The sequence below is a fragment of the Podarcis cretensis genome (genome assembly GCF_951804945.1).
Source record: "Podarcis cretensis genome assembly, chromosome: 2".
Taxonomy (NCBI): domain Eukaryota; kingdom Metazoa; phylum Chordata; class Lepidosauria; order Squamata; family Lacertidae; genus Podarcis; species Podarcis cretensis.
Window position 1 is genome coordinate 95,301,051 of NC_137171.1, and position 72,089 is coordinate 95,373,139.

Here is a 72,089-nt window from a genome sequence, read left to right on the forward strand (position 1 = left end):
GTACAAATTCAATTTTCTTGGATGCAGAATTGATTAGAAATTGCTGGGTAACGGGACTGAGGAAGTTTGATATGTAACTTTTGGATGGGAGACATGAACGGAGTCGTATCAACTAACATGGATAAGTCACAAAGCCAAAATGTTACAAAAGATGGCAGACTACCAAAGACCTTTTTTGAATTGACAGACAATATGGATTGGATTGACATTTGGAGAACGAAGAACCCCTTAGGAAAAGAAGGAACATTCTTCTCTGAAGCCCAGCTGACTTGGACAAGAATCGACCAAATATGGATAACTAGAGGTCTGGCACCCAAGGTCAGAAAGGTGGAAATCTGCCCAAAGACCTGCTCTGACCATAACGCATTGAAAATGGACATGATACTATTACCAACCGGCTCTTTTAGATGGAAGATGAATGACAATTTGTTCAGAGACCAGGAGATTATTAAGAAGGCCCAAAAAGCATTGAAGGATTACTTTGAGATAAATATGAACACTACGGTGGAAAAAAGAATTATTTGGGATGCAAGTAAAGCTGTGATGAGGGGGTTCTTGATACAACAGAACGCTGCAAGGAAGAGGATACAAAACGACAGAAAAGATAAGATTTTGGAGAATATAAAAGAATTAGAGAAGAAGTTAAGATTAAACCCGAAGTCACAGCCGATCTTGAGAGAAATCAAACTCTATCAAGCACAATATTCCAAATTGATGAACCAGGAAATAGAGTGGAAGATTAGATTAATGAAACAAAAAACTTTTGAATCGGCAAATAAATGTGGGAAACTGCTAGCTTGGCAGTTGAAGAAGAGACAAAAACTAAATGCAGTTACAAATTTGGAAATCGAAGGAAGAAACATTCAGAACCCCAAGGAGATTAGAAAGTGCTTTCAGAAATATTTCAAGAAATTATATACTCAAGGGCCGCAGGATGAGGCTGAGATTAAACAATTTTTGGAGAAAAATGGACTGAAAAAGTTGTCACAAGAAAATAGATTACTCCTGAACAGCAAAATAACACGCCAAGAGATTGGAAATGCCATTCAGAACATGAAATTGGGCAAATCTCCAGGGCCTGATGGGCTAACCTCCAAGTATTATAAGACACTAAAAGACTATTTGATACAACCACTGATGGAGGTCAGCAATGAAATTATGGAGGGGAAGAAGGCGCCGGAATCGTGGAAAGAAGCTTTTATCACATTGATACCAAAATCGGAAGCTGAAAAGACACAACTTAAGAACTACCGTCCCATCTCCCTGTTAAATGTGGATTACAAAATATTTGCAGATGTCCTGGCAAGTAGACTTAAAAAAGTTTTAAATGAAGTAATTCACAAAGACCAGGCAGGCTTTCTCCCAGGTAGACATATGTTTGCTAATACAAGGAACATTATTGACATTTTGGAACTTTTGCAAACAGACATAAACACTAAAGCAGTGCTAATTTTCATAGATGCGGAGAAAGCCTTTGATAATATCTCTTGGAAATTTATTAAGGGAAATTTAAAAGAAATGGGAGTGGCTCGGGGTTTTGAGAATGGGATTGATGCAATATATTCAGAACAAAAGGCTAAATTTATAGTAAATAATGTGGTCACAGAAGAGTTTAAAATTGAAAAAGGAACACGACAAGGCTGCCCGATTTCCCCTTTGTTATTTATATCGGTTCTGGAGGTGCTCCTGAATATGATTAGAGGGGACCGGTTGGTGGAAGGGATCCAGGTCGGAGCGAAACAATATAAACTAAAAGCCTTTGCAGATGACCTGGTTCTGACCCTGCAGGAGCCAGAATCTAGTACAATAAGAGTATTACAATTGATTCAAGATTTTGGTCGGGTGGCGGGATTTAAGCTAAATAAACAGAAAACTAAGGTGCTGGGAAAAAATTTGACAGATACAGAGTCGGAACGGTTTCAGAGAGAAACAGAATTAACTGTGGTTAAAAAAGTAAAGTACCTAGGGGTAAATATAACAGCAAAGAATCTGAGTCTATTTAAGGATAACTATGAAAAATGCTGGCTGGAAATTAAGAGAGACTTGGATAGCTGGATAAAATTGAAGCTTTCCTTGTTAGGCCGAATTGCTGCTGTTAAGATGAATGTATTGCCAAGAATGTTGTTTTTGTTTCAAACATTGCAGATTGTGGACAAGACGGAGTGTTTCCGGAAGTGGCAGAGAGATATTTCTAAATTTGTCTGGCAGGGCAAAAAGCCCAGAATTAAGTTTAAGATACTAACTGACGCAAAAGAAAGAGGGGGCTTTGCCCTGCCAGACTTAAAGCTGTACTATGAAGCCGCAGCTTTCTGCTGGCTAAAAGACTGGCTACTTCTCGAAGACACTGATGTACTGGATCTGGAAGGTTTTAACAACGCTTTTGGTTGGCATGCATACTTATGGTATGACAAGGTTAAGATAAATAGGGTCTTCAAGAACCATATTGTCAGGAAAGCAGCATTTAATGTCTGGACAAAATACAAAGACTTATTGGAAAACAAAACTCCGAGGTGGCTTTCACCCCTGGAAGCTAAGGCCCGAAAAACCCCCAATATGGAGGCCAAATGGCCAAAATATTGGGAAATATTAGAAAAAGATGGAGACAATTGGAAATTGCAGAGTTTGGAGAAAATGAAGGATAAAGTGCGAGACTGGTTACATTACGCTCAGATTAAAGAAGTCTTTAAAAATGATAAAAAGGTAGGGTTCCAGGTGGAGAAATCGAAGTTGGAAACAGAATTGCTAGAGCCAAAGACTAAGGTATTGTCAAGAATGTATAACTTGCTGTTAAAATGGAATACACAAGATGAAATGGTTAAATCGGTCATGATAAAGTGGGCTCAGGACATTGGGTATAATATTATGTTTGAGGACTGGGAAAGGTTGTGGACCACCGGGTTGAACTTCACTGCATGTAATGCTCTGAAGGAAAATGTAATGAAAATGATATATAGATGGTACATGACCCCAGTTAAACTTGCCAAAATATACCATTTGTCTGATAATAAATGTTGGAAATGTAAAGAACATGAAGGAACATTTTTCACCTCTGATGGACCTGCCCTAAAGTGAAGGCCTTCTGGGAAATGATATATAATGAGCTGAAGAAGGTATTTAGGTATACCTTTACTAAGAAACCAGAGGCCTTCCTTCTGGGTATTGTCGGCCAGAAGGTGTTAAAGAAGGACCGAACATTTTTTATGTATGCAACAACGGCAGCAAGGATACTCATCGCTAAGAATTGGAAAACTCAAGATCTACCCACACTGGAAGAGTGGCAGATGCAGCTGATAGACTATATGCAACTGGCCGAGATGACTGGCAGGATCCGAGACCTGGGAGAAGAGAGGGTTGAGGAGGACTGGGGGAAATTTAAGACTTATTTGCAGAAATACTGTAATTTGGTTGAATGCTAAGAAGGATGCTAGATCATAAATAATTGCCTACCATTGAATTAGATTTGATTTTGATGATAAGTGAGAAATAAGGAAAATATAAATTTATTTTGGAGAATTGTTAGATTTTATCTAAATGAGCGGTGACAAATATTGCAAACAAGTGGGTAATTTGCTTGGAAAAAACCTTTTGCAACGATGTAAGTGGGAGCGGGAGATGTGAGGGAGTCCAAAGAAGAGACGAAATTATGTTATGATATAAGTAATTTTTATTTATGCACTTGTATTCAAAAATCTTAATAAATATGAAATTAAAAAAAAATGATATGTAACTTTTGGTGAAAAGCATAAGATAAAAAAAAAATATTGAGTCTTACTTGAATTAGGGCAAAGAGCCACAAAATCCAGCATTGTGTTTTTACACTGTTCACTTACCTGGTCCCGTGGTGGTTGTGGTCCATTGGTCCCTCGGGGGGGGGGGCAAACTGTTCCTCATAATGGGCAGCATTCAAGTTGGTGCCCCTGAGCACTTTAGAACCTGTATGATCACACCTGAAGCTATAACTTTCTACAGGAGTCTAACACTGTGTAAACAGCTCAAATTCTAACACGCCTGATATATTTGTTTTCAATATGTAGTTTGCTATACCCAGCTTTTCCTGGCATTCATGTTGTACAGCACTGGTAGCGGCCTTGGTATTTTCAGTTGTGATGTTCTTGTGCCAGTACCAGGATATTTTCTACCTCTTTTGAGACAGACACATTGGGTGCTGCTTGCACAATGTCTGATGAAGTAGTATGTTCAGGATGTGTGTGGGCTTCACTAGCTGTCTTCTGCTTTTTGAAGTAGTTGTTGATATCCAGAGCAAAACAGAGAGAAACAGCGCCGCTTCTTTGCTTTATTTCCTTAGCAACCTTATATAGAAAACCCTTGTGCCATTCTGTCTATCATCAACCAATCAAAAGAGTGGCGCTATGTTTCTTTTTCCCCAAGAAAAGGGTGTTTGCCACTCATTTCCTGAGAGCCTTGTCAGTGCTATTGGTTCCTGTCCTTGGCTACAACCCCCACCTGCCTCACAAAAGGCAGGGCTGGATCCAGCCACATCATCAGGCTCCTCACCGGATCACAAAAAGCACCCCAACTCCTTCATATTATACTTGTATTTCTGCAAATCTTGTAGCACTTGCAGAAGCAGCATCATTACATCAGAACAAGCAGCATCCACCTGAGCTACGTGCTGGCTCAGGAAGATTCTCCTACCCTACACAATCTTCTTAATTTAGTTTAGGTTCTGAACTCTCAGTTGTGCAATTCAGACATGATTGCGCATATTCCGTCCATCTCTATATTTTTATTAACTGCACGTGTGAATTTGAAGTTTCACACAGATGCAGAACAAAAGCTTTGCTCGGGTCAGGTCACCCTGACCAAACCTTCAAATAACAACAAACATAATTATATGATTTATCTCCCATGCCTGGTTTCTGCTGTCCTGGTTTCTAAAAGCAGCTGGTTTTATTGCTGTTGTTACTTTATTATGGTTTTCATTACAATGGTCGTATCATTGCATAAGCTGCTGTGGGAAGAGTTTTGGAGAAATCAATCAATCAATAAGACCAGTCATTTTTTTCTTTAAAAATGTTTAGGGGTACTCTCATTTTCCTACTCATATTGAAATTCTGCCCCTCAATGAGGCCAAATTTAGATTCACAAAATATTTAGGGGTACGCATACCCCTGCGTACCTCCAGAAAAAAGCACTGAATAAGACTTTAACTTATAGAACGTGATGGGAGGATGTGCCTCTCCCATCCCTTTATTTTTAAAGGACCTTTAACATCTTCAAAATGGCCTTTATATAGGGTTGCAAACCTTTGCACAATTCCCTAGACAGCCATATGTTTTGCTCTGTGAAGGCTGGTGTCCACTGGTCATAGTGCAGAAAGACCAACAGGAGCCACAGCCTGTTGTAGAGCCGACAGCAAAAGAGGCTTGAGCCAAAGAGTCAGCCTCTTTTCTTTTGGCCTTAGGCCCAGCCCTGGCCGGCTGTCCATTGTCCTCCGTGGCCGAGGGCGGGTCAAAGGCCAGCTCAAGCAGGTGGGTGGCACCAGCCCAGGTGAGCTCCGCTCGGTGCCGTAAACCCCGCCCACCTGTGGGGAAGGGAGGGCGGATATCATTGCCATTCTCCTCGTAGCTAAACTTTGCAAAGATTGCCCCCTAGACTCGTTATAAGTAAGGAAGTAGGCAGGTAGGGGCAGACTGAGGTTGCCTGAGTAGTGCTCAACTTGCCCTCATTGACCAGCCTGCCCTGGATTTGTTGGGCAGGGGATAAGTGTTTTGTTCCCTGTCCCTAAAAGACAAAACCTTTATCGGTTGATTTCCGAATCTCAGAAATCTGGAGCACAGAGGCCAATCGGGCCATTTTGTTTTCTGTCAGGTTTTACTTTCTTTCCACTAGTTGGCCACCCTAGCCTGGAATAGATCACGCATTGGCAGCAGAAAGCAAACACATCTTGCCAAAGTTGTCTGCACAGCAAGGAGTAATGACAAAATTACCTAGAAGCCTCATACAAAGAGGTCTTACCACTTGCTACATGATGGCTGAAAAGAAAATCACCTAATGTCTCATTGAGACCATGGCGCTCTTTCACCAGTGAATTATTTGACAAATACTAATTAAGGTAAAGTACATTTTTGTTTACAGTGAAACCAAATACATGTGTATGCCTTATGCACTTTACAGACAATGCATTCTTCATTTTCTTTCAAAGTGCTGATTCTTTTTATCCTCTTGACGCAGCTGGCTTGCCTGAAAGAAAAGCCTGTAAACAATTCCTACTTTTCAGCATCCACATTTTTATTTTTATTTTGCACTGGAGGGAGATGTGTGCATTGGGTTTGGATAGGGAGCAGTGCTTTTTTTCCTTTCTAGAGAATTTTTTTTTTTTTAAAAAAAAACCAATGTTGTGAGGACAACTGCACAAACATTTACATATGGAAGTGGCAAAGTGTCATTTGAAAAACAAACAAAAATGACATTTTACACTGCTTATAAATGTTTTTTTTTTAAAATGTGAACCATAACATATATTACATGAAAAACTAAAGGTACAAAACACAAAATGAAATCCATGGGTTGTTATTTTATGCATCCCTTTAGAGCTGAACGCACCAGCTACTTTTGCCTCTGGCCATGCCCATCCCTGGTATGTGGCCCTCAGAAAGTCACCCAGAAGGAAATGTGGCCCTCAGATTAAGAAAGTTCGCCATCTCTCCTTTAGAGATTTTCGTTTAAAGCAAGGGGCAGTGTGAAGATTAACATGATCATGTCCCAATCCCTCCCCTAGCATAATATGTGTCCTGTTGGACTGATAACTGTGACTGTTAGAGGTTCTAGTTAAATATTAAGACTTAACTTCCTAATTTTTTTTAGACATGGGCTATGCCATCTTATCAGGGGCCTTGCATGTTAACCATCTACTTTCAATACCATTTGAAAGAATGTTTCAACCCCAGTCTCTGGGTGACACCCCCATGGCCAGTAATACATAGAGGTTTGAACAAGTGATTCACAAGGGGAGAGTGATAAGATGCAGGCGTGTGCCCATCAGCCTGCAGTCTTCCAGGAATTCCTTTGTTCCTTCCTTCTCTCTCTCTCTCTCTCTCTCTCTCTCTCTCTCTCGCTCTCTCGCTCTCTCGCTCTCTCGCTCTCGCTCTCTCTCACTTACTTTCTAATTGTCAAGCCCCCGAAGTAGCATTCAGTGAAACTACATCAAACAATATTATGATGGTAATAAAAATGATATAAAAATTGAGCAGGAGTAGCTTGAAACATAAAAAAGAGCCATATAGCATACTTTACTGTTTAGAGACGCGTTATTCTAAACCGACGATCTCCCTAAACAAGGGATTCTTCCTCAGCATCCATCCAGGAAACAAAATGAGAAGTGGGAGGTGAGCCTCCAAGTAGAAAGAGCTCCAAAATCTGTGTGGAACAACTGATAAATCTATTCACAGTTCTTGATGGTGATGGCCCATTTATGGAATTCTCTCCCAGATAATATTTGGCTGGGACCCACAGCCAAATATGTCTTTCATTGTCACCTTTTTGTATGATGTGTTGGACCCTAGAAGGAGTGCTGCTGAGAGTTATGGTGCTTTATATCTTTTTATTTTGTTACAAAACTGCAAACAGAGAAACAATTTCATCATGATATATAGCATAATACATAATCAGAGTATACAAGTTGGGAAGTAAAGACTACGTTAATATTTGTTCTTAGATATCAACCCAAAATACTTAGCCGTAGTTGACCATGAATGACTGGAGGACTGCAGGCACTTGCAATAAAGGTGTACTATGTACTGTATCTCGAAACTTGACTGACACAGTTCTTTTTCTTCACACTTTTAAGTTTGTGCATTAACTTATCCGTCAGTGCAAGTTTCCAAACCTGCTATAAATATTTGTTGCTGCTGAGTTATGGTAAAGGTAAAGGTACCCCTGCCCGTACGGGCCAGTCTTGGCAGACTCTGGGGTTGTGCGCCCATCTCACTTAAGAGGCCAGGGGCCAGCGCTGTCCGGAGACACTTCCGGGTCACGTGGCCAGCGTGACATCGCTGCTCTGGCGAGCCAGAGCCGCACACGGAAACGCCGTTTACCTTCCCGCTGGTAAGCGGTCCCTATTTATCTACTTGCACCCGGAGGTGCTTTCGAACTGCTAGGTTGGCAGGCGCTGGGACCGAGCAGCGGGAGCGCACCCCGCCGCAGGGATTCGAACCGCCGACCTTTCGATCGGCAAGCCCTAGGCGCTGAGGCTTTAACCCACAGCGCCACCTGCGTCCCTGCTGAGTTATGGTAACTGGCCATAATTGTGTGATTTTAAGTCTTAAAAATTGTACTAGCTGTTTTATGTCATTTTATATTGCAAACCACCTTAGGTCCTTGTTCAGAAGAAGGGCAGGGTATAGATATAGATATAGATTTATAGATATAGATGATATAGGTATAGATGATATAGGTGATATAGATATAGATATATAGATTAGATGATAGATAGATAGATGTATCCTGTATATGTATAAATAAATATAAATAAATGATATGCTGTTGTCATTGCTAATGGTCAACCCCACCCCTTGTAAATGGTGAACTCTGACACAGGAACATGAGGTCATTTACCTCATTATTTGGGGTTCACAAAGCACCAATGCGCACCCCTAATACTTGGGGTTTGAAACATCCTTGGACTGGGCAGATATGTGAGAGGCAGCTGCAGGACAGCTGCCTTCCTTCCTTGCCCTAGGGAACTGAGTGCCTCATCCGTGGCCCTCCAAGTGCTGTTGGCCTGCAGTTCCCATCAGCCCCAGTCAGCATGGTCAGTGATTATGAGAGTTGTGGTCCAGGTTAGCAGCCACCCCTGCCCAGGGGGGAGAGCTCCCTCCTTACTTGCAGGAGCTGCAGTTTAGAGGACTGGTAGCTCTGCTCTTCTTAATGAAATTGTGGGCTCGGTTAAATTTAAACAGGCACCATGTTCCCCCCCTGACGCAGGGACATCTACATCAGAAAGCACTATAAGTAACTGGCAACAGTGCACAAGGGAGGGCTCTCGGAAGCAGCACTTGAACTGAAGTCTGCCAAATGCAATAATGGAAAGCTGCCTTTTCTTTACCCACGTTACTGTCCATTAAATGCCTTCTGGCACTTCATGTCAGTCTAGCATACTTAATTTGTTACAATGGCCAAGCATTAGTAAAGTCAGTGTTTTCTTTCTCAATTTGCCAGGTGCCACTTAAGTAACTTCAGTATTAAATCATTTCTTACAAGTTTATCTCGGAATATGGCTATTTCAGCAACCAGTGGGCAGTCAAGTGCCGTTTGCTGAAACATCTGGATAAAGGGGCACGCACAAGCTTGTTATTTATTATAGGAACTTAGAGAAGTTTTATGAGTCTTCGTGGGAGAAGAGAATATCCAGTATATCATTAGACTTGAGGAAAAAGTTGTGCTCTGCACTGAATAAAATAAATCTGAAATTAAAATAAGCCGAGAACTGCAGCCAGCACTGTGGCTCCATCCATTTATCAACGGTGTGACTTTTCATTATTACAAGCCCCCTCTTTGCATGTTGACATTTTCTGTGGAGATTTGGAACAAATCCATCTAAGACAAGTAAAGTTCCGTAGGGAGGGATACATCTCATTTCCCATTGGTCATGTCACACCCATCATGGTGAGTTACATCGTGCCTCAGCTTATTGTGATTAATGAGTGTTCACCTGAGGTGAGGCATATCCTCCTGAAAAATAGTCTGAGGGAGGTGGTGAACCCTCACCCTGCTTGTGGTCACCCTGTAAGGGAGTGTGTGTGTCAGGAGCGAGCCAGCAGTAAATCACACTGGGGAAGTTGGAGTGAACTTGCATTAGCAAAACCATGATCAAGACAGGAGTATTTTGAGGATAAAGTCACTCAACTTCAGAGTGACTTTGACTCCACACTTGTTGCAACTCAGTTGCTATTGAGGATGTTTTCTAGGATCACTTCCACCTTATGCGATTATATAAGCGATTATATAGGTGAACTCCGGCCCTCCAGATGTTCCAGTAGGAATGGCCAGGAATGATGGGAATTGTAGTCCCAAACATCTGGAGGGCTGGAGTTCACCTATGCCTGATATAAGCTGATGCTGATAAGGAGCTGGAAGCAATGTGCCTGACCACATTACCCCCTCGAGCCCTGTCCTTCCTGGCCAATTAAATTCAGCAGAGAGGGCTGACTGGTTGGGTCTAAGGTGTGCTTAAACTTCATTGTGTGAAGGGGTGGTCCCTGCTGCTTTGAAAATGTCAGTGGTACAACCACTTCTAAAGAAGCTGGCTCTTGAGCCTTTGGATTGGAGCAACCATTGGCCAGTTTCAAATACCCTATGTTTGGGGCAGGTGGTGGGGCAGCTGCAAGCATTCTTGGAGGATACAGATTATCTAGATCTATTCCAATCTGGGTTTGCGCCTGGCCACAGAACCAGCTGCCACTGGCAAAGAGGTGGCAATTCTAATAGTCTGGAAGAGAAGCAATAGGTTGGGTTGGTAGAAACAGCTTAAGGCTGCAATACAACAACAACAACATTTTATTTCTTATACTCCTGCCCATCTGACTGGGTTGCCCCAGCCACTCTTGGCAACTTCCAACAAAAATACAGAAGGAAAGGAAGAAAAAGAAACATTAAAAAATGTCTACAAACATAGCCTGTGATCCTATGCTAATGCAAATGTAACAATTTCAATAAAGTAAACCCTTCATAGAATAGGGCAGTAAGTGTTGTGGGATCCAAATCCTGAGGCAGTCTAATTTATCCATCTTTGTAGAATACTAAATGTGTTGCCTGGGCAAAACATTATGACTGGTGGAGTAATTCATCGGATCATAGAATTGTAGAGTTGGAAGGGACCACAGCAGTCATCTAGTCTAACCCCCTGCAATGCAGGAATCTTTTGCTTAACGTGGAGCTCAAACACACTACCCTAAGATCAAGAGTCTCATGCTCTACCACCTGAGCTATGCATAGTTATATGGCGTGTGTAATGGCTGTGCCAGACCTTTTGCATGGAATGTGTTTTGCCCTTGCTTAGTACAGTGCTACTGTTTGGAAGGTAGATACATGCCAATTATTGAATGCAAAGATCCAACGGCATCTGTCTAACACTGTCCACTTGGTAACAGCTGTGGTTAAAAACAGACTTCAGTATTGAAAACAAAGTATCTACATACTTAGATTCACAACATTAGTGTACATTCTAGAAACGGCTAATTTATTTGATACATGCAAGCTGAATACCCTCCAAAAGAACAGCCAGGTTAATTATCCGAAGGTGCTGTTTGTATGCTTCCATTGCAAAGCTCTGGAGGCAGAAGGAAGTAAAGTAGCTAGAGGCATTCTGCTTGCTTAACTGACCAGCTCCCTTTGGATAAAATGGCTGAAGTAGGCAGTTAACAAGTCTGCCAATTCTGGGGGAAAAAAACCCCAAACCCCCCAAAGCAGACATTTATTATTACTTTCTCGTGTAGCTTTGGGCAACACTGGGAAAAATCCCAGATATATAGCTTGAGTTGTGCTTTACTCTTCTTTTTAAGAAGAAAACACTTTGAAGATAACTGCATAGGAACTGTTAGTCGAAAACTTGAGAATTCACAGCTATTGGCCAGAGGGCATATTGTAAGCCTAGAAAGACCCGTGGAGTCTTCTTCAGAAATCTGGCAGACTAGATGCACACGTGCATCACATTATTCCAGCTCTGCTTCAAATAGTCCTAAGCGATCCTTTTCTTTAACAGTCTACGTCTTGGAAGCAGGACAGATTTGCGATGAAACTCCCCAGAAACGTCTGTGTTGTCTCTTCAAATGGCAAGGAAGTAGCAGCTGCTATTTGAGGAAATCATTATCCTTTGGCTCATCTCTCCTCCTCTCCCCACCCCACCCCTTCTTTCTTCTTGGTCTCTCGGCTGCCATCCAAGACAAATCTGTGATTATCAAAGGGAAGGGACATCACTGACAGTGGTTAGTTTTATCTTATCTCTGAGGAGTTCCCTCTCATAGATACAGGTCTCCTGTTTCGCATAGAATGATATCTTGAAATTAAATAAATAAATAAAGATGTTGTGTTTGCTTGATTGTTGATCCTATACATTCAGTGAGTACTGGATTATGATGCGATTTTTACTTTTAGGATATTATTTATTTATACCCCACCCATCAGATAGTTGTTTATTTCCTTGACATCTAATGGGAGGGTGTTCCACAGGGCAGGCGCCACTACCGAGAAGGCCATCTGCTGGTTCCCTGTAGCTTTACTTCTCACAGTGAGGGAACCGCCAGAAGGCCCTCAGCAGTGTCCGGGCTGAACGATGGGGGTGGAGACTCCACTTCAGGTATACTGGGCCGAGGCTGTTTAGGGCTTTAAAGGTCAGCACCAACACTTTGAATTGTGCTCGGAAACGTATTGGGAGCCAATGCACCTGGTCCTTCAAGGGCACAGTTATCCCATTCAGGACTAGGGTGTCCTCCACACCTGCCCACCCCCTGTCCCCCCAAAACAGTACTTCTGTATTGTCAGGATTCAACCTCAATCTGTTAGTCACCATCCATCCTCCAACCGGAGGATAGGTTTTTTTACACAGATACACCCCTCTCTCTCCTCCATCCAGGCAGGCATTCTCAGAGTTCAAGGACATCCTCCAGCCAGGTCAAAAATACTCAAGCAAGATTCAAATCAGGGCTAATGGGAGTTTGTAGCCTGGATAAGGTTCTGAGGGCCAGACAAAGACACCTAAAGGGCCACATTTGGTCCTGTGGCCTGAGGTTCCCCATCCTGGATATAACTGGTGTATTGAGGCCTTCAGGGATCCAGCAAGCATTTATTACAAATCCATGTGCCAAAACCAACATAATAACATATTCACAAAAATTATGGACCTATGAAGATATATCAAGCTACTGTATACAAAGGCAGAGCCCTGGTCCATTTCTTCTACCCCAGCTTGACAGTAGCATCCAGTACTGCAACCGTCACAAGCAGAGATGGAAGAAGAATGAGGACCCCAACATGCTCCTAAGACAAGGCATACACTTTTTAATGGACAGCCCAATAACTCAAGCACTGATGATGAGAGACAGGGTGGTGACATTTCTCAAACGTTTCCCCTAGGGAAGGTTTCTTGACTCTCTTGTGAGATTCATATTAAACCAGTTGTTTGAATTGTTTGTTTTCTGGTATGTGGTTAAACAGAAGTTTCACCAGAAGATGGTGTATTTAATAGAAGGCTTCCACAGGGAGTATGTTGGGGAAATGTCACCTGGTAGTAACTTTCTCCCCTTCAAAAATGGTTCTGCAAATTTATCTAACATAAACACAGAAGATCACAGAAGTGTAGGGAGGAATGACAACATGCATATCTACTTGAGGGAAAGTCCGGCCATTCTCAGTGCAGCTCACAAATAAATGTACATGGTTTTCAGTCTCAGGCACTTCAGTCATTTATGTGTGTGTGTGTGTGTGTGTGTGTATTTGGCAGAAAGAAAGAACATTTTAAATGAATAAATAAAAACTCACCATAATGAATACCATTACTGACGAAATCTACTAATAGGTTACTATTATGATTGGTGTCCTAATTTCCTCTAACATTTGTAACAAATATTTCTAATTAGAGCTGTCCACATATGGCTTCCCCAAAATGTCCAATCTATTTCGAGCCAAGAAATTGCAATGACAATTTCACCAAATTTCTCCAACAGTTTTTTGGGGGGATATGACTCACCATTAGCTGTTACAATAACACAGCTCCTTCCTTCCATCTTGCTCTGCTGTTGCAAGGGGAAACAGAGAATATTTGATGAAAATTTTTTGCAAAGTGGTTTTTTGGGGGGAAGCAGGGGAGGCAGGGTAAGAACTTTTTCTCTCTCGGAACAAAATATGTTGGCTCTCTCTTACTAATTTCGCTTGTTAAGGAGGCAGAATCAAAGAATCCCTACTTAGGATTTGCCCCAAGTTGCTTCAAAACTTTCACATGATTAAAAGGAGAAAGTTATTGAATCTTTCCTGTTGCCAGGGAAACTGCCTCCTTGATATTTACTTTGTGAAAGCATCTTCCTCTCTTTGTATTTGAGCAATAGATGTCATAGGATCAGGCCATGTTGGTGGAAAGGTTGTATTTATCACCAGAATTGTTTGGGCTTATGGGATTAAAGGGCTCCGGCTGAGAGAAGGCTTGTTGGTGTGAAGGCGTTTTAGCTTTTATTGATGTCAGTGGCAAGCTGCTGATCTTAGCATTCATGCCATTGTTTAATTCTAATTATTCCTTTAAACTTTCTCTGAAGTTTTTATGGCCTCTTTTCAGTTGCAACGACACCTTACATTTGAACATTACTGTTTGATATCAGCCAACCTGAAAGAAGTTATGGCCATTGCATGGATATTTTATCACGCCTGTCAACCTGACTTGGAAATACATTCGGATTTCAGTTCTGGGTAAACTGTAAAGTCCACCTTGAAATCACCTCTGATCCCCTTCACCTGAAAGCCTATCATTTATTTCTGACCCAACACATCAACCTCTCTAGTCATAGTAAGATACATTTGATTTAGTGACTCACACGAGAGCAAATTTAATACTGCTATCTGACATGACACTAGTCATTCACCTATTTCATCTTCAACTTGGTCACCCCTCCTGCTGTAATTCTGGTCTGACTAAGATTGGTACTATCTAGTGATGGATTCCAAAATACGGTGCTTTTTAAAAAACAACAACACACTGTTCTACTATGTTCAGAACTGAATGGGAAGGGAGGGGAGAGAACATATTTTCTATGACATTTTCCAGCTAAACTTCCTCATAGCCTTCTGGAGGAATAATTTGATTCCCACTTTGTGTAAACATTAAGACATAGAAAATCTTTTGGAACTGTCCTTGGAAAAAACGAATTGACTTTTATTGAAGAACATAATAACAAAGGGAGAACCTTCTGGACCAGGCCAGTGGTCCATCTAAACCAGCATCCTGTTCTCACACAGATGCCTGTGGGAAACAGGATTTGAGGACAAGAGCACCCTCCCCCTCCTGTGGTCTTCAGCAAGTATTGTTCCTTCCAACTATGGAGGTAGAGCATAGTCATCATGACTAGTGGCCATCAATAGCCCTCTCCTCCATGAGTTTGGTAGTGTAGATGATTTCTATTCTTCTTTTCCTTCACATGTGGATCATGGCAAAGGGCAGTTCTACCCTATAACTCCTACTTCTTTAATAGGTACAAATCAGAGTGTTTTTGAACATTCTTACTGCAAAATCCTATACATGTCTATTCAGAAATAAGTCTCGCTATGATCAGTGGGATCCCAGGTAAGTGTGTCTATCCATAAGATTGCAACCTTAGACACTTTTTGTTTTCTTTGAAAAGAGACTTCTGCTGCTGCCACTAGAAAGAGCTTTGAGTTAAGGGCAAGCTGAAAATCAATATTTTTCTTCTCTCTTCTGGGATGGCATTTCTCTGTCTTAAATCTTTAAATCTCTCAGGTGGAAGGTTACCAAACTTTTATTGGTTATGAAGGTGTAAATTATTAGTGAGGTCTGCGTGACTTTTGCCTCCTTCCCCCTGTTGTCCTTATTCTCTCTTTTTCTTGATGGGTGCATTTTATGTGTGTGTATCCAACATGCTTGTTTACTCAAAGGTAAGTTTCACCATAAGTGGAGCTACTCCTGGGTAAGAGTGAATAGGACCACAACCCAAGTCAAGCATCCACCCCAGTTCTGGGATAAACTTATTAGAGCTTTCAGAGTATGGCGTTCTTTTCGTTAGCAGTGAGGAACCTGAATAGAATGGAAGGTAGGCAGGAGAAGTGTAACTTTCCCTCCTTGCAATGGTCTTGACAAAAACACCTCTCTGAAGCTGCTTTTGAATAATAATAATAATAATAATAATAATAATAATAATAATAATTTGTTTATACCCCACCCATCTGGTTGGTCTTCCCCAGCCACTCTGGGCAGCTTTCAACAAAATATTAAAATACAGTAATGCATCAAACATTAAAAGCTTCCCTTTTAACAGGGCTGCCTTCAGATGTCTTCTAAAAGTCTGGTAGTTGTTGTTCTCTTTGATATCTGGTGGGAGGGTGTTCCACAGGGCGGGTGCCACTACTGAGAAGGCCCTCTGCCTGGTTCCCTGTAACTTACCTTGCAAAGGAAGCCTCCTTTGGTACCAATGGAGGTTTTCTTTGAAACTCAAAACAGCACAAAAAAGAGAGTTCAACCTCCTTGGCCAACCCACATGCCTGAACATCAAGGGTCAGCACAGTTAAGAACCTGCTGAGGGTCCACACCTTATCAAGATGCCCACTGAGAAAAGACCTGCATCTGCTCCTGCTCTGCACCATTGTGGCCTGCTGCTTCCTGTGGCCCAGTGGGTGTGAGCAAGAAAAGAACTAGCTATGCCAGAGAATTCTGATGAAAACAGAAGCAGAAAGTGCCCATGTCCTAACTTGGAGATCAGTCCAGTGAATGAATACTAATCAGTATTCTCTTGGTATGCTTTAGAATCCTAAACAACCAGAACTTGAGTTGGGCTCTAGACTAGATAAATATGAAAATGGTGGGCGACGTGGGGATTGGAAGCACCCAACCACTCTCTCTCTCTCTCTCTCTCTCTCTCTCTCACACACACATGTTTGTTTTATGTGTTTGCACATGTAAAGAAAGAAAATGTGCAAATGTGCCTCTGTGATATGCAAAAACCCAATTCTGTCCTTTCCCTTGGATTCCCTGGGTATTCTCACAGTCCTCATGGATCGTAGCATTTTCATAGCATGGGATGCCGGCGATGCTGAAACCCACAGAATGTTTGAATGATGGATGTCATATAGAATGGAAGTAGGCAGCCATCTTGAGGTTGAGGATCACATGCCAATGGCGGGTGGTGCAATGTGGGAGTCATACAGCTAAGGCAGAGGCTTGTAAAAACCGCAGGGTGCCCCCTGACATTCCTCTGGGTAATGATTACCTTATACGGAGAGGGGAGTGTCAAGCCTTGACCGGATGAGGTAACAGGAGACTTTGGAAAACGGCCATGCGGCTGGGAGAACAAACGAGATAATAAAAAGTTGCCGGGAGAAAGACTGAAAGGAGCTGCCCTCCAGTATTATGAAAATACTCGCTGCCTCATTGTGTCTTCTTTCTATGCTATGCTAAACCACTTGACTGGCTGGCTCCGACAGTGCAATAGGTTTGACTCTTATTGTTGCTCAGCAAGCTACAGTTCAGTTATGCAAAAGTCAGAGGGTTCTACGCATACACCTCAACACCCAGGCAAACTATGAGGCTTTGATACAGTTAAAGGACGCGTTCCAGCTGAGCAAAAGAACTGGATCGTATGGGTTTGTGTGTGTGTGTGTGGACAGGATGTGGCCTGGGGAGAAGCTGAAGGGTTATATCTGGTCCATGGGCCTGAGATTCTCCACCTCTGGTATAAAACTCAAAATGTATCATAAAACAGCAAAGGGTTATATTTTGTGAATAACTGGCACAGCTGCCATGTTGCTGATCTCACCGATTTTTCTTATCTAGGCTGATGGATAAGAAGTTTTTTAACTTATCAATTATTTACACAGTGCCATCTCTCTGCACTTCACAGAGTGGTGAAAGAGACAGTTACTTCAGCCAAGAACTTGCAGCCTAAAATTAGATAAGGAGTGGGTGGCAATAAGAGTCAAAAGTTTTCGATGCAAGTCAGTGTCTGAATGCAATTGCACATCTCCTTTTGGAGTGAGGTTTGTGTGGGCAGTGAGGAGAAGGAGAAGTGCCAGAGGAACTTCAGGGAATAAGCGGGTTCTGAGGACATGCCTGAAACATGAGGGAAAGGTGGCACTGTTTCATCAGCCCTCCTGGCTTGTGGTACCAAGAGGGCCGGAGTTAAGCTGTAGTTTTACTTTTCAGTTCAGGAATTCTGAGTAGCCAGTAGGCTGCAGAGTTGTTCATTTTTTTTGATGTGGGCTTCTTGTTTGTAAAATCCCAGATGGTTATCTGGATGTCTCTTTGTAATACCTCGGGTTAAGTACTTAATTCATTCCGGAGGTCTGTACTTAACCTGAAACTGTTCTTAATCTGAAGCACCACTTTAGCTAATGGGGCCTCTTGCTGCCGCTGCGCTGCCAGAGCACGATTTCTGTTCTCATCCTGAAGCAAAGTTCTTAACCTGAAGCACTATTTCTGGGTTAGCGGAGTCTGTAACCTGAAGCGTATGTAACCCGAGGTACCACTGTACATAAGAAGTCCAAATGTTCTAGATTAGAAGCTCTAGTTTCAATTATTAGTGATGTTGAGAGGAATTAATGGCTGAGTCAATTCTTGAAGGTCCAAACTAGGACTTATTGCTAGGCTTTGCAGAGAAGAAGCTTGAAGTGACCAAGGAAATGAGCAAGGAAATGAGCAAGGAGCGTATCAGAGAAGGCAAATTTAACCAGTGGCGTAGCGTGGGGGGTGCAGGGGGGACCGGCCGCACCGGGCACAACATCTGGGGGTTAGGGTTAGGGGGCGCAAATCCACGGGTTAGGGGGCGCAAATCCACGGGTTAGGGGGCGCAAATTACTTGCCTTGCCCCGGGTGCTGACAACTCACGCTACGCCACTGAATTTAACTCCTCTTTTTCTAGGGTCAAAGGAGAAGCCCTTTGTTTAGCCTACTCTCTCCCTCACCCCCAACCAAGTTGTATCCAGTAATGATGGCCCAGGTGTTTCATTCCTTCTGTACTAGCTTGAGACAATGTATTCAACAATTCATCTCAGGAAGCCCTCTCCCAGAAATAAATGTTTCATGTCCTATCTCAACTGCCATTCAAATGAAATGTATAAAATGTGGATCATACCCTCAGGATTTTCTTCTTATCATAGGGGGCTGTTTTAAATTAAATGAAATGTGTGAGATTTGGACACAAAGTGGCAGGCTGCTTTTGTAGGCTGTTGCTCAAAGAAAAAGAAAAATGTTTGAAGTGATTTTAATGTGCCACTGTCTTGACTAAATCCCTGCACACTCATTCTTATTTCTAATCTTTGTATCATTCATTCGTTTATTTACTTTTAATTAGCTATATATCTCTATTTTGTGGTTGCTCACTTTAAAAAGACATAAATCATTCCCACCCGTCCTCATCCCAAGTCAAATCAAAAAGCAAAATTAAAACAACTCTGGAGGGACACAGAAGTTATGTAAGAGAGGCAATGCCTTAGAAATGATCAATAATCTATGTATAATATTTTCAGAGCAAAAGCACCGGAAAAGCACTTTTTGCTCCTTTTAGAATTATTTAGCCTAATATTTTTGTTCAGGTTGATTTTACATAATCAGTTTCTGATTATGTTCTGTTTTCTTCTGAAAACAGGGGGGGGAGAAGAGATATAAAAGAGAAGGGATAAAGAAGGGGACCAAGTAGTAGAAAGGGGAAGGGAAGGGAAGGGAAGGGAAGGGAGATTTGAATGTCTGAATGTGTGTGTGTGTGTGTGTGTGTGTGTGTGTGTGTATGTGTTTAGATGGATGGATGGATGGATGGATGGATGGATGGATGAATGGATGGATGGATAAGAATGGGGGAGTGTGGGCAGATGAGAGAGAATGGGATGTGTGGTTGTGTGTGTAAAATGTCCCTCACCATATTTGGCCTTTTTCCAGAGCACTTTTGGCATGTGGCCCCCAGAATGCAAGTCAGGAGGGAATGTGGCCCTTGCCCTACAAAAGTGTCCTTCTGTTCCCATCCATCACCTCCAATTTCCATTCTGAGTCTTCTGCCATTTTGTCCCAAGCTGTTATAATAAAGAACAAGGTCATGACCTAAAACAAAAACTCAGCCTAAATCCCAGAAATTCTGGATTTCTCACTTTGCCCACCTACCACAACCATCAGCTGAGAGGGTTACCCATACTAGATTCCAGAGTTAGCTCCTTGCAGTTTTCAGTTGGAGTGGTTAAAAAAAGCTGTAGCCCACATTCAGGTCAACTTCTGTTGTAGACAGGTTCGAATAATGGCCATATTTCATTCCCAGCATGAAGCAGGTGCAGCAGGTTTCCTTCCACACTGCTTGGATTATGTGCCAGGAATCCATATAGCTGCTCCTGCCTATGTTAACATATGCACAGAGCCAGACTGCACATTATGTGAGCTCTGCAGCTGGGCCTTTGTATGATGGTGCTCTCTTTCTTCATATAAATCGCTAGTATATGCAATGCGTGTGTGTGCAAGTATAGGTTGCATTCAGTGCTACGTGCACAGTTGCACTTGTGCAGTGGGAGATCCCCTTCCTCACCTCTTCTTGTGTGACCCTAAAAGCTGTTCTAGGGTTTCCTCTGACCCCACCCCCTGAACAGATTTTGAGGGTGCACAGGGTGGGCTGCAAGGGAGAGGAGAGGGAAGTTCTGTTGTGGAAGTGGGTGCCTGTTGTGGCAGCAGAAAGATAGTGGTGGATACAACCCACAGATTGGAACTTTAATGCAACCAGTTCTACACACACACACACACACACACACACACACACACACACACACATGCCTGCCTGCCTGCAATTTGCACGGGGGGAACTCCCACTGAAGCCAACAGGAGTGACTATTAGGTCTTATGGATACCATTGACTAGAAATGCAATAATCCTGAGAGTTCTCAGAACTTGCACTGTCTGAAAGAAAAATCCAGAGAGGTTTCCAAATTTCATTCTTGTCTCCAGTACACTAGCGGAGGAAGGGGCGTGCGGTGGGTGTGGCCCACCCCGGGTATCATCCCGGGGAGGGGTGACATCGTCATGCCGCCCCCCTGGGACGCTTGCCATGGGCAGCCCCACCCCTGCTCCGCCTCTGCTCCAGTAGGCAAAGTTCTAATAAATGACACTTTACCATGTCATTTCACATTTTTTCTGGTTTTGTGCCACATCTTTTTGATGCATTAGACAGGCCGGCTGAAACTTAAAGGGTGGCTGAATATTTTAATAGCAGCATCACAGCAGCATATGCCAACCATGGCTAGGAGACTGTACTTTGAATTTTGAGTTCACACAAATGCACCAGTCCTTCATGTACAGGGGATTTTCTCTCTTTTGAATAAGAAGGAACAGTTTGGGGAAAGCTCCTGCATACAAGATGCTTCCTTTCTCTTAGAAGAGAACAAGAAGGCCTAAACACAAAGGATTTTGCAGACCTTTTGAAATAATACTGAAATGGAACACCAGGCTATGGTTCTGAAACAGATAACCCATACATCTACAGCTTCCATACTAAGGATGTACAAAATATACCCCTTTTCCAGGGAGTTTTTTGCTTTTGCTTCCTCAACTTCTCATATAGCCTGTGGGATGTCTTTGACAAACTTGCTTTTCTGGAAAACTTCTGTGCGTACAAAGTTCTTCCTCCCTTACACAAAAAAGCACAATTGATTTTATAACAAAGGGCTGGCACGTACATTTTAACTACTTGTGGATGGAAAAGACATATCAAAATGGGCATGTCACGGAGAGAAGTGCAACGCTGATCAGCATTCCTACTCATGTGTGTTCTGCTGTGAATTCAGTCTCTGTTCCTGACATTCTCTAAACAGTTTTGAGAGAGAATGTGGACATCTAGCTGCTAATTATATTCCTACGCTCACCCTGGTGCTCCAAAAGTGAGATGTTCCAGGGGTTTAGCGCTCGCCCAGGTTTGGTTTCCTTTGGAAGGAGGGCACAGGGGGCTGACCAAGAGTGTTGGTCTGAAAAATTCAGATGCGAGAGAGGTCCTGTTGAATATGAAATCTGACAAACTGCAGACAAGCAGGTCCATGGGCTTTGTGCTATGCCCCTTTAGAGTTGATTTTGGGAGAACTAAAATGGGTTTCCATTTCTGGGTAAAACCATTCGCTTTGAATTCCGTTCTTGACCTGGTGGTCTTTCACAGTAAAGCTTTCCCTCTTTGATCACTAATAATAATAATAATAATAATAATAATAATAATAATAATTTATTTATACCCCGCCCATCTGGCTGGGTTTCCCCAGCCACTCCTATTTCTGGTGTTTGCTCTTCCTCCATCACTGGTGCTATTTCTTATAAGGGAAGGTTAGGGGTACTGATTTTTTGTTTTAGTAGAAACATTTCTGCAGCATTTCTTTTCCTTTTTCCTTTAAATCTTGAATGCCAGGGTGTTCCCACTTCAATTCATGCCATTTCATGCAGCTCCCATTTCACCTCTAACTATCTTAAAATTCTTCCAAGGCACCCGCTTTGGTTCATGAATCCAGTGCATGTCCCTGCTGTCAAAGCACCTTTGTCACATCCAGCTGTGGCCTCAGAGCAGCCCACACTGTTGGTCCTACACAAAGAAATTCAAATGGAAACCATAACGTCATTCTACTGATGGAAAGGAAAGCATGGGTGATCAGTGAGGTTGAGAATAATTGTATGCACAGCAGTATCCGTGTTGGAAACTAAACCTGGTGATTTTCTGTGTCTGTATTTAGTATTAATCATGTCTTGACCCATTTTAAGTCTCCAAGTTAGATTCATCATTAATATGATGTGTTCCTGCTGATATCTTAATTAAATTCACTGTCCATAAACTGTGTTAAAAGCTGATCATCTTCATCAGGCAAAAGGAGATATTTCATAGAAATGTGTAGAGGAAAGGTATTAGTACCTGAGGAAATCCCTACTTAGATTTTCCCATTTGCAATCACAAGCCAAAACAGATTATTTATAACATTGGGTATGTGTTAGCACTGTGGCTCTGAGATTTTTTTATTTTTTTTTACTTAATTGGGAGGATTAGAATTTTTAATTTTGCTTTTTACCTGATCTGAGTGTAACTAAACACTCCTGGGTGAAACTGTAAAATATAATCAAACTAATGGATAACAAGAGCTGTAGAATCAGAAGCCTAAAACGTCATGCTTGTAATAGATAAACCAAGTTGAGTGCCATTTATGTGCAACAGCTGGGCACATTAATTTTTTTTTTGTCCACAGCACTGCAAGTATCTTTATAAGCAGTTACATGAAAATAATCTGGGGTCATGCCCAGTCTTTTTAATGGTTGTATGCATGAAAAATTCCCAGAGTTTGTTTATTTATTGATTGATTGAATGCCTTTTTATCCCGATATTCCTCCAAAGAACTCAAGGTGGAGCACATAGTTATCCTTACAACAAACCTGCAAAGTAAGATCACTCAGTGAGCTTCATGGCTGAGTGGGGAGTTGAAGCCTTGCCTCCCAGGTCCTAGCCCAACACTCTAACTCAGGGTTGGCTAAACTTATTTCAAAGAGGGTCAGATTTGATGAAGTGAACATGTGTGAGGGCTGACCAAAGTTGTTGAGCTTTAAATGGATCTCTGGGTTATTTGTGTGGAATAGGAATTCGTTCTTTTTCTTCTTCTTCAAAATATAGTCTGGCCCCCCACAAGGTCTGAGGGACAGTGGACCGGCCCCCTGCTGAATAGATTTGCTGACCCCTGCAGTCTAACTGCATCACCACACTTTCTTGTCTAAGTGAAGGAGAAGTGGATTTCAATTGATTTCAATCACCCATCTAGACACTGAACCAACCCCAGCCCTGCTTACCTTCCACAAGGTAGCTTCATTGTTGCAGGGGGTCAGATAATGACTGGGGAACAAATCCAACTTCCGCTGCTAGACTTGACGGCCAAACTGCTTTCTGGGAGAACATGGACCTGGAACGATAATGGAAGTAGAATGCTTCCCTCACATTCAGTAGCAGATGGTGGGATGAAGCAGCCTGACCTGCAGGCAGAGTAGTCACTGCTGTTTATGAGGGTGGGAGGAGCAAATGTCAGGGAGGTCAGCACTGTGCTACTGCACTGACAGAGGCACTGTGTTGCCTCCATTGGTGCATGTGCAGAATGCTGACCTTCCTGCTACCTTGTCCCTCCCACTCTTCCAGTAAGCAGTAGCAAGCCACCTGCTGAGAGGGCAGGAAAGTGCCGTTGCTCCATCCCACCATCCTTTGCAGCTAATGTTCACTTTTACTTTTAAAAAAGTGTCAAAACTAAAACAGAAGAAGCAGGGACAATCTAAACAAGAACGAACATCCTAATTAGAAATGCATAGGGTGGAACAGCAAAATCACCTGTCAGTTATTCTTTAAAGAGTACAGCTATACCCATGAGTATACCTTTCTGCATCTTTTAAAGAAACACAACTAACATTGGGCAGGTGCTGGATAACTTGCAAAGAGATGACATGCAAACATTGATTATTTCACAACTACTTTAGGCAGCTTCTGACCGCTGCGCTATCCTGAATGCCATCAGTCGCAGGTTCGCCAGAGCAGCTTTAGTAATTGTATTAGACAGAAAAAACAAAAGCAAAACTGAAAATTTGGGTCAGATCAGCCTAAAAAAATTGGAAAAGTAAAATTATCTTAAATATTTTGTATCATGTACAGTGCCATCCTAAGCATATTTGATCAGAATCAAGTTCCAGTATATTCAGTCAGCTTTATTCCCAGGTTAATTCGACAAAGGATTGTATCCTTATTCAAGACAGCAACACCTTCTCTCCTTTAAGCTTAAAAAGAATATGAGACATTTTGTTCTGAAGGCTGCATCTGGAAAAGGCCTTGCTATAAATACATATGCAGCTCATTCTCTTCTCCTCATTAGATGCTGAATACCTGGGCTCCGCTGCCTATAGTTAAATGTGACAACAAGGCCTACGAAGCAGGCATTGAAAAACATGCATATCTCTGTGTGTCTGGTTTTGCAGGAAAAGAGCAGACTTTCCTGTGATATAATGAGGGTTGTATGTAATTATATTGCTACCATGTATCTGGCAAACACAGGTATTTTTGAACTTTAAGGTCTGAGTTTATTTTACTTTTAAAAAACCCTTCATGTTCTTTCATTTTTGAGAGAAAAAAGAGAGAAAGAGGAAGAAGCAAATGCTAGCTGCTACAAGCCTTGCACTTTCAGTTTTGTCACCTCAACACGATGTCAAGGTTTTTGTGCGGCGTCTCTCTGTGCGTTTTCCACATGAAATTCTTAACCCCATTGCACTTGTCACATTATTATTTTCTTACCACCTTTACAAAGAAGTATGAAAAAGTGCTTCCTTCGTAACTGTGCCAATTAGCTTGCTCTATTTATCTTATGAACTTAAAAGGAAATGATTAAAAAGACCCCTGCTCCTAGAGTATAATTTACTAAATTTAGATTTAACCATAATCATGCATTGTCAACACCCAGTATATAAGTAACTTATATTGTGGTGGTTGCCAGCCTGTTTTCTTGAACTAATATGCAACTGATCTTCACACAGTGCATAGTTAAACTATGGAACTCGTTCCCACAGTAGGCAGTCATGGCCAACATTTTGCATTACTTTGAAAGAGGATTAGACCTATCCATAGAGGAGAGGGCTATTGATGACTACTAGCTGTGCTGGCTATGCTCTGCCTCCAATCGGAGGCAACAATGCTTTGAAATTTGCTGGAAACCACAGGAGAGGAGAGTGTTCCTCTGCTAGAATACTTATTGCTGGTTCCTCACAGGAAACTGTTTGACCACTATGAGAATTGGATGCCAGACTGAATGAGCCATTGGCCTGATGCAGCAGGCTCTTCTTATGTTCCTTTTTTCCATTTAGGACACTGGATGTCTGCTAAAGGCACTGTGTTGGCTCTAGAGAAAAGCAAGTGAGACTCAGCCCTCGAAAGAGGACTTCTGTGTCTCCTTCTACCATCACTTCAGCCCAAAGGTTCTCCATCACGCACCTGAACTGTGGAACACCCTCCCTGTCAGAGATACCTGAGCATCAACTGTGACATCTTTTGTGGAGGACTGTAAAATCTGTGTGCCGATGCTTTTTAGCCCACTGGATTATTTGTTGTGGTTGCTTCTCAATAGTTTTAAATTTTATTGTAAGCCACCCTGTGATCTTAGTTCCAGGAAAGGTGGGCTATAAATTGAACTAAGAAATAAATAAACCCCAAGGAGTGGCATGGCATGGGGCATAAGGGCTGCAGCAGGACTGGGAAACTGGAAGAATCTGGGATGCAACCTTGGAGTGATGAAACTGCCTTTCCACTCACACAACAAGACACCTTTGAATCCAAACCCATGAAAGGAAAGAAGCTTCTGCACGGTTAAGAGCAGACATCTCTATCCGTTTCAAATAAGCTACCATTGTGCTATCTGTCGTGAAGACCTAGAGGCTCACTAGGTGTCCTCATTTTTATTCCAATCAATGTCAACAAAGTGCCTGATGAAGATTCAGAGGAAACTAGGAAGCTGTAGAGCTGGGAAAACTTAACCACGTCCATTGAGAAATCCCACTGAATTAAGTGTGGCCTACTCCCCAGTAAGTGGAGTTAGGATTGTAGTCATAGCTGTGCCTACATAGCTTAGCAACAACCCAGGGTCTCCAGCAGAGATGTTTCACCTCATCTGATCATTTTTGACTGGAGATGCCAGAGACTTCCTGTGTATACCTGCGCCACTGAACTCTTGTTCTTCTCCTCTCAGAAGATAAGTAGTTCAGGAACCAAGCACTCTTTGAATGGAGGAATTAGCTGGGAGACCCCAGCAGGGCAGCAGCTGAAGAAGGAGGAAAAAGGTGTTTCTTGTGTGTGTGTTTCTTGTGGCTGATTAGCTGCTCTCCCTGTGCAAAGGTCAGAGGGGGCAGGGTTTCTGTTGAGGCAGGTGATTAGCTGTGGGAGGAGGTTATCAGAGCTTGCAGGGCAGCAGCTGAAGAAGGAGGAAAAAGGTGTTTCTTGTGTGTGTGTTTCTTGTGGCTGATTAGCTGCTCTCCCTGTGCAAAGGTCAGAGGGGGCAGGGTTTCTGTTGAGGCAGGTGATTAGCTGTGGGAGGAGCTTATCAGAGCTTGTAGGGCAGCGGCGTGTGCCTAGCGGCACGCGCAGTTTGATCCATCTTTAGATTTAGGGGAGCTAGTCTCAAACGTTTGTTGGGGGAGACCTAGGGTTTTTTGGGGGGGAGTTATTTGTCCTGTCTGCACGCTTCTTATGATGGAGGACCGCTGTAGCCAGCCCCAACGACACGTTCTCAAGATGGAGAGTGAGGGAACAGCTGCAGCCGTCTGCGGTTCCTGCACAGTGTTTGCCATCTTGCCAAAGGTTGCAGGCAGCTTTACCTGCAGCAATTGCATGTTGATTGCCCTCTTAAAAGACAAAGTCCAGCAACTGGAGGAACGTGTGGCTACGCTCCAAAGAATTAGAGAGCTGGAGCTCTTCTTGGAAGCAACAGAGCACACCGTCTCCACCAAGGAGGAGACAGGGGACTCCCCTGAGAAGGAGGCTAGTTCACCAACACAGGAGCCAGACATATGGAGAAACGTGACGCAAAGAAGTAGGAGGCCCAGGGTTCGCTCTGATTGTTTAGAAATACACAATCGCTTTGAGGTCCTCTCCCCTAGCATGGAAGACGAAGAGCAGACTCCATTTGAGGATCTCTCCCTCGTTACAGTCGATCAGGTATATGAAGACGAGCAGCAAAGTCAGTCCTCAGGGAATGTGCAGGCGACCTTGGAACGGACAGCTCGGGGAAGAACCCCGACCAAACCTAAGAGGAGGCGTGTAGTGGTGATAGGGGATTCCCTACTGAGGGGAACAGAAGCAGTGATCTGTGGGCCTGACAAGATGTCTCGGGAAGTGTGCTGTCTCCCCGGGGCTAAGATCCAAGATGTAACTGAACGACTGCAAGGAATCATAAAACCCACTGACAAATACCCCTTCCTCTTGGTTCATGTGGGAACCAATGACACTGCAAGCAATAGCCTCCAGAAGATCAAAAGACACTACGAGGCTCTGGGCAGGAAATTGAAGCAATTAAATGCACAAATTGTCATCTCATCTGTCCTCCCAGTTGAACGAAGTGGCCCAGGGAGAGAGGGAAAAATAGTGGAAGTGAACAGCTGGCTTTGCAAATGGTGTAAACAGGAACGGTTTGGATTCTTAGATCACGGACTGCAGTTTCTTGAAGATGGACTTCTGGCAAGCGATGGGCTGCACCTCACAACGGTTGGGAGGAATGTTTTTGCCAAAAATCTCAGAAACCTCATCAGGAGGGCTTTAAACTGACTAACATGGGGGAGGGAGACAGTGCTCCTGAAGGTAGGAGTCTATCAATTGATGAAAATGATCATCCAAATGTCATAGACCAAATGGAGCAAACAGCACACAGACCTAGTGGTGGGAGGAAAAAATCCTTAAATAAGAGACACGGGGGAATGATTAATGGACTTCAATGTCTGTACACTAATGCACAAAGCATGGGTAATAAACAAGATGAGCTTGAGCTCTTGGTACAGCAAACTAAATATGACATAATAGGCATCACTGAAACCTGGTGGGATAAGTCCCACGACTGGAATGTAATAATGGAGGGATACAATCTATTTCAGAGAAACAGACCAGACAAGAAAGGAGGAGGAGTGGCGTTATATGTCAGGGATGTGTATACCTGTGAAGAGATCCAAGATTTAGACCCCCAAAGCCAAAGTGAGAGCATTTGGGTCAAAATTAAGGGAGAGAAGAATAACAGGGACCTCATTGTGGGAGTTTACTATAGATCCCCAAGCCAAACGGAGGACATAGATGATGCCTTCCTGGAACAGATGGCCAAGCATGCAAAAGGAAGGGAGATAGTAGTAATGGGGGACTTCAATTACCCGGATATTTGCTGGATGTCAAACTCAGCCAAGAGCATAAGGTCAAACAGATTCCTCCCTGGCCCTGCAGACAACTTCGTTGTCCAGAAAGTGGGAGAAGCAACAAGAGGAACAGCCATTTTAGATCTGGTCCTAACCAATGTTGATGACCTGGTTAGTGGGGTAGAAGTGGAAGGATCATTAGGCGCGAGTGATCATGCTCTTCTGAAGTTTACTATACAGCGGAAAGGAGCAGCCAAGCATACTAGGACTCAATTTCTTGACTTTAAGAAAGCCGACTTCATAAAACTTAGGGAACCACTGGGTGAGATCCCATGGACAGTAATACTAAAAGGAAAGGGAGTTCATGATGGCTGGGAGTTTGTTAAGAGGGAGATAGTAAAAGCACAACTTCAGGCAATACGAATGAGACGGAAACATGGAAGGTGCCTAAAGAAGCCAGGGTGGCTATCTAAAGAACTTTTAACTGAGTTAAGATTAAAAAAGGATGTGTACAAAAAATGGAAAAGGGGGGAAACCACCAAAGAGGAATTCAAACAAATAGCCAGCAAGTGTAGACACAAAGTCAGAAAAACTAAAGCACAGAATGAACTCAGGCATGCTAGAGAGGTTAAAAGCAACAAAAAAGGCTTTTATGGGTATGTTCGTAGCAAAAGGAAGAACAAAGAAACAGTGGGGTCACTCAGAGGAGAAGATGGTGAAATGCAAACAGGGGACACAGAAAGGGCTGAACTCCTCAATGCCTTCTTTGCCTCAGTCTTCTCCAATAAAGAAAACAATGCCCGACCTGAAGAATTTGGAGCAAATGATTCAGCAGAGGAAACACAGCCCAGAATAACTAAGGAGATAGTACAAGAATACTTGGCTAGTTTAGATGTATTCAAGTCTCCAGGGCCAGATGAACTGCATCCAAGAGTATTAAAAGAACTGGCAGATGTGATCTCAGAACCACTGGCAGTCATCTTTGAGAATTCCTGGAGAACAGGCGAAGTCCCGGCAGACTGGAGGAGGGCAAATGTTGTCCCTATTTTCAAAAAGGGGAAAAGAGAAGACCCAAATAATTACCGCCCAGTCAGCCTGACATCAATACCAGGGAAGATTCTGGAGCAGATCATTAAGCAAACAGTCTGTGAGCACCTAGAAAGGAATACTGTGATCACCAATAGTCAGCATGGATTTCTGAAAAATAAGTCATGTCAGACTAACCTGATCTCGTTTTTTGACAGAATTACAAGCCTGGTAGATGAAGGAAACGCAGTGGATGTAGCCTACCTTGATTTCAGCAAGGCATTTGACAAGGTGCCCCATGATATTCTTGTAAAGAAGCTGGTAAAATGCGGACTTGACTATGCTACCACTCAGTGGATTTGTAACTGGCTGTCTGACCGAACCCAAAGGGTGCTCATCAATGGTTCCTCTTCATCCTGGATAAGAGTGACTAGTGGGGTGCCACAGGGTTCTGTCTTGGGCCCCGTCTTATTCAACATCTTTATCAACACAAAATAAAAGAAAAAAATCCTTCCAGTAGCACCTTAAAGACCAACTAAGTTAGTTCTAGGTATGAGCTTTCGTGTGCATGCACACTTCTTCAGATACTTTATCAGATCTTTATTCAGATCTTTATCAACGACTTGGATGATGGACTCAAGGGCATCCTGATCAAATTTGCAGATGACACCAAACTGGGAGGGGTGACTAACACCCCAGAGGACAGGATCACACTTCAAAACGACCTTGACAGATTAGAGAACTGGGCCAAAACAAACAAGATGAATTTTAATAGGGAGAAATGTAAAGTATTGCACTTGGGCAAAAAAAATGAGAGGCACAAATACAAGATGGGTGACACCTGGCTTGAGAGCAGTACATGTGAAAAGGATCTAGGAGTCTTGGTTGACCACAAACTTGACATGAGCCAACAGTGTGACGCGGCAGCTAAAAAAGCCAATGCAATTCTGGGCTGCATCAATAGGAGTATTGCATCTAGATCAAGGGAAGTAATAGTGCCACTGTATTCTGCTCTGGTCAGACCTCACCTGGAGTACTGTGTCCAGTTCTGGGCACCACAGTTCAAGAAGGACACTGACAAACTGGAACGTGTCCAGAGGAGGGCAACCAAAATGGTCAAAGGCCTGGAAATGATGCCTTATGAAGAACGGCTAAGGGAGCTGGGCATGTTTAGCCTGGAGAAGAGGAGGTTAAGGGGTGATATGATAGCCATGTTCAAATATATAAAAGGATGTCACATAGAGGAGGGAGAAAGGTTGTTTTCTGCTGCTCCAGAGAAGAGGACACGGAGCAATGGTTTCCCAACTACAAGAAAGAAGATTCCACCTAAACATTAGGAAGAACTTCCTGACAGTAAGAGCTGTTCGACAGTGGAATTTGCTGCCAAGGAGTGTGGTGGAGTCTCCTTCTTTGGAGGTCTTTAAGCAGAGGCTTGACAACCATATGTCAGGAGTGCTCTGATGGTGTTTCCTGCTTGGCAGGGGGTTGGACTCGATGGCCCTTGTGGTCTCTTCCAACTCTATGATTCTATGATTCTATGACCCATGTACACTGCTGGGAGGCAGGTAGGACCCCAGTGTAGCCCATCATGTAGTTTGTTTTCAAGTCAGATTCAATACTGCATTTGTTTCTTGATTTTACTTGGTTGCTGTGTAAATGTCCCACTTTCTTATTATTTCGTGTTCTTGACTAACTAGAATGGTGAGACTAGGATGGCTGTTCCGTAAGACTACAATTATTTGTGATCTAGTGGAGAAGACATGGCTTATCCACTCATTAAGTATTGACTCTGGCATCCTGCAGAAGTGCCTTGAATGCCATGCAGCGTGGCTTCGTGATTAAGAATGCACAGTCAAAATCAGAGTATAGACTTGCATCCCTGTGGACTCGAGAGTCCTGCTCTACATGGGCCAAGGACAGCTTTTCAAACGGATGCAGGTTATGCTCTTTAACAATGGTGGATTTATAGACTATACGTGCCAGCATTTTTGAGACAGCAGGAAGTATAGCTCTTCATGGAATACCACATAGTTGGGAGGGGGTTATTGGTTTGTTTCTGTTTTCTTGTTATGTATTTTGTGTTCTCGTTTTCTTCATGTTATAAACTGCCCTGCACTCTTCAGGTGAAGCGCTGTGTACAAATTTAATTAATAAAAATAAATAAAATAGATGTATTTAGTTCCCTTCAGTGTCATTAAAGGGCTGGAAAGACCTTAAGGGCCATCAGGTCCAACTCCTTCCTTAATGTGTGATCTGCAATACAGGTTGCATCTACAGCATCCCTGACAGATTACCACCCAGCTTCTGCTTAAATACTAAGCTATGCATTAGTTTAGCAGAGACGTTGTTTTAGATAGAATGCATATGTGCTCAGCATTTTGAGCATCTTATTGTATGTCTTGATAGCTGGTGCCATTTTGTGGAATTTATAGATGTGATACTTAGCATATGTGATTTGTTCTTTGTTCTTTACAGCAGTGGTTGTTTATTAGTCACATCACATTATATAGGATATCTCTTTTTGATGATAGTTTGGCTTTCTCAGTTACAATTTTTCTTGGTTTTTTTCCTGCCGTTCAAGTTGCAGAAGTACAATATTTTGATAGCTAGGGGTAGGCATGTTCCATCACTGCTGTTAACAACAACAAACTCTTCAAAACATCACAAAGGAAACCTTGGAGGAACATGATCTATAGTCTTTCTGATGTTGCTGATAAATGAGTAATGATGTGGTAAGCATGCAATTAGATGTAATTTGCTTATGTAATTGAGCAGAATTAAAAAAGATCAATATCCAATCTACACTTAGTATGAAAAGCAATTAGTTTAATTGATGGGGAAAAAGACCTTTTACATCAGTTAATTACTATAAAATGGCCTAATACTCAAGGCAGACTAGGATTATTAATAGTACATGAACATTTTAATTCTATAAATCACCTTTACCTGGAAACTGATATAGTCCTGTATTTGGCAATTCCTACCTAGGAAAAGGTCCAATGAAACTCTTTTTATGTTAATAATAATAATAATAATAATAATAATAATAATAATAATTATTTATTATTTATACCCCGCCCATCTGGCTGGGTTTCCCCAGCCACTCTGGGTTGCTTCCAACAAAACACTAAAATACAATAACCTATTAGAAGGCCCTCGGCGCTGGACCTCAGTGTCCAGGCAGAACAATGGAGGTGGAGACACTCCTTCAGGTATACTGGACCGAGGCACTGTTCGACAGTGGAATTTGCTGCCAAGGAGTGTGGTGGAGTCTCCTTCTTTGGAGGTCTTTAAGCAGAGGCTTGACAACCATATGTCAGGAGTGCTCTGATGGTGTTTTCCTGCTTGGCAGGGGGTTGGACTTGATGGCCCTTGTGGTCTCTTCCAACTCTATGATTCTATGGTTCTATGAGGCCGTTTAGGGCTTTAAAGGTCAGCACCAATACTTTGAATTGTGCTCAAAAACATACTGGGAGCTAGTGTAGGTCTTTCAAGACCAGTGTTATATGGTCTCGGCAGCCACTCCCAGTCAGCAGTCTAGCTGCTGCATTCTGGATTAGTTGTAGTTTCTGGGTCAACTTCAAAGGTAGCCCCACATAGAGCGCATTGCAGTAGTCCAAGCGAGAGATAACTAGAGCATGCACCACTCTGATGAGACAGTCTGTGGGCAGGTAGGGTCTCAGCCTGCGTACCAGATGGAGCTGATAAACAGCTGCCCTGGACACAAAATTGACCTGTGCCTCCATGGACAGCTGTGAGTCCAGAATGACTCCCAACCATTGTTACCAACCATTTTATATTTATTGATTTATTTAATAAAAAATTATACACCACTTGATTGTAAAACAAAACAAAATAAGAAACTCTCAGAAAACAATTTAATGGCTATGAATTAATTTAAAATAGTAGTGCTGAGAGAAATTTTGCCTATATTTACCATTTAAATATAACCATATCCAAGAATTTCTACATAAAAATGCTAAGTCCAACTTTCATGCATCAAAGATAGACACCTTCAATTTTGTAAAATACAAAAGTGGGTCATAAAGTGCTCCACTTCGGGTTTATTATCCTAAATTCACCATGGATATTCTAGTTTCATGATGAATTTTCTAGTCCTGTTACCAAAATCTATTCAAGAAAAAGGAGGCAAACTATAAGAAAATAAAACCAATCATGAGGGAGTGGGGAAGGGCTTATGAGGATAGCCTAAGAGGTACACTTCTCAGAAAGTCTGTTGGTTACATGGTATAAATAACTTTAAAATAAATTAGATTCTCTGAGCAAAGAGACAACGCAGAAAGCTTCCTGGTCCTGAAAAACAGAGGATTTTGCAGTCCTTTAAATAGCTCAAGAGCAAAAATATGAAGGCTTTGGCCCTGGTGATAATCGCAGGAACTTTTCCTGAGCTACTTTCATTGGAAATATGATGTTTATGACTGGTTGAGGCAACTGTTTCTTTCGCTACCCTGCTTTGACTCACAAGACATCTGCATTCCAAGTTGAAATCTGTGTTGTGTACCAAATACTATCGCATCTGCAATGTGTTGGAACCAAAGTTGCAAAGTTGCATTGCAGAAATTAGGTTCTCCAACGTTGCAGCCGATCAGAGCTCCTGTTGAGCCAAAGTGATACTGGCTTGGGACAGAAACACAGAACTAATTGCTAACACCGAGTCCAAATTTCAACAGATCCTTGACTTGTCTAATAATAATTCCTCCCATCAAAGTCCCCCCCCCACCTCTGATAAAGATTTATCCAGCTGTAATCAGTCTTTGAAATGCTAATATACTTGTATTCCAGCCTCTTCATAGTCTGCTGATATCGCAGCAGGGAGTGTTTGTTTTCTCAAGGACTGAAATTCTATTGAATATATTTTACCTTGAAGAACTAGAAAACCCCTGAACAGGTGGCATTTTCAGACTTTAGGAATGGACGTTAAATGTCATAACAGGAAAGGGCAACAATTAGTAGAGATTGTATTTTGCTGCATAAACAAACCAAAAGCCCTTTTAGAGGAGTAAATACAGCCTCTCTTTGCAGTCTGTGTACTGTCTCAAGGGTAGTGGCTCTGCCCCTATGTCTTTGGACATTGACTGTAGCCTGGCAACACAAGATAGTGAATGAAACAATAGGCTACAGTTATAACAGCACAGTGCATCGTATTTTCACTGACAGCACAACCCATACAAAGCATTAATGCACTCTCTGGCTCTCATTCATGGCTAGATGTCTACCAGTTAAATTATTTTGGCTCCAGCAGATGGTTGAGTCAGATGGTTGTGTAAAAAACCAGCCTGTTTGTTTGGATGGATAAGGCAAGCTCAATCAAACTGTGGGTTTTGTTGTGCCATTTAGTAATGATCTGCATCTGTAGTGGATTGCATTCAGTGAAGAACGTGCAGCCATTGAAAGAGCCTAAAGCAATATGGAAGTGAGAGGTGGACCATAAAGAAGGCTGATCACCAAAGAATTGATGCTTTTGAATTATGGTGCTGAAGGAGACTCTTGAGAGTCCCATGGACTGCAAGAAGATCAAACCTATCCATTCTTTGGGAAATGAATTCCATTTCCCATTCCATTCTTTGGGAAATCAGCCCTGAGTGCTCACTGGAAGGACAGATCCTGAAGCTGAGGCTACAATACATTGGCCACCTCATGAGAAGAGAAGACTCCCTGGAAAAGACACTGATGTTGGGAAAGATGGAGGGCACAAGGAAAAGGGGATGCCAAAGGATGAGATTGTTGGACAGTGTTCTCAAAGCTATGAACATGAGTTTGACCAAACTGCAGGAGGCAATGGAAGACAGGAGTGCCTGGCGTGCTCTGGTCCATGGGGTCATGAAGAGTCAGACACGACTAAACAACGACTAAACAACAACAACAAAGCAATATGTGGTTTTGTCCTTCAGTGAGGTGGGGGCCAAACAATGTGGGGGAATATGAAGTCCCAGTAAGACCAGCTGAAATTCTCACTGGTGATTTGGCATATGTTGTAAAACAAAACAAAAAAAGAATGAGAGCCCTGAAGTAATTTTGGAAGTTCTTCTTTAAGCAAAATATGGCAAGACAGGAGTTTTGGTAAAACCGATGGCATTTCTCAGGAGAATGTGCATTTCAAGGCAGCATTTTGAACTACAGCCTGAAAATCAGTGCTTCCCTATGGTTTCTGATCACATGGATGAACTAACTTACACCTTGTGGAGAGTCACTTCACACAAGTGGTTTTATTTACTGTGCAGTTGCATTTCAAGCCGCGATATCACTGCAGATTGCACATATTAATGGCCTTCTGTTCTGACAAACTGCTGCTCATAAACCCCACCTGAAACTTTGGGGTTCTTCCTAGCAATCTCTGCTGGGCCCCTTGCTGGGCTCCTACTGAGCTCTCTCATCAACTGCCTGGTTCTTCCTTTCTTCCTTTCCTCAGCTATCATGCTCTCCATGCATTCCTGCATTTTGCCCAGAAACGTCTTACTGATCTGTGTTTTCACTTTGGCTGACATGTGTGTACCTGTGATGTACATACATGGCATTATTACTATGTGTTCTTTTGGAGGGCAGGTTTTTTTTAGAAAGAAAAATTTCAATTGCAATAAACGGTTAAGTTACATCGTTGCAAACATGACTGAGCAAAACACAAGTGTGGAAATAAATGCAGGAGTGGCTCAACTGTTTGCTGCCATTTACTACGAGGGGGACGGCTGAAATGGCAGCGAGGTCAAGGCAGAGAAGAGGCAGCAATAGAACTAGTTCTACTTTCCTGCTGGCACACCCATGAATTCCTGACCTTGCTACTGCCTCACGACTCTTGGTAAGCAGCAGAAATTCCGCTGCTGGGAGTCTACTGCTCTGGCTCCACCCCACCAGAGAGATGCTCCTTATTAAATGATTGAATGGAATCTGAAGGTATGTTTTTTCGCCCCCATGACGTTCAACTGGTTGGTCAAATTATCATAGCTGGCTTGGGTGTTACAAACCTCCACATTTAGATTTGCAAACTTTAGAATTATCCTTAATCTGAAATTGAAATTAAGGACTACAGATTTCTGGATTCGTTTTCGTCTTGTGGCTTTAGGCCAAAAATCTGTTTACTTTGGAGGGCCTATTAATTTGCTGCCTATTGTGCCTGCCCAGGATGACTAGAGTAGATAGGGCGGGTGCTTAGCAACAATCAGATAACCTAGAAGTGCCATAGATAGTAACAATAATTGCCGGTTTTGATTCCTTTCTTGCTTCTAATTATGGTGCATGTACCTTTCCCTCTTGGTCCTGCTTTTCAGTGCCTTGGAAAGTTCAAGTGTGGTTTTATGCATTTCCTGATGGGTGATGAATTCACTCCCCAAAGACAGACCCTGTGTTGTTCGTGGTGTCTGCCGTTCATTATTCTATTTTACTTTACCAATCTTTCTAGTGTTCTGCAGAGATAGGCCTATAATTAATAAGGGATTTGTTCTTCACAATGAAGATAGTTACAGAATGCATTTGGTTCTAATGATGAATAAATGAATTGGCCAGTGCCAATCTGTTTCCTCTCATGACAATTTGAAACTCTCTCTATTTTTATCCCAGAAGTCAAACTGGCACTGTAGTTTACTACTTCAGGCTGTAATTAATTTGTGCCTTAAAAGCAAATAGACTCAAGGTTTGGTCAGTGGTTGAACAGAAACTCTTAAAATGTAACTCCATTGATATATTTTTTTTAATGGCGCTCATAAGTTGAACCTGTTGAAGGGATAAATGCTCCAATAGGAATTTTCCTAAAAATTGTGTGTCCTCTTAATGAGATGCTTAGTTGAAACCTCAGAGTCATTACAATTCCTATAGCAAAAATCTTGAGAGTTTTAGTGCTAACATGTTGGTCAGTTCCCAATATAGATGCTTAAATTGCTCTATGAATTTTCAGCAGGATAAGATGCTTACAATCCTATGCCACACACCAGATATTTAGATATGGGAAAATGTTGTTTTGGTTTTCCGAGGCTTGTAGATCTTGCTTCTTCTTCAGATGCTGCTATGCCATTCGGAAAGTGTCCATTTCTGTGATAAAACTAAAGATGTTTATAACACTTGGCAATTTCAATCACAATAGTAATTGGACTCTAGCTATTCATGGAATTCCCGGGGGGGGGGGCGGCGGGGGGAATCTGCCCCAGTTTCTTCAGTTTGACAGAAAACTTTGGCTTGGTCCATATGTAACACTAAGCCATGAATTGCTTAGCTTAATGCTGGTTTGTCTTCATGCCCAAGCCTTACCAGACTCACACTATTATTTGTTTGGGGCAATGGACCATGATTTGAAATGATGGGAAGCCAGGTAAGCAATACCACTTCACCCACTCTGCCCTGCCAGCAGGGGATTATTATTAATATTACTAATTCTTACTCGCCCTTTATCAGAAGTTCTCAGGACAGTTTACAGTATGTAAAAACACAATGCAATAAAAACAGCAATAAATAACAACTCTGCCTACCCATAATCGCAAGACAATAACTTTGCAGAATACATTATGGGGTGAATACCAAAATAAATTCATTACAAAAGGAATTCATTGATTCATTACAGAAGCGGTATTGGTAAGTAGCCCTAACAAGGGAAATGTAAATTGCTTTCAAAGTGCCATACAGCAAAGTGCTTCAATGAAGTGCAAAATGCAGGATTAAAAACCATACAGTGCTTTGCTAGAGTAGAAAATACAAACTGGAAGATGTATTATTCATATCAAGGTGCGGGCTACTGAGAAAAGTGCTAACAATATCTCACAAAGCACTAATCAAGTGCTACCTGCTGATGTAGTATACCATAGTTGGGCACTGAGAGTACCACACACCCCTTATTCTGATACACCTCCCAATTCAACATCTCTTGAACTCACGCCAGGGCAGATTTGGTAATATGGCGCCCTGAGTAAGGACAAAATTTGGCGCCCTCTCCCCTCTTGCCTTCAGTTCTGCAGATGCTCTGAAGCGTACTGTGTCACATTTTTACACCCCTTCATTCAGCACAGTGCCCTGTAGGAGAACCACACATGCCACCTTAAATTCAGCACTGACCTCATGGCTCTCACCCTGAGCCCAAACAAACAGTGCCCCCTCGAACTTCTCACAACAGAGAGTCTCGCGAATCTGTTGGTCTCACTCTAATCTCTCACTCTAGGGTTCAGACCTCATTCATCATAGCTGTCAGAATTTAAGAAACTGGCACCCCACCCTATGGCAATGGAAGAACCAAAGGGGCTGTTCCCTTTGGAGGCAACCCTACAGCCAATATCCCACGTCCCACAGTAGGACTTGCTTTGGGGGGCCAACAAAGAGACCAGATTGAACTGGCTCAGGCTGCCCATAGCTGTGTAGTCATGAGCAAAGCAACATCTACAGAGATAATAAGTTGCAACAGGAGACAAGAAAGAAAATGTAGCATCGAAAACAGGGCTTCTGTTGTTAGTTTCCCAGCTCCCATTAGCCACATCAGGCATGGCCGATGATCCAGGGTGATGGGGGTTGTAGTTTAGCCATGTCTGCAGGCCTACAAGTTTCCTACCCCTGATCTGAAACGAACCCAGTGAGCAGCAAACAGTGAAAGCTGAAGCAAATTAGTAAATTTATGCTAAGGAAGAAAATATATTTCACTTTCATGTGGTTCTGCTTTGACAAGTTGAGACAAGTCCCACTTGCTAAACCATAGCTGTCAACTTTTCCCTTTTCCTGCGAGGAATTCTATTCGGAATAAGGGAATTTCCCTTTAAAAAAGGGAAACGTTGACAGCTATGTGCTAAACTCAGTTTTCTTATTAAACACAGACTCTTCCCCACCTCACCCACAGTTCCTTAAAAACTTGTACCATAATTGGGACCCTCTAGCCTGTTTTCAACAAGTAAATTAACAATGTCTATTTTATCACTCTCAACTATTAAATGACGCTATATCAAAAGCAGCGAAGAAAATACCTTCAACTGAAACAGGAGAAAAGGAGAGCACAAATACCTTGAGAAATACAATTAAAGCATTTTTTAACAAAACAGTTAAATCAAAAACAGCAACCTTTGAAATAGTTAAAACATGAGGGCACAGCAGAGCAAATTTAATCCTACCTTGGTTTGCTTTGGAGTGGATGTCTGTAAATAGGAACAGGTAGGGTGTTATTTTCACCACTTATGATGAGAGCTTCCTCCAGTGGCTCTCTGAAACTAAAAACAACTTTAAGAAGACATAGTTTTATCTCTCACCCAAGCATGTAAAGGCAAGATCCATGGCTGCAGCTATTAAGAGAGGAGCAGCAAAACTGAAGTACAAAAGAAAGACATCAGTAGCAGCAAAATAAAAATGATTTTTCAGAATCTCATAAACTTGGTGTGTGTGGGCGGGGAAATCCCACACTCTAAAAACACTAATTGGGAAAGCACAAAGTAATTCTTGTTCAGTGTATAAGTGCTGACATACAAATGACCTCAAAAAAATGCCAATTTTAATTTCTACTTGCAACTGCATTGGCTCTGTCAGCGATGATTACAGAAGCCAGGGTGAACACTGAGCACAAAGGAATTGGGAAAATAAGAAGAAATGTGTCGCTGGATTTGTGAATGACATGAAATGCTGTCCCCTCTATGCTCTCTCTCACACAAACATTGTAATTGCCTTCCTTGTGGCCAAGGCAAGTTAATTGCTCATATCAAATGCAAGTGTTTCAAGGCCTGAATGCCTGCATTGTTAATACCACACAGACATCCACCTGAATTAGTGTGGAAAACAGGCAGAGTTGCCCCCCACTGACCTAGAGATGTTACATATTTCTATAAAAGTTAAAATGGAGAGCAACATCAATGATCTCACAAGAAGTCAAGGAAGAGATAGTAGGAAAAGGTAGTAAACAAATGGCTGAAACCAGACATGATTTGGGATTTTTTTTAATCCTCCAGTTAATCGTGTCCTCCCTAAAAGAGGGCACGTGTTGCGGTGAGACCTGGAGACTGACAACCTGTGTTGTGGGTGGGTAAGATTGGTCGGCCACAACACCTGATTGGTAGGTCCCTCGATGCTGGGTTCAATCTGGCCAATGGGGCGCAGTCTAAATGGTTCAAGGGACCTATTTATGCCCATGCACGTGACCCAGAGCCTCTCTTTCGGCTTGTGCATTCGGAACACCCGCCCACCTCTCCCTACTTTTAGGGCATTTTGCGATTGACCTTGCTATGCCATCATGTGTCGTCTGTCATTGGGACAGGGGAATGGCAGGAATTCCCCCACTTGGCTGATTGGCTGTTGCCATTTGGGTTTTGCCTGCCACGTAGCAAATTGTCACAACTTGTAAGGTTGCGAATAGGTACTGGTTCACGTGATAGGGATGGGAGAACGGTCTCGCCATCCCTATGTGAAGGGTATTCCATTAAAGGAATCCAGGGACTCAACTGGTTTGGTCAACCCCTGAGAGGGAGTTGTGCCCGTGCCTGAGTCCAGGGGGGCATCAGGGAGGTTAACATAGTCTGTTCCTGGCTTTTCACCTACCCAGGTTTTCACCCCTGGCTGACCTATGCTGGTGCCCTGGGTCAGCGCTGCCTGCAAGGGTGTAGGGAGCTAGTTGAATCAGAGCCTATGCAACCACTCACCTACTGTAATCAATAAAGTTGTGGCCTAAATTCTGCCAAAAAACAAAACTAAAATTTGAGTCAAGTATGACTTTATTTAGGGGGGAGGTCTCTGGGTCTGAACACGGAACAAATTCATCCAATTCTGTCACCATGTTGCTTAATGTTAAGGAGGTGAAGTCAAAAAAAGAATGGAGGTGCAATTCTCATTCAAGTAAATGCTTAGGCATAGACCAATAATGTGTGCCTTTGGTTCAGAATAATACTGTCTAGAGAAGCCTCTTTTCTAGAGTGAACCAGACAAAGCATTCTCCCTCTTTCTCTCCCCCCCCCCCTAAAAAGGCTCTGGTTACAGAATACCATGTGGGTCGTGGTAGGAGATTACAGGAATTGTTGAACACTATATGTTTGGAACTGCAGAATGAAGAGTGAACTGAGTGAAGAGTTTTTGAAGAGATCACCTGAGGAAAGAGTTGGGAAATTGCCAGATTTCAGAATTCAGAGAACTCATCAGTTGCAGGACTTTGAAAGCAACTGAATTTAGGACATGGCTGTGGACTTTAACGCAGCAAGGACTTCGAAACAAAGAAACCTCTATGGGCTCAGAGAGAGAAGACTACTTGTAACACCTGTAAATAATGTGTTTATGTATAGTGGTGTATGTTGGTGTTGGTCTAGTAAAGACAACTCTGCTAAACAGCTTTTCCTGTGGTCGGCCTAACCATTTGACTGAGCTTCCATGGTGCATACACCCAACACCCAACAAGATTGGCAGACCACTCCCCTATTCCACTGGGATAATGTGATGACCTTTAAGCCAGTGAGAACAGCTTATACATGCACATGCCAACACACTGCTTCAGTCTTTGAAAAAATGGGTTCATACTACACAAGCGTAGTTAATGCAATTTATAATAATACAGTGGTACCTCTGGTTAAGAACTTAATTTGTTCTGGAGGTCCGTTCTTAACCTGAAACTGTTCTTAACCTGAAGGACCACTTTAGCTAATGGGGCCTCCTGCTGCAGCTGCGCCGCCACTACACGATTTCTGTTCTCATCCTGAAGCAAAGTTCTTAACCTGAGGTACTATTTCTGGGTTAACGGAGTCTGTAACCTGAAGTGTCTGTAACCTGAAGCGTCTGTCATCTGAGGTACCACTGTAATAGGAATAATAATGGTGGAAATAATTTGGGGTTGGTGATGATGACAATCAAACTGGCTCCAAGTTTTGGAAGACCCTTGGGCAAGATGCCCTCAGTGGCCTCCTTCCCCTCCTCCATCAAGTGGACCCATATCCCTTTCATTAGTGTCACCACCACCCATTCACTTTACATCCTCCTTTGGACTATATCCACACAGCAACCCAGAGGGTCTGCTCCTTTTCTTGTCTTCTTTACTTATTGTTCTAGAGAGGATATGTAAACAGGCAGTGATTGCAAAGAGGAACAATAGCAGAATCAGGAGGCTCCACAGGTTGACTGTGGGTCCCTTGCTGAGAGTGGACCTTAGCATGTGCCCAATAATGCCTACCTCTGATGATGTAATAGTAATTTGGTGTAACTACACTACTGATAATGCTCCATTATTTTAAGCTTGAAAATAATGGGAAAGCAAAAGATAAATAGGAATGCTGGAGTGTTTGTGTGTGTCCCCATCAAATCAACATATCAGTCTCTCTGTATTAAATCCATTCTGATGAGATTGTGGTGCTGAATAATCATAGAGCGTACACACCATGGATGTTGTATTTGTGTTTGCTGTTTAATTATTTGTAGTTCTGTGCCCCAGGATACACAGCACTCATAATCTAGTTTCACTTGGATTGGGGGGGGGGGGGATCCCTGATACATTTTCTGAATTATTCTTTCCCTTGGCACTAATAGCGTTTAATTCAAATTTTGCAGAAGCAAATGATCCTATTTTCATGAGAGTATGTTGATGATGTTAAAACCACCAATAAATATGTTGTGTGGGGGAAGTGGGCAGTTAATGAGAAAATGCCAGAGTGAAAAAAGAGAGTGGTGTCGTAAACAAGTTCCCGAGGCAAATAGTGTGATTATAAAGGAAAAGAACATGTATTTGCAGGCTGGTAAACAGGGAATACAAGCTTGTAAAACTGCTTACGCAGATTGTTCTACAGTCAGCCCCTTCAGTGCAGATAAATTGTTAATTCCTTTCATTTAGGTGCTGACAAACATACTGAAAGGACACTGTGTCAGAAGCAACATCGTCCTAAACTATAAATTAGCATAGGTTTGGAAAGATAGCAAATGATTTAACCAAAACTAAAGGAAGTCAGGATAAGAAGGTTCAGAGGGGAGTTTCCCTTGGGTATGTAATCATGTGTTTCTAGTCATTTTGCTTACAAGCATCCTTATAATAAATAAAATAAATAAATATCAGATGCAGTATTGGGTACCATTGACAAAATCATGTCAGCCATTGCAGCGCCAAAAGCAACACATCAAGTATGCACTACGGATTTTTGATTTTTTTTTGAAAAAAGTATTTATGCTTTTCAGGTTTATACATTCCATTAATTTTACAATCATTTTAACCTTTCAAAACCTGACTTCCTTCCCCCTCTTTCTGCGATTCCTTAAATTTATTTTAATATCTTCTGCATATCCAAATTAACTTAATTTGCTCATTTATTCATCTTCTTTAAATATATACTCTTATGTAACTGCAGGTTGTTACAATAATCCTGCCAATGTTCTTATCTGTTTACAATTTATCTGTAAATATTCAACAAACCATTTCCATTCTTTTATAAAAAGTTTGTTATCTTGATTTCTTACTCTTCTGGGAAGTTTCACCATTTCTGCATATTCCATAAGTTTTGGTATTCATTCTTCATTTGCTGGGACTTCTGCTTCTTTCCATTTTGGGGCGAGTAACATTCTTGCTGCTGCTGCTGAGACTACTACTACACTACGCACTATGGAATTAGTAAAAACCACCCAAACCACAGCAGTTACCTAATTCTATGTACGATGTGGTGATTGCTACCAACTTGACTTCACCAAAGGAGTAGGCAAATTCAATAGGTGTGATGGCTGGTTATTGTCTCTGTGGTATGCATCTGAATGCCAGTTTCTGGAAATGGCCGGTGTGTAGAATGTTGTTAGGTAATGCTTGTGGGCTTTCCATAGGCAACTAGTTGGCCACTGTAAGAACAAGATACAGTGGTACCTCCGGTTGCAGACAGGATCCATTCTGGAGCTGCGGTCGGATCCTGAGGTTTCCACAACTGGAGGGACCGCTTCTGCGCATGCGCGCGCAGTGGTAGAGTGTTTCTGTGCATGCACGCAGGGAGAAACCCAGAAAAACTCTTCCAGGTTTGCTGTGTATGTATCCCAAAGGATACCTAACCAGAGGTGAACATAAGTAGAGGTACCACTGTATTGGTCTGTATAGATATCTGTCCCTATCTGGCAGAAATCACCTTACCCTCTGACCTCAGGTGGGCAGCTGCCATAATTCAAAGAAGTCTGGGCGGAGAAAAAGCAGGGTTGTATAGTTGGATGAGGTGGCACCTCAGAGGCTCTGTGCCCCATGTGACTGCACCAGTTCTGCACCCCTAGATCTTCTGCACTAGCCAAGGTGCAAAATGCAAACTATTGAAGCAGCAGAAATACACTGAGGATCAGCCTGCCCGGGATACATTTAAAAAAAGAAAGCAAATTATATAGCAAAATTTACAGGCAACTTAATTTAAAAGTATCTCTAAGTGGCTCACACAAAATAGCATCCAATATTTATCTTTTCAAAAACTTCCAACAGGTCTGAAGTACTATGAATATCTTATAGGAGTTCGCTCTTACAAATGCAAATGTTTGGAAACATGCGCTTTCAAGTCAAACTTTTGCCAATATATCATACAGACTTTTCAAGATTTTTAAAAATGTCCTTTTCCAACTTAAGCTATTTGCATGAAAACGGGATCTTTGTTCCTGAGGGATTTGGCAGTTCCAGATGCTTATTTCCTGCGTGAAGAACTCTCTGTCTATGGCATTGCAATGATGATGATGATCTAAAGCAGGAGATTATGACTCCTGAATTCCCCTGGGAGTTTTACTTTGTTTTTGTGCAAATTGCCTTAGTAAAATAAAAAGAAAGCAAAGAAAAGATAATAAAGATACAACATACTTTACTGAGTCTATATGCCTACCTACCTACCTGTTGTTATTTGTATGCAGGCTGCCTTCTTTGCAGCTATTCACCCTGCATGATGTACAGATTAGTCAGAACCCAGATAGCCAGATAATTATCTAGCAGGGGCATTCATATCTCTGATATGCGAGCTTTGACAGTTTTATTAGGAAGAAAAGCACAGAAAATCCCGTGCTGTTTTTATATCTAGACAGAGTCTTGTTAATTGTTCATTGTGCATTTCAGAACAGCTCACCCAACGGTCTTTCCTTAGGCTTGCTCCTTTCATAGCATGGACTACGTGCGCCCTGCACTGTTGCTGATCCTGTTGTGCATGCATAGAAACCAAAAACAAGATTCAGCAACTCAGGAATGACATCTTTCATTCTTTTACCGCTCCCTACCTGATTACTTTTTCTTCCTTAAAAAAAGAAGTTTCTAGCTTTTAAATCCAGTGGAGGTAGGTCTGAAAGTGTATTAGTAACCCATGCTGAAGCCTCAGAGGTGGGTAAAGGTAAAGGTAAAGGGACCCCTGACCATTAGGTCCAGTCGTGACCGACTCTGGGGTTGTGGCGCTGATCTCGCTTTACTGGCCAAGGGAGTCAGTGTACAGCTTCCGGGTCATGTGGCCAGCATGACTAAGCCGCTTCTGGCGAACCAGAGCAGCACACGGAAACACTGTTTACCTTCCCGCCAGAGCGGTACCTATTTAGCTACTTGCACTTTGACGTGATTTTGAACTGCTAGGTTGGCAGGAGCAGGGACCGAGCAACGGGAGCTCACCCCATCGAGGGGATTCGAACCACTGACCTTCTGATCAGCAGGTCCTAGGCTCTGTGGTTTAACCCACAGCGCCACCCGCGTCCCTCAGAGGTGGTTAGAGAACATGTTAACAAAAGCTTTGCTTTGCTGGATTGCTACATACATTTCTGCACTCAGCCAAAACCTATATCCTTTTGGTGTGGTCAGGGGCAGAGGAAGGGGGCTGAGGACAGCGCCAGGTGTCACCACTGAGGGGGGTGACAAAATGCCAAGCAGCACTCACTGCGGGGCCTGCAAAGTGCCAGAGCAATGCATCTCTCCTGGGAGTGATGTGGTGGCTTGGGCACACACAGGCTCTGCGCTGCCCAAACGGTCTGCCCGCTGCCTCCCCCCCAGCTGTAGGGCAGCTGAGTGGGAGGAGGCAGGCAGACTCCAGAGGCCCCACGGTGTGCCCCACCCTCGCCCCACCCCTATGGGTGGCTCAGTCTGGCCCAGGGCCCAAGTGGCTTCCTCCGCCGCTGGGTGTGGTTTCTAAGTTGGGAGTGAGAGGGTCTGCTCTGTGGTGATTCTGGTCCTACTTGGATGGATGTTATAGAGAGTGACAATCTCCAGATGATCATGGACACCATAATATTCCTTCAGATTTATATGCATGAACATTACTTAAATGTATTGCTGTCTCATCTCTCTCTCTGAATAAGTACACGTTTCACAATGCATACATAAAACTGTTAGATCCCAAAACTAAGAATTTGTCAAGAATGTATAACTTGCTGTTGAAATGGAACACTCAGGAGAAAACGGTGAAATCTGCTATGATTAAATGGGCACAAGATGTTGGACATAACATTATGATGGCTGACTGGGAACAGTTATGGACCACAGGTATGAAGTTTATGGCATGTAATGCCTTAAGAGAGAATTTAATGAAAATGATTTACAGGTGGTACATGACACCAGTCAAGCTTGCAAAAATTTATCATTTGCCCAAAAATAAATGTTGGAAATGTAATGAAACTGAAGGTACATTCTTTCACCTTTGGTGGACATGCCCAGGGATTAAGACATTCTGGGAGATGATCTATAATGAAATGAAAAAGGTATTTAAATATACCTTCTTAAAGAAACCAGAGGCCTTTCTTTTGGGCATGGTCGGCCAAGTGGTGCCAAAGAAGGACAGAACTTTCTTTATGTATGCAACAACAGCATTGCAAAGTATTGGAAGACACAAGATCTACCCACCCGGGAAGAGTGGCAGTTGAAGTTGATGGACTATATGGAATTGGCGGAAATGACTGGCAGAATCCGAGACCAGGGAGAAGAGTTGGTGGAAGAAGATTGGAAGAAATTTAAAGACTATCTACAGAAACATTGTAAAATTAAGGAATGTTAGAAAGATGTTGGAATGAAGTTACATGGTTTTAGCAGAAATGCTATAAAGAATTAAGTACAATAAATTGTAAAGGGATTAAAGGGAAAATAAGATTAGAATCTGTTAAGATAAAGTATAGGACAAAGAATTGAGGAAGATGGAAAGGATTTGCGGAAACAATTAATTGAAGTGGGATACAAAAAAGGGAGGTGCGAGGAAGTCGTTGAAACAAGTTAAGGAAAGATAAGAATATTGAAAGTATTGAATGTGTTTTTAATTGTTTTTTTATTTGTTATATTTATGTAGTGTTTTTGTTTTTGTGCTGTATTGTATTGTTTTGTTGTGTTTGATTTTTTTTCTTTTCTTCTTTTTGTAATTTTCAAATTCTTAATAAATATCATTTTTAAAAAAAAAAACACACACAATGCATACATAAAAGCAGTGCTTTTTTCTAAAAAAATGTTTAGGGGTACTCTCTTTTTGACTCAAGAAAATCACCATTTTATAGTTCAAATCTGTGCAAATAAACACAGTAAATGGACAAAAGTACAAAGATTCACAAAATGTTTAGGGGCATGCGTACCCCCAGAAAAAAGCACTGCATAAAAGCAAATCCTTAGGAGGTAGAGCTGGTTTAGAATTACAATCCGGCTCAGGAATACAAATCTCAGGAGCTCAAAGAAAACAATGTTACAACCCACTAGGTTGTTGTTGATTTTAAATGTTTTTGCTCTATATTTACAAAAGGATTTATGTCCTTCCTTTCCACCATCCTGCTCACAAGATAATTAAAAACAAATTAAAACCATCTACCAAATTAAACTATGTAACTTCTTTTTTTTCCAGGGTGGAATTTTAATTTGGATGTCAGTTCCAAATTCAACTCAGGTATGCTGAGAAATAAACTGAGAGATATTCCCCACTTTTGAAGGAAATGTGTTGGCTTATTTCAAGGCAATCACAGGGGACTCGCCCATCACAAATGTTAAATGGATCCCCTGTGGATTAACTCTGCTGCAGAACCACAAACGAGAGAAACAATTTAATTTGAGCTTTTGGCATTGTTACTAACCCACCCACTCAGCAAGCATGCTGATGATTGTGATCCAAATTTTTATTCCTGACTTTTTGGGCTCCACGTGCAGAAAAGCAGAGCCCACATCTGACTGAGGAACATCCATCTCTGTCCTTTCATGGAAGAAAATTCTCTCCCAAGTTCCATTCAGCAGGGAAGTCAGCCTAATTTTTCTTTCCGAATGAGGTCCAAAAGCAATTTGCATTTGTTATGCTGCTACTTAAAGGCAGTGAGAAGTGGCTATCCAATCAAAGGAGATTTATAGCTCCTTGCAACTGTTTAATGTACAGCCTGATTCTCCCTTAGGGCCCATTGTCAAAATGAATCGTAAAAATGAGAGCATGTCTTGGTGCTTCTAACTCTCAACAAGCTATGATTTTTAAGGTACAGGAACAACAACCACAACACAAACCTTTTGAAAAATAAACAAAGCAGAGCTAAAAATGAAGCTACAACTCCCAGCATTTAATGACTGGGCTGTGGTATGGCCAGTAGCCTTAAATATCTATTGAATAAATGTACACATGAGTTATGTATGTATGTATTTGCAAACCTGTGTCAGATAGGGGCTCAGCACTAGCGTTTTCTCTCGGCAAGGACATTTTAAATAGTGCAGATTCAGTACTTGATGACAGGATTTTTTCTGGGGCAGCTATATTTATTTATGGGTCTATACCCTGTCAAAAGTAGATAAATAGGTACAGCTCCAGTGGGAAGGTAAACAGCATTTTCATGCGCTGATCTGGTTCGCCAGAAGCGGCTTAGTCATGCTGGCCACATGACCCGGAAGCTGTACGCCGGCTCCCTTGGCCAGTAAAATGAGATGAGCGTGGCAACCCCAGAGTCGTTTACGACTGGACCTAATGGTCAGGGGTCCCTTTACCTTTTACCCTGTTTCTCATGAGAAAAGAAACTCACTCAAAGTACCTTACAAAAAATAATAATCATAAAATACACTAAATCAAGCAAGTAAAAGGACTAAAATCTATTTCATCCAATAAATCAAGGATAGGGGACCTGTGGACCTCCAAATGTCACTGGACTGCAGCTGCCACTATCCCAGACCCCATTAACCAGGGACACCAACTATATGGGTTTAAGGTGTCTTTGCGTCTCCCTCCCTCCCCCAATATCTGCTGGGCCTGGGCCAGTTGTTCAGAACAGTTAATAGATATGACTAACTTAGTGTGGGATGTAATCCACTAGAGCAGTCAAATACAACGTTCCTTGTTTCCCTAGAGTGGGCACAGGCAGGGGGATGGTACTCCAGCCAGTGTAACTTCCTGTTCCACTGGGCTGAATTGTCCTCCTCCTGCATGTGACCAGGCAGATGGACATGACCCTGGCTGACTCCAAAAAGGAGCCGTGGTGCGCATCCATCTTCTCTCTTGATGCTATGCTGCTCTCCTGTAGCCATTTTGTTCTCTTGATGCTCTTCTCTTAATGTATTTTGCTGTCTGCTGGCTCTCAGCCAGCAACACATGGGCTCAATCCCCGTATGGGATAATAAACTCATAATAATAATTTATTATTTATACCCCACCCATCTGGCTGGGCCTCCCCAGCCACTCACACTTTGTTAAGTAATTACAAGTTAAACCCTGCCTTCAGGGATCATACTGTGAACTGAATGTGAGGAAACTTCTTGTTGATTTTAAGAAAAGTTGTGTCTTTGTTCTCTTAAGCGGGATAAAAGGGGACACCAGGAATAATCCATCTGGGCAAACCAGATTGGATTGATTAGCTAAAGAGATTCAAACAAATCTGCAAACTAGCTTCCTGCTGTATTGAGGGGAATCTGCTCTGCTACGTGACTCACCAGCGTGAGTGAAGAAAGGATAGTATTTCATCAATATATCCTCTCCTTCTATCCGTAACATTCCCACACTTAGGTCACATAAAAACATAAGAGCCTGCTGGAGAAGGCCAATGGCACATTTCACAATGACTAACCATGTCCCTAAGGAAAACCCACAGAAGAAGAAGAAGAGGAGGAGGAGGAGGAGTAGTATTAGTAGTAGTAGTAGTTTGGATTTGATATCCCGCTTTATCACTACCCCAAGGAGTCTTAAAGCTAGCATTCTCCTTTCCCTTCCTCCCCCACAACAAACACTGTGAGGTGAGTGGGGCTGAGAGACTTCAGAGAAGTGTGACTAGCCCAAGGTCACCCAGCAGCTGCATGTGGAGGAGCGGAGACGTGAACCTGGTTCCCCAGATTACGAGTCTATCGCTCTTAACCACTAACCACACTGGCTCTTGCACAGACAGCACCTAAGCACAAGAATGCTCTCCCTCCTTGCTGTTTTCAGCAACTGGTATTCAGAAACCTGTTGCAGTTGGCCATGGAGGCAAAGCATAGCCATCATGGCTAGTAGACATTGATTAGCCTTACTCTCCATGAATTTGTCTAATCCTTTTTTAAAGGCATCCAAATCACTGGCCATCATTGCCCCCTGTGGGAGTGAGTGCCATAGTTTAACTACGTAGTTCATTAATTTCAGTGAGTCTGTCCCAAGTAGAACTTCATTGAATATGCTCCATTGCTGCTAGCCTACAGCAGATTCCCAGAGAGACCCCAGCACCCCATGATACTTTCAACACATTCTCTCCCTCTTTCTCTCTTTCTCTTTCTCTCTAAAAGCTCTTTGAAGAATAATTAAGGGTTTTTGTGCCCAGTGCCAACTACATAAGGACAAAGAAACACTGTCCTATATCTCTTTTACTTCCTCTGTCTTTGAAAAATATATTTAAAAAGCATGTATTTAGGCCAAACTCTAACCCTAACTAGAACATACACTTGCTTTTTAAAGCAGAGATTCCATCATTTCCAATTATCATTATTTTTTTTGTACCTGCTGCTTTTTTGTTTAATATTCAGCCTAAGGAACAATGCTAGGTTTTGGAAGCTAGTGCATTACTTTGCAGTTGGTCCTAATAAAGGAATCAAATTTGCTACAATTGTTCGAATCATAGAGGGAGAGATCAAAGCAATTGGCATAATAGCCAAGATGCAGCAAGTGTTCAGTACAAGCATCCGGCCATGTCTGCTCACTGGAGTAGGAAAATATGCATCTTCCAAAATGCTGCAAATTAAAGCATTGCTATTGGTGTAGTTTTTTTTTTGAGTAATATGCAGAAGTTCCAAAAAAGTATGACAAGAATATGTCAGAAAACTGTGTTCCTAGAAGCCCCAGAGAGACTTTATATAAAGTACCTATAGACAAGGGAGAATGTGGTCCTGTCACTTTGACATTATGGATATTACTGATACTGCCACATTACTTCCTGTGTGTCATCTTCATGAGAGAAGGACTTATTTGTGGTGACCTTGTGCCTCTGGAATGTTCTCCCCACTGAAGTGTATCTCAGCTTCCCATAATGTTGTTTTAAAAAACAGGTTAAGATGCATCTCTTTCAGCAGGCTTTAGGGTGAAGTGGGGCTCAAGGATGGTTAGGTGATTGCCTACAGTTGGATTCATATGGAAGTGACAAATAACTTATTGCTGCCTTTTCCTGTTGTGATCTAGAGGCATGGAATATTTTATTTAATTATATTTGACCTCTATTTTATTGTACTTTTATATTTTTATTGAAGCAAACCCTCCTGGGGCCTTATCTGCAAAGGGTAGATACTAAATAAAGTACAGTGGTACCTCGGGTTAAGTACTTAATTTGTTCCAGAGGTCCGTTCTTAACCTGAAACTGTTCTTAACCTGAAGCACCACTTTAGCTAATGGGGCCTCCTGCTGCTGCCGTGCCGATGGAGCACGATTTCTATTCTTATCCTGAAGCAAAGTTCTTAACCTGAGGTACTATTTCTGGGTTAGTGGAGTCTGTAACCTGAAGTGTATGTAACCCGAGGTACCACTGTAGCGGGAGCATCTGCAAAGGGACAGATACTAAATGTGCATAGATGCTCCATGTGAATGTGGTTCTTCAGATGCCCTGATTACATGAAGTGCTTCTTCCCATTCAGCTGAATGGAAGCAGGCACCTCTTTGCTGTTTGCAGGGAGGGCAACAGTAGGTGGCGCTATAGTTGATGACAGACAGAGCCAAGTCATTCGTCTTGTCCCTGTCCTCCTCCCTGCTGAGTTCCTCAAGGGCAAAAACGATACGAAGGAAGAGGAAAAGGGTGGTCAGTGCCACCCCTTAGAACGGTTGTAAATAAAGAGAAGGCAAGCAGGTAGCGGATAACTGGGGGCAGGCTAAGGTTCAGGGGTGCCATCTTGCCCTCAGGATTGTGGGTATCTGCATTGTGGTGGCCGGTGGCAGCAGCGGCTCCTCTTCTTCCTCTTCTCCACAACCAGCAGGGCACCCTTTTCCTCAGGGTCACCCCACGAAAAGGGCCTCTGTGTCACCCCCCGAAAAGGTTGCCACACTGGCTGGTTGCGGAGAGCAGAGTGGAACTGATTCTCTCTTCGAAGCAGCACTGCTGCCGCCTGCTGGCTTTTCTCATTGACTTTGTGGGTGCCCAGCCCCCAGGGGTTGGCTCCTATGCTAAGGTTGGTGGGACAAGGTGACACTTGCCCTAACAGACTAGCCTTCACTGGATGAAGGTGCAGGGTTGATCGTGTGTGCCGTGTTTGAGGTGGGCCATAAAAGCTTATCCCCCTCATCCATGGCAACCTTGCATATTGTTTGTTTAGGTTTGTATAGGGGACTCTTTTCCCGGCCCAAGGGCAACCCTCTCTTCTGGGCAACCTGCCAGAGGTGGGCAGGATCAGAAGCAATGAATGGGAATGTTACCTTTTTACAGTGACACACACATACTCCCTTTTCCATCCAAGCAAGCAAGAGTTGGAGGACACATTCCAGCTGGACAAAAGCATCCCAAGAGAGCATGAACAAGTCCTGAGAGGAATGTGGCCTGAGAAAAGTTCCAGGATACCAATACAGTGGTACCTTGGGTTACATACGCTTCAGGTTACAGACTCCACTAACCCAGAAATAGTGCTTCAGGTTAAGAACTTTGCTTCAGGATGAGAACAGAAATCGTGCTCCGGCGGCGCGGCAGCAGCAGGAGGCCCCATTAGCTAAAGTGGTGCTTCAGGTTAAGAACAGTTTCAGGTTAAGAACGGACCTCTGGAACGAATTAAGTACTTAACCCGAGGTACCACTGTAGAGAGATCCAGCGGGCTCCCTGATGTTCCCCACCTCTTAGCTAAAATATCACCAACAGCAAGAAGGTGGAGCGGAACTCTAGCTTAAATCAGAGTTGCTAAAATGGTTGTTCTGCCTTTTCTGCTGCTGGAGGAACACCTCTCTCTCCCCATAAGATTAACCACAATTTACCAAGGCTCCACTCCCTCAGTTACATACAGGCCTTTTAGCCACGAGTGCACAAATTGTTTTAAAGAATACAGTTATTAAATACATTCATTCTCTTTCACCTTGGGAGGCTCAACTCTTCCGCTCCATCTTCTTGGATGCTTGCAACATTTTATGAAAGCTTTTAAATCTAGTTAAGACAGGGAAGACGGATATGAAATAATTCTCCAAGCATTCTTGTTCATGTTCCAGTTCTGTAGTCAAAAATAGCCTGCAAAGCTTTTTCTTTCATTTAACATAAACAAACAAACAGGATTGTGTCTAATATAAAGCTTCTGTAGAAGAGGATTCTTGCCTTAAGGTAATCTGCACGATTCAAATTAAATGAGTTGATATTTCAGGTGCTCTCCTCAAAATATGAAAAACTGACTCCATCCAATGTTATCCTCCGCTGCTTTAAATTTCTTATATTTCATTCTCTGCTGTATTTAATTCGATGCATTCTTCCCCCAGAACATAGGCAGCTACTGAGATTTCAAAGTGATCTTTGATCCCCAGTCCAAGCCTTTAGATGTTTACTGAGAAGTAAGCCTTAGCAGTTCTACATATACTTAACACTGTGTTACAAAGATGTCTGCAAATATGATATGGAGGCGGGCAACATTATCACCATATGGGAATCCCTTGCAGACCAAATTTTTAATTGTTTCTCATTATGTACTGTTAATTTCCAATACATTTTAAGTCTCCTTGAACTGTAGGACAGGCAGTGTAGATATGTTTTTCTTGGTAACTGCAAATAGTGTTGAAATTTTAGTTATTGTTATGTAGCATTATGGAAAAGACTCTTCCTTCATGGTAGGGGTCACCTATGATACGGGGGGGGGGGGAATAGAAATAAATTTCCTATTTTTTCCTCTCTGACAAATTGCACAACTCAGAGGTCAATAATGACATCATGTATCACAAGTCACTTGCAGTGCTCCAGTGCGCTTAAGGGCACATGTTTTAATGTGATCTGTCAGCCACCACTTAACAGATTTAGTACTTATTTGTAATATATTAATAGTTCCTTTTTGTAAAAAAAGATTCTAGCTTTTGACCCAAATAACAGCAGGGAATTGATTGCCAGCTCAGTGAGTTGAGAATGGAACCAGATTGCTGAGCATGAATTACAGCCACACAGAAAACACACAAGCAAAACAATCCTGGATGTGAGCATGATAAATAGGCAACCTTTTCTAGAGAAGCTGAGGCAGATACTGAAAAACTCTAGATGGCATGGGTGCAGTTTCTAGAATACTGACTACTGCATGGAAGTGACAGACTTAGGAGACAGGGAGCTGTCAAAGAGATGTTGATTATAATTAAGCGTGTAGCACGATTGTGCAGTGTTTGGCTCTCATCCACTGGTTCTATAATGATCCTTTAGGCTGCATTCAATGCCATGTCTTTCCCAACACATCTGGTTGGCCACTATGGGAAGAGGAGGAGGCTGAACTAAGCGGCTCTTTGCTCTGTTATATCAGGGCTTCTCTTATGTTCTTAACCTTGTGCCATAGTTGTCAACTTACAGATTTGAAAATAAGGGACCAGCAGATTTGAAAATAAGGGACTGGCAGCCTTGAAAATAAGGGGTCAGCAGCCAAAATAAGGGATTTTCCAAGCACAGGTATGTTCACCTTCTGAACCCCTCCGAGCCAAAGGCAGAAAGCCCAGCCAGCAGCCAAATGAAGCCTCAAGCTGTGGTTCCCTCAGCGCAGCAACCCGGCAAAGGGGATGCAGCAAGGAAAACCACCGTCACCTCTCCGCTGGGAAGCGCTGAGCAAAGGCGAGTCCCCAGGCAATGCCGCCGATTTGATTGGCACAAGGCATGCAAGCTCCACCCCCCAGTCATTCTTAGACTCCTTATTGGGTGAGCAACGCAGCCAAGCAACACAGTTGGAGCCTCCCTCCTCCCTGGCTGACAGGGAGGGAGGGAGAGGAGCTGCTTCCTTTGAAACCCAGGAAATTTAAGGGACATCATCAATAACGGACAGCAGCGGGACACGGTGCTGGGCTAAGGGACTTTCCCGCCAAATAACAGCTATGCCTTGTTGACAGCTATGCCTTGTGCTTTATTCCCAGAGTCTAAATGATGTTCAGAGCAAAGAAATGACGGCAGTGGATGTTGTTGTTGTTATATTAATTCTGTAAGTAAAATACTTTTACATCTTCTTTATCTCTTCAGATACCATGTGCTCATGATATGGGTCTAAATATCATAGAATCATAGAATTGTAGAGTTGGAAGGGATCCTGATGCAGGAATCTAAACAGATGGTCATGCATCCTCTGCTTATAAACCTCCAAGGAAGGAGAGTCCAGAGGAAGCTCCCGAGAGAGTCTGTTTCACTGTTGAACAGCTCTTACCATTAGAAAGTCCTTTCTGATGTTTAGTTGGAATCTCCTTTCTGGTAACTTGAAGGCACTGGTTTGAGTACTGCTCTCTGGAAGCTGTCACATGGAAGATGGAGCAAGCTTGTTTTCTCCTGCTCTGGAGGGTAGGAAAGAACACTTAAAATAATTAAGAAAAGAACACAGATCTCCCTTCAAAATTCAACATTGTACATAATGGAAGAAATGTTCATGAAAATGTGAATGGTCATGTGTACTTAGTTTTCTTTTATGAAAAAATTGCAAATGTTTGTGGAAATAAACCTAAGACTAGAAAAATGAGACTCATTGCTCCTTAACTGCCACATGCAACTGACAGGCTGTGCTCAGCTTGGTGGACCAGTGTTTATGGACCATGCATAAAGGGTTTGTGTCGACACACAATCGTAACGGCAGTGCCCAGGTGTTTTATTTGATATAAGGCAGGTCCAAGAATGAGACCACAATGTTTTGAACCCAAAATCATTTCTGCAGGCAGACACAGCTCAAACTCTCTTCCGGTAGCTTTGTTTCTCCTTTCCTATACAGGGCAAAGGCTATATTTCATTTTGTCACAATAAAGAAGCTGTTGGCTATGTTTACAGAGAGAAACATTCCGTCAATGAGGGGAAGGGAGGAGAGCGTAGGAGATGGGTGCCAAACAGTCCTTTGCAGTTGAGCTTCAGTATCTGATTCATCATCTGCATTCTGTTCATTTCCGCTGGTCTTCCTTTACACTGTCATTTTCTCCTCTTTCATGCCACAAAGGGACAACTCGGAGTTCTTGACAGGAACATAAAATCCTGCATAAATTGTCAGTCATTTGTTTATTTTGCCACAAAGCTCTGGGAAGAAGAAATATTACAGAAGATTTAACAGACACTGACAGTGTGCTGCTGTTGTTGGTTTTTTAAGGCATTATCCTTTATCAGCTATTACTGGGGGGGGGGGGTGCGTGCGCACCCCTCCCCCAAAATGTCAGAAAGGATATATAACAGATAAACATATTTGATTGATGCTACAGTGCTGAATATCGAAGCTGCGAAAGAAGGCTTGGATAGTAAGCTTGAAAACACACATTGCTCTGGATCATTCAGAGGCCCTCAACTTATTCCAAAACAGGCAAGCACACTGGCCTCTGTTTCTGTGTGGCAGCCATTTTGAAAGCTTCAAAGGCATTCCTATCCACAGTACAAGATGGTGGAGAAGGCAAATGCCAGAGGATTGAATCCTATGAAGTCACTGCACAAGAGGAATCCCTTCCCAGCATGCAGTTTGTTTCTTTCTAGTCCAGAGAAATGCTCATGAGGCGACTACATTGAATACAACCCAGAAGCAATAATCCATACAAAGGCATTAATGGCAGTGGAGAAAGGTAGTGAAGGGCAACAGAAGAATCAGCCTTTCTATTTATATCAGAGTGTCTGGATGCACAAACCTGAACAGTAATAGGACAGTCATTTTATTTCAACAGCTGCATGGTAGGCAGAACATTTTCCTGCCAACTTTACCTACCTGATTTTTGCCTGTCCTGAAACTGTTAATGGTCTGAGAATCTGGCTCAGAAGAGTAGGCGATACTTTTACAGACAAATAAAATACCATTCTCCATCCGCAGTAGCAGTAGAATAGCGTGACATGTCTCATATAGGTTTTATGTGTCTTCTTGGATTACTCCCAAGTGTTGGACAAAATGAAGTGAGACAATAATCCATTTGTGTTGGTCGGTATAACATTCCCCAATCCCTTCTGCAATCTGTTTCAGGCAGTGCTATTCCCATTCTTTAGGTTTATGAATACATGCAGGGTAGACTATCCGCCACTTGGATGCAGAGTGCAACAAAAGTATTCTCTGGAGAACTTTATCATATAGCCTGATCAGTTTTGCTGCTAGAATAATACAAGAAGCAGTGCTTATTTTGAGCCAGAGTTCACCAGCGACTGTCGCTGGTGCAGTAGAGCTGGTGCATGTTGCTGTTCTGACACATTGCGCTGGACCAGAATTAACCCCAGAATGAAGTCACAGGCTTTGACTTTATGTTCCTGTGTTGCAATCATTGCACTCCAAACTAAACCCGTCTTTGCAGGCATATTGCCTCACAAGATTAAACTGTAACACTCCATGTCTTTTTGATGGATCCAATTTTCTTGACTCGCTTCTTAAGATAAAGAATTTTGCAAATATACCGATTCAACATGCAGAAGACACAGAATTTAATAGCAAGGATATCTCTCACCAGCGCCTACTGAACATTCTGCCTTTCATTGGCTAAATATAGAAGGAGATGGGAATCAAAACCAAAATTGTTTCAGAATAGATTAGCTATTCAGTAAAGAGGGACAAGCAGCTTAAGAGACATTTTGAAATCAAGACTGCATCTTATCGGAAGATTAGATAGATAAGATCAGGGCTCAGAACTACTTTGCATTATAATAAAGGGTTTTTGAGTATGGGAGCCATTGGCTTTGCTGAAAGGAATCACTTCTCAAGTGAAAAATGCAGATCTTAGATGTGCTGCTAGAAGAATACGGGTATATAATATGATATTTTATATATGAAGGTGGGACTTATAGCACTGAGTTAATGTTCTTTCAACTCTCATAGAGTTGTCTGAACAATCACAGTGACCAATATTATTCAGTGGCTGCTGGTTATATTACTGGTGACATGTGACTACATTCGAAGGATTATTATATTCCTGTATATTATATTATTATTATTATTATTATTATTATTATTATTATTATTATTATTATATTCTCATTAATTGATAGTTTTTTATGTTGATTTTAAGTGTTATAATGCATATATAATCAAACTGAGTTATTTGTTGGATTATTGCTATGTTTTACAATGATTTGCCCAGCCTGGATAGCTCAGTAGGTCAGAGCATGGTGTTGATAATGACAAGGTTGAAGGTTTGACCCCTATATGGGACAGCTTCATATTCTTGCATTGCAGGGGGTTGGACTAGATGATCCCCAGGGTCCCTTCCAACTCTATTAGATTGTTATTGCAACTACTGATTTGCCATTTTGTTGCTCTGTTGTGAGCCACTTTGACCACATTTAAATGGAAAAGCAACATACATATTGAAATAATAAATAGTAATAACTACAAAGAACTTTTGCAATTTTTACTGAAAGCATTCTTAACGATTGACATAAGGGATAGCCAACTCCAAGACGCTTGCGGGACAGGCTATTAGTATTTTCCATACAGTAGCCCATGGGTCTGAAGTATACTTTGTATCACAGATTAATCATTTGCCTTGCTATATAATAAAGTTGCCTTTTCCCATAATTAAGAGTTTCCCAGTTATGCAGCAAATCATGTGCACCTGCAAATGCATATATTTGCATACTTAGCCACCACATCCAGGGAGACCTAATATTGTATCCAGAGAGATATCTGGTGTAGCACCCTGCTTGTGGTTAACACTTAGCTGGAATGAAATATTCAACGCAGCAATAGAGAAATTAAAATAGTAATTTATTTGTCAGACAAATAAATATGAGGCACAGTGGTATATGGTTACCAAGCTCTGGCCTGGCCTCTTGCCATTCTGGCCAGCACTTATATTTCCTTAATCCAGCCCCCTTGCTCCTCCTGTGGCTGCCTCTGTCCAATCAGCCTGGTTAAAATTCCTATTGGCTGTTTGCTAGAACCAATCACAAAAGATACACCCATTTCCTCTTGCCTTTTATGGAAATCAAAAAGCTATATATTCTTCTATCTATAAATGACAAATAAGTAGTAATATATCTTACATGTGTCTCAACAAGGAATCTTAATTACCAGCTCACCTCTTGCCCTCCTTGCCCTATTGCCTTCCAAAACAGATAATTAATCTTGAATTTTTATCTTATGCATATGTCAAGGATTGAGTTCACATCAACATTGAGAGATCTCCTTCATTTGAAGGTTTCTAAACAAAAGGCCTGACAACCATATATCAGGAGTGCTCGATTGGCGTCTTCTGTCTGGCAAGGGGGGCTGGTGGCTGACTTAATTTCAGGATAGTTACAACTCTTACAACTATATGAAATAAGAATCTAGCATTTCTTAAATCCTTTGCATAATTATATTTAAACTAATATATTTAATACATAAACAACCTTTTAAAAGGAAAAGAAATCTTAAAAGGATCTTAGTTTAAGAAAGAAACAGCTTTAGAAAAGTCTTCCCAAAAATGTTCTCTTTCTGCCAGCTAGATGCTTTTTCACTGCTCTTGACCTTCTTAACCTTAGGAAGAAGATATGGCTCATTTTACTATTTATCCACCCTTAATTTGTAGGGTCAGTGTAACCTTGGCTGTCAGCCTGTAATTCCCTTTTTACGACTTTGAGAATTGTTTTCTGCTATAAATCAGGGGGGGCCCTTGTCTAGGAGTAAAACATCTTGCCAAGGTTTTTAGGCAACTGGTCTTCTGCCTGGCATGAAACAGAACATTTTTAAGCTCATTCTTAAAATACAAGCCCTGATTAAACATATAAGCTTTAATAAAAATGCAAGCTTATGATTAGATGCCTCACTGGAATTTCTCTACTTTTTGAAATTAGAATACATACTCATTTTTTTTTTTTTTTTTTTTGTTATGAGTTAGCCTTGGTATAAATTTATTATATCTTGATCTGAATTTGGTAGGGTTGACAAAGGCCAGTTAGGATTGCTCTGAAGGCCAGATCAAGCTCACAGGGCCCTGGCTAGCTATATCTGGCCTAGTTCCTTGATCACACCATGCAGATCATAACATCAATTGAATTGACCCCAAAATAAGTTTCCAGGCGCAAATGAAGGTACACGGTAGTAAAGCCTTTGTGGGATTTTAAACCGAATAATGGTATCCTCTTCTATGCACTTGCCTACACACTACGGTCATTGAGGGAGATCTCAATTTGTTCTCTGAGATTCTAAGGCTGGAGGCAGAACAGCAAGATCCTTAAAAACAAGACGAAAAAACAGTAATGCCATAATATACTTGAATGAATTCACTGGGAAGGAGGGAGGTGAACATGTCTGGTTTGCTCATGGCTTTTACAAAACTGCTTGCTGATCTTGATTCATCCAGTTTGTCACTTTTTTTTCTAATATTTGGTTTTGCTATCCCATCTGGTGAATTGTTTGTTGCAATTGTTTTAATTGTGTGGTTTGGATTGCAAACTACCTTTGGGTGGAAGGTGTATAAGCATCTGTTTATAAATAAACCAAGTATTAACAGCATTCTGGAAGGTTATTCTTAGTACATCGCCAAAGGTTGTCAAGGAGCTGGGTGTAATATAAAATAGAGACCTTTGTTTAAACAAGCTTTCATTCAGCTCCCAACACTCCCTGTGCCTCCTGCTCTGTCTGTATCCTCTTGGTGCTGAGATGCTCCCTCAATCTGTGTCTTCCCTCTGGGTCACTAAATTTCTCTCTCCAACAGCTGTCCTAATCCTTTTATATAAAAAAGGTAAAGGTACCCCTGCCCGTACGGGCCAGTCGTGTCCGCCTCTAGGGTTGTGCGCCCATCTCACTTAAGAGGCCAGGGGCCAGCGCTGTCTGGAGACACTTCCGGGTCACGTGGCCAGTGTGACGAAGCTGCTCTGGCGAGCCAGCACCAGCGCAGCATACGGAAACGCCATTTACCTTCCCGCTATAAAGCGGTACCTATTTACCTACTTGCACTTAGGGGTGCTTTCAAACTGCTAGGTGGGCAGGAGCTGGGACCGAAAGACGGGAGCTCATCCCGCCGTGGGGATTCGAACCGCCAACCATACGATCGGCAAGTCCTAGGCACTGAGGTTTTACCCACAGCGCCACCCGCGTCCCACATTTATGTAGAATCCTTTTATATAGTTCTACATAATTGGATACATTGGCCTTATTTTATACATCATGACAACCATATAGATAAGTGCATATGAAGAATTATTCCCTGTGTAAAGAACTGGAGTGGGGAGGGGCATTGCACCCCCCCATATTGGCATCTCTAGAACAATTCATGAATTCTGCTACAAGTAGGTGCAAAAATAGTTGCTGTGTGAGTAGCGAACTCAGTCCTGGTGTGTGTGTCTAGCTCTCCAATCCACTCTAGCCAGACTAGGTAGCACCAGATTTAGGGCAGTGCAAGTGTTTTCCCCCTTACACAGGGCATACTTAAGAACAGGGGTCAGCAAACCTTTTCAGCAGGGGGCCAGTCCACTGTCCCTCAGACCTTGTGGAGGGCTGGACTATATTTTGAAGGGGGGGGATGAACAAATTCCTATGCTCCACAAATAACCCAGAGATGCATTTTAAATGAAAGGGCACATTCTACTCATGTAAAAACATGATGATTCCTGGACCGTCTGTGGGCCAGATTTAGAAGGAGATTGGGTGGGATCCGGCCCCCAGGCCTTAGTTTGCCTACTCATGCTTAAGAAGATCCCTTTAAGGTGCCATATTTAGGCCTTGCATGAAGGACTACCAAAGTCCACCCCTGGCTCAGGCCATGCCCTTTTCCAGGCTGTGCCCCTCACTTCCACTGCTGTGTACCCATCTTGAGTACTTTTACCTGGCTGGATTGTACCCTTAAGCTATGATAATGCCTTTGGCTTGCTGAGATGGAGAGGGGTGTTTGTGTGCACAGACAGCTGCTTCATGCGTAGATGGAATGTTGCCTGTTTTAGGGTTGCCATATGTCCACAATTTCTGACCTGGTCCACCAATGGCATACAACTCTCCCAGGGGTTGCTCACAAGGGAATGCAGTCCTTAAGCTGAAAAAAAGCTTTCCCACTCCAGGTGCAGGCAAAGGATACCCTGAAGAGCACACAGGCAAGAGTGCCAGCTTGGGTGCCATGCAGAATGGGTGCACGAGGCCATGGGTGCCATGCAGAGTGCATGGCTCTGGCACTGAAATTTGTGAGTACCCAGCCCCTTCATGGGGAATTTTGTAGGTGTTTGGGCACCCAGGTTCCCTAGGAGTTGGCACTTTAGCACACAGGTGTCACTCACCCGCAACGTAAATATTGCTGAGCAACTGGCCAGCAAAACTAATGGACTATAACACAAGTTTAGCACTCATATCCATGCTACTTGATTCTGTAAAAAAAACACAACAATCTGTGCATCTGGAAACCTGGAAAATTGCTGGAATTTTGTGTAGGGCTGTGCACAGGGTTCCACATCCTGTTTCTCCAGCTCACTGTTGCTGTCAAACTTCTGCCAAGGGAAGATATGCACAGAAAGGCCATCAGCCCCCAAGAGAACAAGCACCTTAAGCCAGCCATCCTTTAGCCGACTGCCCTCCCTTGCAGAAATTGCTTTCCTCTACTGTTGAGCACAGGTGATAATTATAATGGTAGTGCTTCTGTCCCAATTTCTGACCTTCCTTTCACACTGCAGTACAACTACTGGTGTGAATGAAATTTAGCATGATGTAGCAGCATATAGGTACTGCAGTGTGGAAGGGATGTTAGAAAATGGGACAGAAACGCTAGCCTTATAATCAGTAAAAGTAGTGGAATAAACACCACATGAGAATGCAGCCTTTGGCAATTAAGTGGTATATAAATTTGATAATAGTAGTAGTGGTGGCGGTGGTAGTAGCAGTAGCAGGAGCAGCAGCAGCAGCAGCTATGCTGTTCAGTAGAAAAAAGAGAGAGATCTTTATTCCCTCATTTACACTGGAGCCGCTCCATTGTGCATGGCTTAACAATCCATAGGATACTGTGGATATATTGTCTTCTCAAGGTGAGTCCAAAGATGAGCTAACTTTCAGCTACTGCACTCATGATTCTTCAAAGAGCAATGGTTACTGCATGTTTAGTCATTCTGAAGAGCCAATATTCAATATGTTTTACAGCTCAGAAAATAGTGCTTGTTGACTAGTGCCCATGATAGTAAGATGAAGCTTCGAAAACAATGCAGTATATAAAATATTTATGGGGGCTCTGTCACAAAGCTTTTTTTTTTCCGTGGGCTTCCTATGTGGAAGAACAAAACATAAAGATGGAGCCAAGGGCTTTAAAATTTATCGTGTTGCCATAATCTCATTCCAGATAGCTATTTCTTTCTTTCTTAATATCTTTCCCACAGCAACTAAAATAGCATAAATGAAGAAAATGAAGCTCTATATTATTACAGCGAAATTGAATGCAAAGGGATCCCCTAGTGGCACGGAAATATACTGTATGAGCAAAAGTCACCTCCGCTATGATTGGGAACATAAAATACATCAGTATCGGCTTAATGACAGCCAGTTTCATTCTTGCCTTTCCCATAGAATAGGAATTAAAAGCGAGATCCCACAGAGTCCCTTCTGGCAACCTCTGGCAAAGTCCCCACTGTCTTTGGAGAGTACGGAGGAAATTGCTTTGCTCAGCACCTCAAAGGGCAGGTCTATAAGACACTCTCTACTCCCCAAATGCAGACACTTCTTGATCACTCATCACTAGCTTAATAGACTTTTACATGTTATTTATGGCACATTAATACGGGACGTGTCAGTGTTGGTGCATCTAATTCATTGTCAAAAGCATAAAAGCTGTTAAACGTTGCCATTAAAAAGTGCTTAAGGGCTGATATGTCTAATATGACATTACTTAAACTTTTTGGTGTTCCCCCCAATGAGCTTTTTCACAGAGTAGTCATACAGGGCAATCACCATACCGCTTCTCGAAACAGCTTATAAATTATGACAAATCCAAGAGTGGCGAGGTTTTAATTGTGCATGAAATTCATTTCATGTCTCATACATCACTAGGAGAAGAGTAAACTCCTTTCCCATCAGTTTGATTAGACGTGTGAAGCTTGAATGTCATAGGAGTGAAACAACACTTGTATTTAACTGGTTCTGAATTGGACACATCACCCCGAAAGCATCGCTCATATTTAGTGGTGGACCCAAGCGCTGATTCTGTAATGTGGCAGGAACCAAGCACTGCATTTAGCTAAGCAAACCAAGTGTATATTGGTGGAAGGTCCATAACTTAGTGGTATAAAAGGTAAAGGGACCCCTGACCTTTAGGTCCAGTCATGGCTCACTCTGGGGTTGCGGCACTCATCTCACTTTATTGGCTGATCGGCAAGTCCTAGGCTCTGTGGTTTAACCCACAGCGCCACCCATGTCCCTTAACTTAGTGGTATAGCACCTTCATTTTCATTTTGCCTGCAGATGATCCCAGGTTCTCTGGCCTTTCCAGATAGGGCTGGAGCAGCCCCCACTCTGAAAGGCAGGAGAACTAATGCCCACCATAGTATACAAGACTGAGTTTGATGGACAAATGAAATTAGTGTATCCACCATGGTCAAGTATGGGCTTCAGCTCTCTTAAAAATATATACCTGCTAGTCAAAGATGTCTTTTCACTGAAGCATTGCTCATTGGCAGAGGACATTTCCCATATGAATTTTCCGTATGCGTCACTGTCTGCGATCTTGAACTGATTTGTTTTTCTTCTTGCTGTTTCCAACTTGCATTTAGCCCTCAGTTTAATTGATGTGACCCTTGGCCACATTTCCCAAGCCCTCTGCAAGTTCAGACCTGTGGCAAGAGAGCACCCTGTCCCTCCCTTAGCAGCCCTTTGAGTCAGGAAAAGAGGGAAAGAAGGGGAGTTCTCACCCACTTCTGATTCTGGCATCACATACTGCCTGATTCCACCTCAGTGGAAAAAGCTTGCCCGTCCCTGCTGTGACGGAATTAGACTTTTTTAAAAAAAACACATTATCTAAATCTGCACTGTAGGCTTGGTAGGCTCATTTACAGCTGAAGCTCCACTTAACTTTGCAGTCACTGCTATTGTTGCTTTTTAATGCATTGTTAATGTTGTGTTTATCAAGTGTTTTTATTGCTATATTATTGTTACTGTGTCGTACTATAGTTTTATTGCACTGTGATTCTTGTATGCTACCCTGACTGGTCCATGGGCCCAAGGAGGGAGGGGTAGAGCTTTCATAAAGAAAGGCATACCTCCCTGGTCATGTTGCTAGCACACCCGAGACTGCCTTATATGCAAAGGGCACAGCTAACACAAAGAATGCAACACTGATCCACTAGCCTTTGCTGTTGATGGGCTTACATCATTACCTTCTAAAGCTTCATGTCATGACATGCTGGCACCATGCATAGAGGACAAAGTTCTGGTGCAAGTGATATTGATAGAAGCAGTTGGCCAGAGGCTGAGTTTATTTGACTCCCCACTCTGTGATTGAATCCCACCTGAAAATTGTGAAAGTATGGAAGCACTCTTAAGTGTAAAGATACGAAATTCTAAAGTACTTCTTGATTTCCCCCCCTGTGAATTTCATCTTTGCCTATTATTTATTTTCTTATCATTTACTTTTTATTGTGTATTTATTTTTTGGTACATGGAACCTCGGCAACATAAATTAGCAATGAAAAGTCTACTTTGGAAAATGAAACTGTAATATGTAAAAGAAAAAGTTCTCACATTGATTTATTTGCTCACTGCGAGGACCAGTGTGTAAAAACGACCGTGTTCGGGGAAATAATGAGATTGAGTCTGTGTTCTGAGAATAAAAAAACAACTGGGGGAAAATAGGCAATTTAAGGGAAGAGTGACTTATTAAAATGAACATGTATGCATCAAAATCCACAACACGTTGAATGAAACTGAAAATGTATCAAGCTGTTTAAAATCAATTTAGAAGCCAAAGAATTGGTTTATTCACTGGTTTATGACTGAGATGCCTATTTTAATTGCAATTTTGGACACTGATATGATGGAATGTTACTCTGCTAGAAAGGTCATATAAGCTGCAATATTTCTAAAAAGAGTTGCTAGGATAATCTCTTCCTCTTTTTGAACTACAGAATTGTAAGCAATGTTAGTACAAAGCCAAATACTCTGAAAAGTTCAGCTTTGACATATTTCCATAAAAGTATATCCATAAGCAATGTGTATTCCAAGAAAGGTCTACATTTATACAAAACTGTCCAGGACACACTAAGCTCTGAGAAGCAATTTGCCCTTGATTTTTAAACAACTGAGTTTTGAAAGAGCAGCTGCACCAAATTTTTGTAAGGTTTAATTTTCTGGACAAAAAAACCCCCAAAACCAACTTTCAAAGGCATTGAATTTTTCCATGAATGTGCAATGTTCAATTTCACAAGCAAAAACAAAAAACAAAAAAAAAATCCTACTGAGTATGTTTACGATGGTTTAAATGGTTGGTTAGGAGTTTTCATTTTGCAGAATTCCTGCCTTCTGTGCTCCAACTTCTTCATAAATACAGTAAATTCTGAGCTGCTTTATTAGAATGCCAGCAGAGACTTTTGTTTGTGTGTGATTGGTTCGTTCTTCATACTATGTTCCTGCTGTAAATTTGCATGACATTCATCTCCTGTGGGAAATTGACTATGACTTCTGTTGCAATTAAAATGGAAGGCTCAGGTTGAGAGGTCAAGGAAATACCTGAGTAAACTACTGCACGCATCTTCAAAAGCTGGTGGCATGGCAATACAGATGGGCCTTCTTGTATTTCAGCAGGGAGTGTATTCCATAACATCAGTGCTATCGAAGAAACAGTCCAAATCTACATCATTACAAGGTAACAGTATTCTTCTTTGGTGATCCCTCGTAGCTGAGTAACATTGTCTTCCATAAACACGGTTTTAACAATGAGTCTGTAAGTGACTGTGGAGGCCAATTCTGGATCCACACGTCCTTCCACAGTGGAGACATTGGTTTCCAGACAAGAGTTGATCACGGTGTGGATTTGCCAAGCGTGCCTTCCTCTTAGCACATTTCTCCCTTGCGTCCTGAGTTCGAGTAAAGGCTGTTCTCCAATTGGAGCGCTCGCAGGCAAGTATTTCCCAATTGCTGGTGTTTATACTACATTTTTAAAAATTTGCCTTGAGACAGTCTTTCAACCTCTTTTGTCGACCACCAGCATTACACTTTCCATTTTTAAGTTCGGAATAGAGTTGCTTTGGAAGACGATAATCAGGCATCCGCACAACATGACCAGTCCAATGAAGCTGATGTTGAAGAATCATCTTTTGCTTCTTGGTATTAGTTCTTCTGTCTTCCCAAGTGATGTGTAAAATTTATTGGAGACACCGTTGATGGATGACCATTCCAACGAAGTTGATGTTGAAGGTAATAGTAATCAAGCTCTGGCAAGTCTACCTGGGTTCCATTTGTTAATCTTAATGTCCTTACCATGCAATAGGAATGGCACAGGGATCAGCTGAAAGCCCTTATTTTTATGCATTCCAAAGTATAATTTCTGCATTGCTGCACTCAGAGAACTACAAAAGTGGCTGGACGTGTGGGTGTGGTGAGGAAAATGGGGAGTTTTAACATGGAATTTTGCATAATTTGAATTCTACTGGAACACACATATTTGCCAGTGTATGTAGCTCTGCTAAGGAAGCAGTGTATCTGATGAACTTCAGCTCTTTCCACCTTTCCCCCTTAGAGGAAAAACAAAGAGCAAGGATGGCAGTAAGGTAAGCTTTTATCATATGAGTAATAAGATAATTACATAGCCTGTTATATTACTTAACTGATTGGCAGGAATGTTTCTAGCAGATGTTTTCCTTTGATAATGTGCATTCAATTAGCAGAAACTAACAAATAAAATGCTGGCACTGAATATGAAACAATAGTTATCAATGGAAATCTTTCTCCTTTTCATCCTTCACACACCCTGTAGAGCACATTTAAAATTTAAATTTTTTGCCTTGATATTAAGCAGAGGTGGATATAAGAATATGTTTTATCAAATAACAGTTACTTGAATATATTAATACCTAAAGAGGCAAAGGTTCCTCACTGTTCAAGAATATGTATTAAGTCAAATCATATTGAAGATAAACATTTGCAAAGTGGGAAGATGTTTTACAAGCTTGTTAAATGTGTTTCCATGGGCATTCAAGAGAAAATGAATTCAAGGGAATTAAAAAATATATGATAGAATATGAATTTACACACACACACCTTAATTAGAATTGAGCTTGTGTCCAGTTTGCAGCTCATATCTTAGGTGGCTTACCTTATTGAGTCAGTCTTGACTGCACAAATGCCCTCTCATATCAATCAATAAGGTGACCACAGCAGTATTCTGTGGAATGCAGCAACATCTTCGATGGAGAAGCATTAAGGTAGTTAAAATTTCACATCTATGAATAGTTTAATGAGGATCAATTCTGTTGTCCTTCGAGCTTGCGTGCTATGGCATCCTGGCTTTGGGATTCTACAGAACCACGTTTCCCTTTTAATATATTTTTTTTCCTTAAAAAAACTGCAGTGTAAATAAGATTCACCAGAGGATTTATGGCACATTGCAAGAGGCACAGAGAAATCTGGGGATAGGTACAGTTATGATCCGTGCAGTGCACAGATAGGTTATAAAGGCCACTGTCTATTTCTGGAACCAGCTAAAAGCACATCTAGTTATGTGTGGTGCAAGGCAGTTTGAAAGGACTACTTGGTTTCTAAAAGAAGAGCTTTATTTATTTTTTAGAAACCAGCATGGAACAATTCCTTCTTAATGGTAAAAGCAAGGGCTTCTGTTTAACTGCACTGGAGGCTTGAGGCACACCTTGGGCTCTTAACTGAAGAGCTGCATGTTCTTGCATTAAGAACCGCATACCAAGTAGCTTTTATTTGCACTGGTCTTTGGATGAAGGGAGCATAACCTCTCCCTCATCAACCAGTGAAGTTGGGTACCACATAGAGCACAAGTTCCCATTGGTCAGGACACTGGGGGGTGGGCAGGAAGTGATTTGGAATAAACCTTTTCCTCATTTAGGCTTCAGTCCTATACCGACTTAACTGAAAGTCATCCTCATTGAAGTCAATGGGATGTGCTTCAGAGTGAACATATAGGGAGTTTCACTGCAAGAGGCCAACATGCAAATCAGCCTAAGTCCTATTGATTTCAATAGGATTTCAGAATGATGTACATTCTCTGAACTCCATTGATCGAAATCAAAGGACATAAATGCTTCAATATATGTTTAAATTCCATTCAATTTATGGGACTTAACCATAATTAAATTTCTCTGGGCTCCTCTGCTTGCGTGGAAGTACATTCCATTGATTTCTGTGAGTCTAAAACTTCAACAAATGCAATTAGGATTGGGGTATAACTCATACAGGTATCGATCTTTTCCTGAGCTAAGCATTTTAATCTGAACTTAAGCCCTGGGTTGTGGTTGTTCTTCAAAAAACCAAATTTGCTAATCTTCAAGAACATCTTCAGGAGCGAGACTTAGCCTCCTCCACTCTTCCTTCCTTCCTTCCTTCCTTCCTTCCTTCCTTCCTTTCTGTACTTGTTTTGCCTGAACTACTGGTTAGATGGTATGACACCTTCTGTTTTCAACCAGACAGCCTAATCCAAGCTAACTACTGCTAGTCAATTAAAGACCAGATCTCAGTTTCCAACGTATATCTTGCCAGTGCCACACCTTCTATATTGTATCTATGAGAAAACTCATATCTCATCCCCAGCACTGCAACCATTGTTCAGTAGCTATTTATTCCGAAAGAAGCCTCATTGTGTTCAAGTAAGTTTGCAGAGGAGTATAGGTACAGACATTTACCCAGTGCAAACCTATGCCATCTACTCAGAAGGAAGGCTCATTGATTTTAATGGGCAATTCTTTCTTCCCAGGCAAGCGAGCCTCAGTAACTGAAATATCAACAGGATATTATCTACATTTTTGAATTCCTGATTCCTGTTTATGACTTTGGGAAATCATGAAACTGGAAAGGACAGCAGAAGAATCTAGAAGAGGAGACAGGATGAAGCAAATTACCAGCTAAAACCGATGAGCAAGATAATTTACTAATAAAAACAGGGTGGGAGCAGTGCTGTTTTTGTATGCTTCTTTGACTTCTCTGAGTGATCTATCCACTTGCTGAGCAGTGCTTCTACATTATTATTATTATTATTATTATTATTATTATTATTATTATTTAAACCTTGCTGCTTCAGCTCAAATGAGGCAACTCAAAATGAATCCATGACAACTGAAAAGGGTTCCTTTCCTACCTGTGTGTGCAAGGATGGGAGAACAACAATCAGTAATTAGAAATATAAAATGGGCAGGTGACATGGTTCTCATCTCACCTGCATAGAAGTGGCCAACATAATTATGTAGAAGGAAATAATTCTCACAAGCTTCTCTAGCTTTACCTGACTATATCCTTATGCAGAAAGCAAGTTCTGTATAGCCTGAACAGACAGAATGGATTGCTTTTTACTTACTTTGCAGAAACAGGAACTATGGCCACATTTACACCACACTTTTAAAGCACTATGATGCTTTAAACAGTCATGGCTTCCCCCACTAATTATGGAAGCTGCAGCTCACAAAGAGTACTGAGGATTCTTATGAAAACGCTATTTCCCTTACAGAGCTTCACTTCCCAAAGTTCCTAGTGGTGACAGATTGATTGTTACACTACCCTGGGAACTGTAGCTCTGGGAGGGTGAATAGGGGTCTTCTAACCATTTTCAGCATGCTTAACAAATGGAAGCTCCTTGAATTATTTTCAGGAAGCCAGAACAGGGAAGGTTTAACTAGTCAGAGCCACTGAGAAAGCCCCCTCTCTCATCCTAACTTACTGTGCCTCAGCTATAGTTGGAACAAGGAGCATGACAATTCCCATAGAGCTTGGGAATGGTATGGGAGGAGATAGCGTATCATGTATGCTAAACCCTAGCCAGTTTGGATTTGCTCCGTAAAACAAGAGCGGATTTTAGGCTAACCTTGTATAATGTTCAGGAGGTCCTTTAACATTCTATCTGAATAAAACCATTGAATCATCTAGGGTGATGAATTTCTGGCAATGTCATCTTTAATGGGTCCATTCTCCTAAGAGGCCACTGTCCAAGTGCCTCTACTCTAGAACCTTTATTGGGTGCAT